At 39.6% G+C, this 72,089-nt stretch overlaps 1 protein-coding gene across 1 annotated transcript; it reads right to left on the bottom strand.

The window, feature by feature from the left end:
• Nucleotides 1-28,303: 28,303 nt before the first annotated feature.
• Nucleotides 28,304-71,511, bottom strand: LOC104258620 (vitellogenin-1-like). The gene is made up of 36 exons (XM_059822253.1): nucleotides 71,472-71,511; nucleotides 71,200-71,220; nucleotides 70,821-70,972; nucleotides 68,109-68,360; nucleotides 65,766-65,927; nucleotides 64,923-65,074; nucleotides 61,982-62,132; nucleotides 61,725-61,882; nucleotides 61,446-61,611; nucleotides 60,245-60,367; nucleotides 58,462-58,680; nucleotides 56,184-56,401; nucleotides 56,001-56,098; nucleotides 51,679-51,803; nucleotides 51,490-51,591; nucleotides 51,284-51,403; nucleotides 50,840-51,029; nucleotides 50,658-50,751; nucleotides 50,360-50,545; nucleotides 45,138-45,276; nucleotides 43,348-43,567; nucleotides 42,297-42,466; nucleotides 41,214-41,634; nucleotides 40,777-41,081; nucleotides 40,637-40,693; nucleotides 39,535-39,774; nucleotides 38,266-38,472; nucleotides 37,074-37,216; nucleotides 36,414-36,552; nucleotides 35,079-35,214; nucleotides 34,187-34,373; nucleotides 33,684-33,781; nucleotides 33,020-33,114; nucleotides 32,755-32,914; nucleotides 31,416-31,577; nucleotides 28,304-28,422 (listed from the first exon to the last, which is right to left on the bottom strand). The coding sequence occupies exons 1-36, from the start codon at nucleotides 71,509-71,511 to the stop codon at nucleotides 28,304-28,306; spliced, it is 5,727 nt and encodes a 1,908-aa protein (XP_059678236.1).
• Between the last annotated feature and the right edge of the window lie 578 nt (nucleotides 71,512-72,089).

Here is a 72,089-nt window from a genome sequence, read left to right as displayed (position 1 = left end):
AGAGATGGAATATGCAGTCTGGTGGAAAACATACCAGATATACGTATATAATTAGTGTACACAGCACACTTTTTTACGTTCTTGAATGGTCTGGTAAGAAAAAAACCCAAAACCCTTAAGAATTTAAGATTAGAATTGGTTCAAATAAATAAGACTTTTTTCTAACAAAAGCACACACACACATACATATATACATGTATGCATATATGGAAAGAGCTATTAATTCCTTTCTTTCCACCTGAAACAAGCAAGATCCTTGAACTGCGAAACACCTGGGTCCAAACTTGCTTGGGACTCTGTCAGCGTAGGTGTGTGTGAGAACTAGAGGGGGCATTTTGACGTACTTCTCCAGCTCTTGAAGGGGTAAAGGTATGTGAGTCCAAGGTCAATTTGTAGGGCTTGGCTTCATGATGATTTTTGTCTATCTAGTTGGACTTTTCTCCCGCGGATGGAAGAAACCTGATTTCAGTTTTCTCAGGGAACCTGTGCAGAAGAATGGAGAAATCAGTGGCCCGGCGCAGGGCAGCGACCGCCTCTGAAACCCTTTGGGTATAGAGGGACCCTGGTGTGAATGCGCTGCCCTGCTGAGTTTTCTGTCTTGGCTAGGAGAGAGGCAAGGCAAGAGGCTGAGTCCCTTTTCTGACCGCGCCAACAGGATTATTTACTCCCTTCTGCTTTTTCATTTCACTGGAAGGGTGGCAGGATTTAAGTATTTCTCCCACTTGTTCATTTCCATTTCTGACAGCATTTGTAGTAAGTGGCAAGCACACAAAATTATAGCTCTTTAGTGGGTGAGAAAGCTGCTAGCTGCAATCGAAATGAGACAATTAGACACTTGACAACAGACTTTGGTGCTTGCGTAGAAGCACAGAATAAATGAGACATGTCAGGAACAATTCTGATGCCGTACCCAAAGCTTTGGGTGCGTCTTGCCAGACCTTAGGCCAGATGTTTAACTCTCCCATCTTCTTATGGCATTGCCACTTGTTAATAAAATGTCAACACTTAAAGAAAAAACAAGACTTTTTCATCTGTGACTGCGCTAAATGCTGTGTCCTGTGCTGAGACATTTCAGAGGGTTTAGTCTGCTCTTTGGAGGGATTGTAGCTGCATTGCCTTCCTCCTTGTAGGGAATAATCGCCCCTTTGCAAAAAAATACAGTCAAGCATTTATCTACTACACTCTCTAACGAAAGCCTCAGCATATTTTCATATTAATAACAAAGAACATCATTGATCATTGACATGTTCCTTAGTGTTAAAACGTTAGCAAAACCAGGAAAAATTAACACTGTCCAATTCATGACCCAGGCCTCATCAAAGTAATTGTTAAAATCTGGTTAATACTCATTGATATTTTTGATTGTGCCACAGCTGGCTTGTATTTTACATAAGGATATGTTCACATATAGTTCAGAAATGGTTAATACAATTGATTAATTATTAATAGTTACTTTGATAAAAGCAGACTATCATGTTATTTATTACAAATAACAAACAGATCAGCAAATCTGTATCAACGGTATATATCTGTATCTAGGGTTTTCTGTTGTTTTACTTTTAGCTGTCTGGAACTTAAGAGTATTCGTGTTTAAAGCATGCTCTTAACATTTTAATTAATTAGTTTATCTAAACCATTAATACAAAGCAGGACCCTGTGGCACTGGTGCTGTCTGCTTTATTATGATCCTGCTGACTTCTTGCCAACCAATGCACAAATTTCGCTCTGTAAGAACTCCCCTTGGATTTACTAAGCAGCAAGAGAAAGGGAAAAGAGAAAGGATGTAGAATAAGAATGCTATGTTTGCAACTTGTGCTCACTTTCTGTCCCCCGTGACAGTATAGGTTTGATGTAATATTTAAATACAAGCAAAGCAAAGTCATTGATACAGTTTCTTTCCTGTTCCATGATCTATTTAGGCTGAATTCTGATGACAGCTGAATAACACTGTTACCTGCCAGTATGATTACAGCAGTGTCCGCCTTCATTTTCAAATCCAATTTGCATTTAATAAAAGGAAAGATGAAAGCAACCTGGCTGAAAGTGCATCATCAGCACCGGCTTGCTGAATAATGGATTTGAAAGACTGGAAAGAAGTCACCAAACTAGTTACAATGTTGGAGTGAATCTAGGGCAGGGAAACTTCAGCATGACTTATTGCAAGCTGACGACATAAATCATCCAGGAGAGGCCAGTGAAGACCAGCTACCGAGCTTATTTACTGTAGAAGAGATTGGCATTAATGAGCTGGAGGAGCAGAAACCGTTCATCTGGGATCAAAATATCAGTGTGTCCTTCAAAGTAACAGTAACTATCCAGAAAACACCATAGCCAGCGTGTCCAGAAAGACCCCTTGCTCCAAAACGCAGCAGTATTCCCTGCTGACTGCAATGTCATACCAACATATTACATTGCCCTTCTGTGCAGCACCAGGAAACACAAGAGCTGGAAGTGGTCCAGCCGTGATAGCATGGGCGAATCCATTGCAGTGGCAAGGTCAACAGGCCTGTTTGGGTAGTGGGAATGGAGGGATGAATGCTATAGCTGTTGCTGCTTTTACAGCTTGGTTTTCCTGGGTTCAGCTGACATTACCTATTTTACCCCAACTCTGACTTCATCTCGGTAGTGCTGCCGCGGGTGCGGGGGTCGTGGGGGAAGCTTGCAGCAGTATTGCTTACAGATCATGGTAAACCAAAAATCAATCCCTAGTGAAAAATGCTGGGTACCTCTCACTGTGATTCTTCTCGGGCACAGGCAGACAAAATATTTCAGCTTTAGTTCATGTGGGGTGAATTATTGCGGTTTGCTGCCTTTGAGCAGAGAAGATTGAAAGTTTGTGGTTTTGGGACTAGTCTTGATTAAGGCCTTTTTTCTCCTCTGGGAGATAAATATTCAGTACTCAGCTGGACTGGGATATTTTCCAGTGCAGTCCTGTTTCCAGCTGTGATTTCCATTTAGCTTCCATTTCTAAATCAAAAACCTTTACAATGACGATCCTGGATGCAAAATAATGAAAGTAGTTGTGTTGGCTTGTGGGGGATTGGGTGTAAGACACCTTCCCTGACAACATACATACATTATTTTCTTTTCTTTATCGGCTCTGCTTGTAAGGCCTGTTACCTAACTGTCATTTTCCTGGCTGGATTTCCTGTTTTGTGTTCTTGTCCCGGGGTATTTATTTCTCTTCTGTCAACACCTGGTGCTCATAAGTGTCTTAATTTTGTTTTTTCTTGACATGCTCCTGTGATACTCTTTTTTATAAAAGAGGACACCTGGCAGGGAAGCCTTGTTTAGCCCATCAGTTCTCAAGAGTGTTTATCAAATCAAAGAACTTCCTGATGTTTCTGAAGGCGTAAATGTTAGGCTACATCTAACATTCAGAGCTGTAAGTTATTTTAGTGGTTGTCTTTTGCAGGAAATGATAATTACACAATAGTAATTTCTTTCCAGTTTTAGTATCACATGGATTGCAAGGCATGGCGGAAACTGGTTTCAAAAATCTATGCATCTTAAAAGGGATATGACTTTGTTTGGGTATTATTACTGCCGGCACGGTCCCTATAATGCTTGTCATTTTAACAAGCTGAAGTAAATATCTAAAAGTTAAGCTATATAAAACATGCTTCTGAAGCAAGGAAGGAGGACTTGAATATACCTAGCCAGTAAAGATGAGCAGAAAAGCTGTATAAATCCTGCTCTGGGAGCTGATGTAACCGGAACCAGGATGTCAAAACTTTTAAGGGCCTGACAGCTATCAGCAGGACCTTAAGTGAGGGGGAGCTTTTGTTCAGTGGAGGTGATGAACAGCTTGCGGATGTTAATAGGATATTTTCCATGTACTTCAAATTTTTGGACTTTGAATCAGGTCTAACATTCTCACTGAATGTGTGATATTGCACTCCCTCTGTTGTCATAAGAACGACACCTTCTTCAGAGGAGATTATTTTCTTTCGGAAAGGGAGGGACCCACGAAGGAAATAATTGATAGTCTTAAATCCTGTACTTTGGAAATTCAAGTTCTTTTTTATAATCCTCACAGAATAGGAAAAATGCCTAGCAGCTTCACAATACTTAAAGCACACCCGATAATGGAGTAATTATTTTACACAAGAGCACATTCTTATTGCAAAGATGAGCATTTAGTTCTATCTATACACAGCTTTGTAATAAAGGTAATAATTTCCACCAGAACATGTATGATTAACTGAGCAACTCAGTATAGGGTTGTCAATCTTGAATGTTCTGGTAGCAAAGAAAGAACAAGGACACCTTGTCTCTGATTATTGTTATTGGGGTGGGGGTGGGCAGAAAGATCTTATGAATAGTGTCTCAACTCACCTTACGCGTATCCTTTATATCCACAAAATACTGAATATAACTGAGAATGGGGAGTAAGGGGAATAAAGAAGCTAAAATGACTGCCTGCTTGTTGCTGAACAACACTGTCCCAAGGAAAAATCAGCCCTGAAGTAGAAGCAAAAGATGGGGGAAATGCATGATCTGCACCTGAGGAAAAAACCATGAAAGTAGAGAGAGAAAAATTAGCACAATTTAAAGTTTAGGAGAATAACATTATCTAAACTAAAATTATAGTGCACTGAAGACAATAAATATATTTTAAACCATAATTTCCCCCATTTTGAATACATGTTTGTTTTTTTATTTAAATCAGTAAGAATCAGAAAAGTGAAGTTCTAAGTCATTTAGTGAAAAGATGCAGGAAGCGATGTTATTCTTTCTAATGGTACATATGAGTGGAGTAGTGTAACTTTAAAAAAAATTGATTCTATTTTTTGCTGCTGCTTAGACTGATAATTGCATTAGCGGTTCATAATCTATTAATGGCCATGTTACCTCCATGTATTTTGGGTAAACAACACGCGCCAAAAAGAAAAAAAGCATTGGAGATGTGCAGTAAGGTCCTCAATGTGCTGGGAAAATGCTTGAACGGAACATAGTGGAAATTAAAGCAGATTTTTAGGAACAAGCATTTGTAATTTACAATTTATATTAATGATGTGTCTTTGGAGAGCTGTGAATGACAGCAGGAGGAACTACTGTGCCTATTCAAACCACTAACCTGGTACCACCTTTGGAAGGTGACCCCTGCAGTGCACTTCAGGGTAAGCAGCTTTCCTGGGCCGAGCGCGGCACCTGTCACCACAATACAGAAGATAAAGAAAGCTCGTTTTCTCATTCCTGAGGTTTTACATTGCGTGGCACTAATTCTGATTAGCTTCTGCTTGCATGTTGTGCAAGCAGTGGAACTATCTGCAGTATTTCAGTTTGTTGATGCCCTGTGGCATTGAATTCCACAGACTGCATTTACATGAAGTGGGCGTTTTTGTGGTTTTTTGTTTGTTTATTTGTTTTTTTTCTTTACTTCTGACTTTCCTGTTATTTCTCACTTTGGGCATGAGTTTGGGAAGACAAGAGAGTGTGATGTCTGTTCCCTGATACCTGTTACAAGAGAGGTTTTATGGGACCAAAGCACCGGTAGAGGACCAGGGCAAGGATGTATTTGTTGGTGAGGACACAACTGTAGCAAAACATCAAGAGCTGTGACCAATTTAAGTGTCACATCAGTGTTTAATTTGCCCGTTTGCTGATTTGCTGTTATTCAGGTGCTGTCCCCTTTGGTGTGAGAGATGGGGTTTGAACAGATGGGGCTTCTTTCTCCATCCTCCTGAGGGCCTCTTGACTTCTGAGGTGTTAGTACTTTGCTACTGTGCTTACACAGGTACTTACTTGTAAGTGAAGTGTTAATTAACACTTAAAGGAAATATCTGCATTCTGTATATATTGAGTAATATTGCTAAGAAGGAACCAGATGTTTCTTAGCAGCAGGTGTTCTTAGTGATGTAATTTAATGTTTTCTTATACAAACTAAGAAGATTTGCTATAGTACATGGTTTATTATAAAATGGCTGGACAAATAATATTCATCTCTATTCGAAGGACCCAAGCTACGCAATAGCACTGTGCCAGTAAAAGAATCAGTACAACCATTCAGTCACTCTCTCATGATTGTGAAGCCTACACATACTGTGAAGGTAGATTTTTATTAGGTTCGAGCTACTGAAGCAAGATGTTGCCCTCTGTAACATTTATCATGTTACCCATCTGGACTTGGCTAGATGTAAACAAACACATTATCACCCAACTACGAAACTGCTGAACCAGGTTAATGCATCTTTGTTCTTTCTTTGCAACTGGTAACAGTGAAAGCCAACTCATTTTGGGAATCTGTTATTAATTCTGTTATTTTCTGTCCCTTAAGGCTGCCGGTGGTCTCATTTCTGTATTGAAAGGAAAATTGCAGACCATAGGGAAGTCCATGCCAGATCCCAGCGCTCACTAACTCTCTCCTGCTCATTCAAAGGTATAGGTAAGTGCTATAAAAGCTGTGGATTTGGGATTTAAGGAAATCAAAGCCATCACAGTGGAAAAACTGCCCTGTGGCACAAATGTAACCCCCTGATTGCTCCACTGCCCAAAGCTGCAGACCAGACTGGGAAGGATGCATCCTTAGACATGTGCATTTTTTTTGACACAGAGGTGGAAGAAAGCAAGTGGCATCCAGAGAAACTTCACAAAGCTCTTTCTAAAGAAGATACACTAAATGAAATAGGGGCTGTAAGGTGTGTGTGTGTGACAGGAAAGCCAATGTGAGTCTCAGCAAACCTGATGGCCCGAAAAACAGAAAGGATGAGCCATGGCTCTACAGATGCTATGTAGATGGGGAAAGGGTTGAGTTTAAATTTCATACTGGTTAAATCCTGTTATAAATCCACAAGAATGGGCTCTGAACCCTTGACTTCTGTCGGTTCAAAATCTACTCATATTTTTAGTGTGCATATATGCATAGAATTGGATCATTAATGTTACTGGCAAAACCTTTCAGCCATCTCAGGGAGGGTTTTTCTATATCCCATTCTCTGATCAGCTAAAATCTTACTGAAATCCCATCCTTTCTTTAGTGATAATTTTAAGAAGGGATGGGACATAAGGAAGCTGATCTTTTTTCACCTCCCAGTTTGCTCAGAGTGCAAAAATACACTTCTTTAGATGCAAATATTGCACGAAGAAACATAATTTTCCAAAGAAATACCCCTTAAAAGGAACATTTTAAAGAAACGCATGATAACGCCTATCAATGAGTGGCTGAACCCAATGTTTGTATTTATAAAATCATGTTTGTAGAAGGTATTTACAGCACCTACGATGAGCCTGATGTATTTTGTTCTGAGCAGAGTTACTTCCTTTTCCTTCATTCAAAATCCTATTTCTATAGGATTGTAGCAGTGCTACCAAATGCATAAGTATACAGAAAGCTGCTCATTCTGCACTGTAACTGTTTACGAGAAACTATTCTTTTGTTTTCTGTAATTTTTTTTTCTTAGTGTTTTTTGTTTTGCTGCTCAGTTGATCATCTACAGTGAGATCACTAAAACTTTGTATAAATCTGACTAAAGATCTTTGAAAATAATTTCCTTGGCTTTTCAGGGAGCAATTTATAATCACCTCATTTCAGGTAGTGTGCTGTGTCCAAAATAACTTGTGGGTCCCTCTCGTTACGCGCAGGGCAGGACTGCACCAGTGATCGTGGTCTGGTGGTTGTGTCAAAGCATCCCTAAGATAAGAATATTTTCATTTCTTTTGTTAAAATCTCAGCCAGGTGGGGAAAATATTATAAAATTGCTCAGGAATTTACTCAAATTAAGCTAAGGCAATGAGACTTTGAATACATCCCTAACTGAGCATTTCAGTGCCAAAGGCACTGAGGGATGGTTAGTGGTAAACAAGACTGGGGGGCTGAGTGAAGATGCAGTCATCTTGTTACTTGCAGGATGAATTTCTGCTCTCAGTAGAAGAACTTCTGTTAACTTCAGTGGAGCCTATGTCCTCAGTTCAGAGCTGTGCTTTCCAATTTTTTTTTCGCTGAGTGTAACATAAAGAAAACTTCAACAAGCAGGGCATGCTACTTATCCCTTGGATGTGTCTGTAGATTCACCGAGTTCAATTTTTTCTCTTTCTTACAGAATAATCATTCTCTATAAAAGTGCTCTTGGGGTAAGAATACATATACCGATACTTACAGCTCATTATCTCTCTTTCTGTATACAAATACACATTTTATCACTTAATTCTTTGGAAAAAATCTTTTGAAGGTTTAGTGTATAAATCCTTTCTAATTTTGTGTCAAAAATCTCTTTCCTTTCTTCTGATGATAGCTTTCTTGGGTCAATATTTGTGTTCAAAATTATAAGTGATCAGAGAATGGAAAGTAAAATTAAGTTCTTTTTTTAACATGCATGCCTCAGCCACCTGACTCAGGCTTTAGAAATGACAGAAGTGTCGGAGATACTGAGCAGACTTTCAGTGCTGTAAAAACAGTAGGGTAAAATCAGTCACCAACCAGAAGAAAATATCTTTGTTTTCCGAATTCCTTCATTCAATGGCATCACCACTCAGAGCTCTGATAAGGTAAGAAGTTCCTGGTCTGATGCTGTTCTAGTCAATATACACAGAAATTCAAAAACCTGTTCCCAAGTTACAACTGTATGGCTGAGACTAGAATGTGCCTTTGGAAATACTTGTTCAGTTACGCATACGCCACACTATTAGTCTGCGTCCTGCTTTGTCTGTGAGAACCATGGTGCTGAGTTTCAGATGAAGTTCAGGCCATAACTCTGTAGGGAAGGCCGGTGAGCCTGTTAACCACAGCCCTCTCTCTCCATCTGCAGGCTAGGTGACAAACTTTCAAGTGACTGTAAGGCAAGAAATTAAAACGTTCCCTCGGCAGCAGAGATAATAATTCAATCTTTGTTTCCAGATGAAAGCGTAGGCACTCGCTCGCCACTGCAACAGAAGCAATTTCAGAACACCAAGTGTTAGGGAGCACCCCATGGGCTACGGTGAACTACAGGTTTATTGCCTTCTGTATCTGTTGTATCATTTTTAATCTGCTCGGATTCGGATTACCCAGCAAATCTTGGAAAGAGTCTTTTAAATTATCTGGGACTGAGAGGAGATAATGTTGTACATATTCGAGGCAAAGTATATGCATCATGCCACATGAAGATTTATTTTTTAGCATCATTATAAAAATGTTGGCTTATTTGCAGGTAGGTGACCTAATAATTCAAAGACACCTTTTGGCAATACAGAATACGAAATGTGAAAACAGTCTGACACACTAGTCAGGACTTTGCAGTCTGGGCTAGGCATACCTAACCAAAAAAGGATAGTAACCTTGTTTGCAGGCTCTTTTCACATCTGGCTGAACAGCAAACATTTATTCTGGCAAAACTGTCGGTATGGAGAAAGGCAAAGGGTACAAGCAGGGTGTGAAAGAAAAATAAGTTGAACAAGAAAACCAACACCTGGTTTGAGTTGGGTCAATCCAAATACCAGTTTATGACACCCATGCAAAAAGAGAAGAAAAGTTGGCTAGGAAAATGCACAGATAAAGTTGATGTGCTGTTTAAGGTGTGCAATTTGCTGGAATTCCAGAACTCGAGAGGTTTTTGTGGACAATAAAAATGTCAGCAAAACAGTCTGGTCTATGATAGGTCTTTATAGAAACTTTCATTTAAAATACATCTATAAAAATTTATAACTAAAGAAAAAGATCAGTGAGGACGTGGATATAGTTTTGCTTCTGCAGGACTGACCAGTCCAATGCTTTTAGATGGCCTTTACTATGCTTGATAGATACAGATAAACAGTCACTCCAAAGATAGCAAAGTCCGTGAGACTGTACTGATTTATACTAGTTAAAGATTTGTTTTGTGCTTCTTTTCCTTTATCTGAAAAATGGGAGTAAAACCAATTTTCTTCTACTCTTGCTTGTCTTGTTTCTTCTGACTTGGGACCATGATGACAAGGACCATCACTTCTGTTTGGGCAGCTCTCTGACCTCAATAGCCCTGACCTCAAGCTGATGTTTCCAGGCACCACAATTAAAACTATAACAATATTAATGTTACTAGCAATAAGCATGGCATCTGACAAGGGAATATATCCATGAACTTTTTTTTTTTTCACTTTGCCTTTCAAGAGAAAAGAAGTATCTCCAAATTACTGGGATGTAATTTTTTCTCTCTTTCTAAGAGCAGTGTCCATGGTTACCTTGCTGCTGCCAGTCATGCCAAGTGTTATTATCACGATCTGGCTGTTGCAGTCATAAATAATAAAAATGATTGCGTTTATGGAGGTTTTATTAGTCAAAATCATATTTCAGCTGTATGGTTTACTAAAGATGAAATGGAATTTCCCTTTGCATTAAACAGGAAAAGAGGACAAAGAAAAAAACCCTATTACAACAAGAGACAATGCACTGTATGCAGGTTTATAAATTTGACCCTAATTTTGGAAATGGATCTCTAATCTTGCTGTGCAAGCAGCACATGCTGCACAATAATAGCACAGTCATAACATCAAGTTTTAAAAACTGCACATTCAGTGTGGCAGACTTCCTGGGAAATGATTTAACTGTGGACTGTGAGCCAAAGGCAGGTTAATGTCAAAAAAAGACGTGTTTATTGTGGAAACTGTGGTGACCTACTTTTGGTGTTGCACTACTATATCTCCTGGTTATTTGCAAGTGTCTGAAATCTCCACTGAGACAAATTGCATGGTAGTTAACCCTTTCAATATCAACCCATGACTATTGTTGGGAAAGTGGCTTATCTTGAAAACTAGCTAAAGAAGACTCGTGTTCTCCTAGGAGGTCATCTAGCTGTCTTTGATACTTGAATCTTAGGTATTTCTCCATCCCTATGAAATCCAAGTGCCTTGCAGGTTTAAATGCACCTATGCTTAAACTGCTTCAGTGAGATAGAAGATTGCACAGCGTAAAACTGAGGGCTAATTCTCTAGGGAGATACAAGATATTTTATGCTTGGAGTTGAGGTATCTAACTCTTGGGTGCCCTGATACTCCATAGGATCAGTAGGGCTCAAGGATGGGATTCATGAAAGCTGCTATGCTTGGAGCCATTTCAACAGGCCAGGGGAAAATGTTCTTTCCATCAGACAGGCACTTAATTCCACCAGAAAGCTTTCCATCCATCAAGGAGGAATGAGGCAGCGTGTCTTCCATGCTCCCTGATCTTAGAGTGCTGACCAGGAAATGCAGCTGTCCAGCAAATCTCAACCCCATTATGGGGAGGGTGAGACGTGTTAGTAAAGACAAGGGCAGAAGAATTATAACATCTTACTATTTCTTGCCAAATCATCTTTGCTCCAAAATCCTTGAGGATATTTGTTGTACAATCCTCTAGGGCATTCATTCCTGGGTAGGAGATTCTCAATTTTGCTTTCCTTCTTCTGCAACCTAATTAAATATTACTTGAAACAGGGGGAATGATGCCCCAATTAAATGGATGACTGCTGTAATCATGGAACATCTTTGACATTACAAGGGAAGGATTCCCATTCCAGGTGCAGGCAGTACCATGGTTACCAAGGATATGTACAGTCCCAATTTAGAAATGCATAATAATAGTGAAGCAGTAGTAGTTACATTAATGTTACTATTATGTATAACTTCTCTCTGACCCAGGGATGGTAAGTTGGTTGTAGCAAACTGCTTCAATAAAAGAGAAGAAAGTATGTCTGAACTGTGCCATGGAGGGGCAGTACAGAGACACATACCTAGTGGCAATCAAGCTGCTGCACAATTGAAATAATATAGCTCCATCAGCACGTTGCAAATAAGGTCTGCCAAGAGGACTGGCATCATTATCTAACCTAGTGATTATGGAGCTTGGCCAAGAGCGATGCATTCTTGGTCCCAGTCTCTATGTCCTTGATTATTTCTGGCTTGTATTTGTTTTTTAATCCAGATGCTATCTAAAATTAGATGTTCGAACACCCCAGGGAGCAGAAACTGGGTCCCATGTTTCTTGCACTTGGTCCAGGTTTGTGCTTCTTTGTAGGCTCTGCCTGGCCCAGTCCCTCCTGCATTTTCCCACAGGAGGTGGAAGCTGTAGTTTCAGCCCTCCTCAGCAGGGAAAAGCCTGGAATCCAGGTCTACCACTTCCTAAGCAAATACTCTACTCTGGTATTATGCAAAATGCCATGGCTGTGAATAAAAACTTGGCATGCATTAAGATTGCTCAAAGCATACCAAACAAATCAGACTCTTCAGGAGGAACAGCTAGTTTGTAAATCCCAAACAGCCTTTGTTGACAGAGAAGTGCTTAGACTGTCAGCTCAGCTTGGATTTCTCAGAAATCTAGTGCAAAATCCCTTTGTGTCTTCAGTTTTCATTACCCCCTGAGCAGTGAGGCAGAGTATTCGTGTTCGGCATTCAGGATGAGGTGCATTTCAGCTATTTGCCTGTCCTGTGCACCTAGAGCAGCTGGGCTCCAGAGTCCCTTTTCTGTAAAAGGTTTTGTGCCCAGAAAGCAGGAGCGGAGTGAGAGCAGGAGCGGTGCTAGCGCTATTTGAAGACACAAGCCCGGCAGCGTGCAGGACCTGGTGAATCAGGATTCAGCACAGGAGGTTGGTGAATGTTTCAACAGGGAAAGCACAAACAGATCCTCAGTCTGTTCAAAAGCTGCTTCTGAAAGAAAAGGAGAAAAAACGTTCTAGATAAAATAAAGAAGTTAATTTTAAAAAACTGTATAAGCACAAATGGGTGGTTTGAATTTAGTTCTGAAAAAAAATAGCCTTTTAATACATACTTGAGCTGGTAACGTCTGAATCTTAATAGTTTCCTGAAAAGTGATGCTTATTGCTTGCAATCTGACTGCTCACAGTGACTGCCCAGAGGCTGTGGCCCATACCTAAGCAGCCAGATACCCTAATAGCAAGCAACAGCAAGTTCTTTTGAGCAGCTGTGCTGCGCTTGGCTAATTGCTCCGGATGTCCTGGAAAATGATGTCTAATGTCAACAGCATAGGTGAGACATTTGCGTCTTGGTTCTTGTTTCAGAAATGTGAAATTAGAAAGCTTGACATAACTGTCCTGGCTACTGTTCACCTCATGCTACTCAGAAACTTCTTACTATTTTGGCATACCTTTTCCTGGACAGTATTAATTCTCCAGCTGAGCTACACAATGGCTGACATATGCTAAATCTATTTACGTGTTCACAGTATAAAGCCTGCCAGGCCTTAGTTGCATTTGTGGTTTATGAAACCTGACCATGATTTCCTGAATGCATGATGGTGCCATATATCGTCTCCTGATATGCTCTGAAAACCAACCTCCTAATGACTTTTAGCCTATTCCTAAGGCTGCTTACATTATTGTGATGTTGTTGAGTTACCTCTAACAGAGCCAGCAGCTCACTACAGAGATTTCATTCCCTTGTGAGATGGCAAAGCAACTCTTTTTCTCAGCTGCATTAGTTGTCTCACTGCAGATAACTCGGCCCAGATTTGCATAGGTGTTGAATGTCACAGCTGCATGTCCCAGTGGCTGCAAAAGGCACTGGGGAATGCTCAGTGCTTTCTGAAAAATGAGACTATTCAGATTTCAAATTTACCACTGCAAATTAGAGGAGTGGAAAGTATGAGGCAATGAAGGATGGGATTTATTTGCATTCTCCTGATTCCAGTATACTGGTGTGACTACTAAATATATTTTGAGATCTCCTGAGTCTTTGAGAGCGTGTAATATTTTTGTCTTAACAAGGAAAGGAAGAAAATGATGGATGAAATCGGATCCTACAAATTTTATTTAAACATGCTGTCATTGATTTGCATTTTATTTCTTGGTCTAACTGGGGCAGGAAAATCCTGCTTTTTCAGCTCTGCAAGTTCTATGATTACATGAGAACCCCCTAAAGAGCTGATAAAACAAGTGTGACAACTCAAGATAAATAATTGCTTCTGGCTAATTGTTTCCAAACTACAGATGCAGTCATATAGTCAAAAATCATCATGGCCAGTTCATGGAACAGCTGTTTCATATAGAAATGCTGTGATTCATTTTGTATTCCTGTCCATTATGTGCTCTTGGTGAATTCAGTGCAATTACGTGTAGAAAAATGTTATTGCTTTTTTTGAGGAAGGCATTGGAAGCTGCCATTTTTCAACAGTGTATTTCTGTGCTGTATTATTCCCCCCGACAAAAAGCAGCCAGAAAGGTGTGTCAGAAAGAGAGATTATCTTCAAAAACGCGTGAACGGTGGCAGTCTGGTTTCAGCACAGTTCTGGGTAGTTTATAATTGTTTTCTGTCACATTAACTGTTAACTGTCCTGTTTGGTAAAGATGCATACTGATAGGAAAATAATCCAAATGAGAAGCGACAGGATATTCTGAAGAAAATTGCTTGAGAGAAATTTTGCTGGGCTGTTCCTTCTAGAGCAACAAATAAACAAACTACTACACAAACAGAAGAGATTCTGCCCAGATTTGGCTCTCCACCCGTGGGAATGGATGTGGAACTGAAGCTGCAGTGATCCTGCTTGTTAATTTTCCTGGGTGTTTGCTCTGTTATCTCACTTGCCTCCCTGTAAAATGGGATATTAACCCTTCCTTCTTTCAGAGAATTAGTCAGGTTTTGTACAGTCCTTTGGCGCTATTAATGAAGGATTTCCTCTGCAATTTGACTCGCCTCTCCCCCTTTTGCACAGATACTCCCATCTACACCAGGAACCTTTCTCTGCAGAGTCAGATTCACTGTTTTGCATTAGGAGCTGATGAATGTAAAGCTGATATTTTCCCCGAGAATCTGGAAGAGAAGCTGAAATTGCTTCAATGAAAAGGGAGCCAGTGTGGTGAGTTTTATATCCCTAAATTAGCAATGAAGGGAAGGGGAAAACTTAAGAAGTAATTTCACAGTAAAGCCTCAGTATGCTGGTGAGTAGGAAAATAAAGTATTCTTCATCCATGAATCACGCCTACTCCTGGGGAAGAGAGGTAGGTACTTATTGCTCTTGCCATTTACCCTCTAGCCAGCTGTCTGAAGAAGAGTCATGCACCTATAGCCACATGTTGAAAATATCTCCTCTGCTCTCTCGAGTTGTTATAATGGTTAAAACAGAGAGGAATTGTGAAGGACTTCATTATTCTCACCATTTAATTTTGCAGGATGCCCTTTGGTGCTTCTGCTCTGCAGTACAGCAGAGTCATCCTGATTGATGTATATATCTGGTGGACACCAAAATAAGGCTACCGCTACTAAGAAATACTGACTTTGATGTAATGAATTACACACACAAAAAAAAGTACTAAGACCATTTTGGAACTATGAAGTAGCAATGCTTATTTATTTAGCAGCTATAACACAGAAGGAGAACACCGAAAAGCAAATAAAAAACCCCTAAAGTACGGGAGACTAGTGCTAGCAAGCACCAGTTCAGTCTTATCTCCTATGGATACAGTTGGACGCAGCAGCAGGAGTGTTATTTTCTCCCTGCATGATACAAGTCACTTCCACAGGAGACAATATGCAATCCTAAGAGCTAAGCACTAGGTGTTTCATATTTGTTGAATCTCTTGCTTTGAGTCATTGATTTCTTCACATCGAATCTCATCTCTGGCCCAGTTAGTGAGCCATTAAGTGAGGAGTCTACTGTGTTGATGAAATAATAATTCTATTTACAGAGCGCCTTCTCACCAAGGCACTGTAGGTGCAGCACAGTATCTGCTTAATTCACACTCTTTTAATAATTAAAGCTTTTCTACCTAATGCTTTTGTGAAAAACTGAATTCTTGTGCTGTCTTCAACCAGAAGCAATTGCAAAGAGGTTGCTTGGGGAGCAGTTCCTAGAAGGTTGCCCATTTGTTTGGCACCAGAGCATCCTTTCCTCTAGAATGAAGAAAACATTTCCTTCTTTTGAGGAAGGTGCTCAGGCCATGTACACAAGCACATAGAATGCAGTGGTACTCCATTTCTGCCATACTTTTGTCCCATTAGGGACCACCATACTCTGAAAACGTAATTCATGTGACACTTGAACGTCTTTTTTCCCCTTCTAAAAATTTAAGATATGCTGAAATTATACATATCCCTTGAAGAATAAGTTGACTGATGGAAGCAGAGAAAGATACTGGAAACTTAGGAAAAGTAAAGGCTAGGATGACTTGCTGCATCCAGCCCAATCCAAAATGGCAGGAGTTTACCCACCCAGCTGAGAATTCCCCTGCAGCGGAGAAAATCTTCATACATTTTCAATCACCTTCTACAGCACTCACTCTTTTTTTTTTTTTTTTTCTAATTATTATTATCCTGTCTAAGTAGGGAAAGAATGAGAAAGGAAGGAACTGAGATGTGCTGGCTAAGCAGCCGATGTGCTGTCTTATCCCCTAATACTTGCACACTGCTGGCTTAACTATGAACAGTTCCTCGGTGCTCCGCTTAAGAATCCGTAGGGGCACTTGTGAAACCTGTCCAGAGATTTACTTCCCTGGCCCACCAAAGCACATTTTTGTATGCTTAGTGAATCCAACTCAGGAGAGAATAAAGGTTAGTTACAAAGGCAAAAAAAAATCCTTTAGCCATAAAGGCTTGGTTCTCCCTTTTTTCCCCCTCTATAAACATTCACAAAGTTTTTCTAAAAGGACACATTAGGGCTCTGTACATAACTTATGTAGGTGTAAAAATGACACAAAAAACCCCCAAGGATGTAAAGGATAGGATGTCATAATCCTAAAGTGCCATCATTAGTAATTTGCATCTGTAGACCTGCTCTTAGGCTAATACAGTGTAATTAATTAGTTATATTGGCTGGATACAGCTCTGAAGTGACCATCTGCAGTGGGATGTGAAAAACAAACCTGAGAATCCAGCTGTGAAACGTGGTGACTCTCACACCTGGCTGACGTGACTTCCCTTTATCTGCGGGAAGGGCTCCTGGAAGGAGCAGAGTTAGGCTTTAGGTCACATTACTGCTTGTGTTTGAAATATGCTTTGAGCAGGAAGAAAGATGAGCAGGGAAAAGATGATAGTCCGTGTTGGCAGGACTAATTAATTCACCTCTTGAGCCCGTGTGAACATTGGCTTCAGGAAGCAGTGTCTGTTCCCACTGCCATGGCATGTCCCTTGATGGCCGTGTCAGGGGACTGCCGGCATACTCAATGCATTACGCTGGTTAAGCTGAAACATCTTGAAAGTGTCCAGCTTTCTCTTAATGTACTTGTATTTCTGTGCCCTCCCTTCCTATGTTTGAAGGGTCCCTGGCTAAGGAAGGGTGTTGAGACAGACAGTCATTTCAATTCACATTGTGTCATCCCAGACACTTTTTCTGAAGGTAATAGGCTGTAGTAGTAGATGTATAGTTCTGGTGGCATTAGCCCACTTCTGGGTAGTCTCTTTCCTGAAAGCCATTGTGTGTCATGGTGTCTGGGTGCTGACGGAAGGCTGGAGCTCATGGGGGAAGGGTCACCAGACCCCCAGGAGAGGTGGTGGCTGAGAGCAAACTGTCATTGGCCAAACTGCACCTGAGTGGCACTACTGCTGGTGTGAAGGCATGGCAACAACTAACACTTACGATCTCCTCAAGCAATGCCTTTGAAAATATTTTCCTAAGATTTTTACTTTGCTTCTGTTGCAAAAAGCAAGACTGGAAAATAGTTTGAGAGCTCTTTAAGGTAAATCCTTTTGTGCCTTTCCTACAGATACAGGTAATTGCAGAGAGATTTGGGATCTGTCTAAGTCAGATCCTGCCCATTAAAAAATATATCTCCGGGTTGGATTTGACATGCAGTGTTGACATCCTTCGTTCTATAGTAAGGCAGATGATATGTTTAGCAGACAGCTACTTTGACAACTTCCCTTCTGAGGAGCTGAAGGAAAATGCTGAAAATTTCCAGTAGCTTTTGATATTTTATGTGCTTGCTGGTCTAATCTTTACAAAATCCTGACGCTGGGGGGTCACACTTAGTGCTACCCGAGGCAGATGCAACTCCAGAGACATCAGTGGAATTGCATCTCATTGTGCTTATGAAGCTGGACCTCCCTTTGAAGAAAAATATTGCCTTGCTTACATTAAGGGGAGAACAGACTCGACAGCTTCTGAGCTTTGATACCAACTCTTCAGGCTTTACAACTGCAAGATCTTTCCAAACCTATTATTCCTTTCCATTAGGAAAATTGCCTGCACAAACCTTTCAAGAAATTATCAGAAAAATGTTATTTCCTCCTCGTAGTTTAAATTATGTCTGGAGATATTCCCTACGCATTGTGTGTGTTCTTTACTTTCTTCCTTTCACTTTGTTACACTAGAAACTACCTTCTGTATCCTAACGTTGAATAGCTAAATGCTCATATTGTGTGATAATGACTAACTCCAGAAACAGACCCTGAAGCCATTATAAAGAGCTATTGAACGAGACTTGAACTGCAAATGTGCTCATTCAGAATGAGATGAAAGCCAGGCAAGTACCTTGTAGAGGGAGTCAGTCTAGGTGTTTCATTGCATCACCTCCTCCTTTAATAGGAGATTCCCAGAGTGGGATCTCAACAGTTTTCTGGAAACATTCTGACTGATTACTCTGAGTATATTTTTCAAAATAATTCTTTTCCACAAGGTGAAGTGTATCTAGTTTGTTTTCATTTGTATTGGTTTGAATCATATCATGCTGTATACCAGATTTTTACTTGAATATTTGAGAAGAGTGTTTGACTTGCATATTTATAAACTTTTTAGAGCCACATTTAATGAAGAGGCAATGTGTTTTGGCACAGTTGCCATTGTGACTACTTTTAGTGTGTCTGATATTGGTGTGTCTGGTAAAAGATACCATTACTGTATCTTCTCTGTAGGTACAGTTAGACAAAGAGGCTTCTTCTCACTCAATAAGCCATAGTTAAAATTGATGATATATTAATGTAGAGACTTGTTTTGTTAAATGCTGGGTCACGTTTGCCCTCTAGTGGCAGCGAGTTTGCAAACGACGGCCCCCCAGGAGCCAGAGAAGGGCCCTCTACAGAGAACACAGCTAATGGATTCTATCTAATTCTGTTGTTTGATTTATGGTTCAGCCTATTTATCAGCCTCTACTGTGAGCCTATAACTGTACAGGGAGGGCTGCTTCTCACCTAGAGGTCAGGGTGAAGTGTGCGTAAGCCTGCTTTCCCGCTGCTCCATTCCCTCAAAGGCAAGGCCATAAAGGAGATCACCAAGTCTCTTATCTAGAAGATAAGTGCAGCTGGTAGGAGCAGAGGGGGCTGCAGTTAGGTTTCCTGGGGGTTTGCTGCGGGAATCTGTTCAGCTTGTTGAGACACACTTGATTATGTAGCACTTTCATTACGACCCTGCTTTCTGCCTAACAAGGGAAAAATGAGCCCTACAAATAGCATAATGAAGAATTCGGGCAAAGAGAAGAACTTGAAGTAGGAAAGGCCTTTTCATATGAAAGAAATCTTTTGGGGAGGGAAGGGGGTAATGAAACCCAGTAGCTGTGAAATTGCTGTGTGATAACCAAGTAAGCAACCTCTCAGCCTATCATTCAGAAAAATTATTGCAGTTTTCAGACTTGAGTCATTGGAGTAGTATGGCAGACTATGCCCTGTATTTTATTTCTCATACACTGTTTTAAAAGATCTACCAACCTTTCTGCAGCAGAAGAAACTTTTTTTTTCTAGAGTGCATGTTAATGTGGAGGAAAACGGCGAGGTTCAATGATTTCAGTGCTGTTAGTGCAACTGTTGAGGAAATGATTGAAATTCAAGGATGATGTAATGTAGAAATTATCAGGTATCTTCCTGAGGGGGCCGACCCTGGGTGATCCCACTTCATCTGTATTCCAAACACCCACTGACTCGAGGCCGTTGGTTTTTAAAATGTACTATTTTTTACCATCTTGATTGCCTTAGGGTGAAGTGCTTGTAGAACGGTGGAAGTGTAATGAGAGCCTTATTGGACGAAGGACTTCCTGAGCTAAAATATGAGTTTTGGCAGCTTGGCTAAACAAATACATTTACAGCTAGCAGTGGTGAAAATCTCACATTGTCTACAGCACAGAGGTTATTGGAGGTTATGCAAATGTACGCTGTTGTGGCAGTGCAACGCTTGTCTCTTCTGCTCAATATGGAGCTGCAGTTAAAAGACGACTTGATGTTGGAACAATGGTGAAGGGGTGGACAGAATTACAGAAAATATTTATATTGCCATTATATATGGGGCAGTTCAGGCATACGGTCCTGATCACCTAATCTCAAAACAAATTAGTTGCATGTATAAATCATTGAAAAAAACCCTTTAAACCAGGACTTTTAAGGAAGGAATGTTGTCCAAAAGGGTGTTAATGATAAGGCAAGAGTTCAAGAGGAACAAAACCCTATACATTTCAACCACTTTTCAGTGCCATGCTGCAAACATGCAGCAGGTGAGTGAAGGTGACATTCAAACGTTCGTACCATAAAGGATTTAGCCTTGGAATTGGTGGTAGAAGCTTTGAAAGAAATGAGAATTCCTTCCTAGTTGTATTTATATTTATATTGACATGATATAAATCAATACTGTAGTCTGAGCTATGACTCTGCCTTGGCCAGGCCAGGATTGTCTCTGTAGGTGTTTGTTCATGTAAAGCTGCAGATTTGGTAGGACTAAGTAGCACACAAAGCACAGAGCTTTGCCTGTGCAGTAACCTAAACCTTGACCTTTAATTCAGCTAGTCTGTGCCTACCCACCAAGAAAAAGCTGGAGTGGAATGCCGAACGATGTACAAAAAATTAGTGCTTTGGGCTTCACAACCTTTCAGAAATTTAAATGAAGTAATATCACCACAGCACACCTGAAAAGCTCCTCTGTCCCCTGCCCGAGCGAAGAAAGTGAGGCAGAGAGCAGCCTGTACGCGCTGCAAAAAGGAGCTGCGTCTCAGGGGAGTTCCAGGCTGTCACATTGCGTCTCACTCTGCGCAGGAGTGAGACGTCGGCATCCCAGCATTTCTTATGAGTGGAGCAATCCATTTTGTCAATCCACCAGCTGGCCAAAAGGTGGGGGGAGTGCCAGGTTCCCTGTCTGCCTGGTGCTAACCAGCTGGCCCTGGGCATGCTTAGGAGCCTGCGGAGCCAGGCGGAAGGCAGGCGGCAGCGCAGGGGAGCTGGCTGCTTGCTGGACTCGAGCTGGCAACCTCACCCGGCCCAGGAAGCTGTGTAATCCGTACGGCTGCAGCTGGGGATCTGAGGACTTGGCAAAGGGGCAACCTGCCTGCCAGATTTATTTTGGTCTGTCAGGCAAGGTCACCAATTAATTCCTCTGGAGCATTTCAGTTTGGTTGGATCAGGATTTTCCAATGTGAAGCCGTAGCATTGCAGAGACTGATGCCCAGCTTCACAGAGGAAAGTAAAAGACTTAGATACAATGTAGGTGCTTATACTCAAGACTGAAATCCTTAATGCTCCCTTCAATACCGTTAAATAGCAAAGTCTATCAGTGCCTAATTTTAACAACCTGTGCAGCTCTCCAGCATCCTAAAGAACAGCCTTGCCTCTGCGCAGAAGTGCTGGAAAAGCTGCGGGGCTCAGCCCCTTCTCACACATAAGAAGACACGAAAAGCCTCACACAAGATGTTCTTCCCTCTACACCCCTTAATCTCTGTCAGTGAGCCCCACAAAAGCATAGTATCTGTGATTATGCTCATCGAATGATACAACTGTGGTTCCTACATATTTTCATTCAATGATCTAATGGGTTGAACAGTCACCTGAGAAATGAGACTTCTCCCCCTCCCCACCATCCCCCAGCTGTGTTTCAGAGGGGGCAATGTAGCTGCCAGAACCTAGAAGATGATTTCAGGTATGGAAACCTGTTCCCAGGGAGCCCAGGGCCCTGGGAAGTGGGATGTGTATGATGACCTCTTCTGCATTTCCTATTGAATAGTCTAGGTAGCTGTCAGGCTGGAGGGTGAAGATACCTTAGATCCCACTTAAATTGCTTAACTCTCCTTAATATATGGAATTTAGTACATCACGCTGGGGTGAAAATTTTACTTTGGCTTCAGACACATGAAAGTCAGGTCTTGTAATACAGTGAATTGTATTATCGGGGACAATGGGGGCACTATGACTCATGGTGTAGAGATGTCCAAATTAGTATCAAATGGAAGTGGTATAGCCACATTTCACAAAGGTGAAACACCATTCAGAGATACTGATGTATCTGCATTGAGTCTGAAGTAATGTAGACAGGTTAGTGTCACAGTGAGATAAACATTTGATGGGTAGTTCTAGCCCCACCCTGAGCCTGCGTCAATCTCTTACGCCCATAGTGAATCTAATCTGTATATCATCTCCCAAGTCTCATGGTCATGAACAGGTCTTGAATATTAGTATTTTTGTTTTGACCATATAAGCAGGAATCTAAATAGAATTTTAGAGTGTTAGCTTACTCAGCCCAAATTCTCAGCTCTATTTCTTTTGCTATAATTATCTTTTTATCAGCTGGCAAGAAAACAAAGCATCAAAGCAGCTCTAGCTAGAGTGAATTCTCAACCACATGAGAGGCAGATACTACCACCATTAAACAAGACACTTAAATATTGTTTCATATAATGGCTGTAAAGAAAGTTGAGTTACTTCTCCCTGCAAAGGCTAAGATGATACGTGGAGGAAATAATGCAAAGAAAAAAGGAGATATGTTTGAGGGGAGCTAGTCACAACATTTTGTGTGTTTGTCACCACCTACTGTATTTTGAAATTCATTTCATTACTGAGAAGAATATTTTAAGGGTCATGAAAGTGCCCTGAAGCTTCAGAACAAAAAGAGACCGTGATCCATTTTCCCAGCCAGCCAAAACAAAGATGTAGCAAAAGCCTGAGGACTGTTATTTCAGCACCCTAGTTTAGCACTATATTTGTTATAGTGACCCTTGCAGAGTTCATGCAGGACTTAGGGTTTAATGGTGCAAGTCTCCAATTAGTATTTTTCTCCAAAGCACTCACAATTTACCTCAAGGCAAAATGCATCAAAGATGATGGAGAATGTGGCTATCCAGTAACAGGACCCAAGTTTACTTGGACTAACAGTATGCACAACGTGATGAATCCCAGTTAGCTGCTACTGTAAAGTTTTTGATTTAATTTTGCCTCTATTATGCAAATGGCAATTGGAGTACTCCAGGATAATCCATAGAGGTCTTAGATGTTCAAACTCCTTCCGGGCTCTGAACTCCAACCTTGCCTAACATCAACAACCCGCCTTTGCAACAACTACCATGTCACACATGTTCCTCCCTGGCCCTTAGCCAGTTTGTAATCATAGATGAGTGAAAGATACTGCAGAAGGAAAGCACAGAGAGAAGAGAGAGAGCAAGTTTGTAAAGTTCCAAAAGGTTCAGCAGGCTGATGTTTCAACATGGGGTGCAAATGTGAATTTTGAAGCTGCCTGAATAGCTTCTAGATGGGGCATGATACACAGCTGCAGGGCTGGGTGAAGGTGGGCTGAGGTCCCCACGTATGTCCTGCTGAGAGAAGCTGAACAGTCCAGTGGACACAGATAAATAGGGAAGGGAAACTGGGTTGTCAGGAAGAAACAGGCTACAGATAATGAAGGGAAGTGCTGTGATCGGATCTGTCTATACATATAATTCCTGCTTCCCAAAACCCATCTGAAAGTAAACTTAATAATATTAGGACATATAAGTGTTCACTGTGAATTATAGCTAAGTGAACTGCAAGGGAAAAAAGAGGGAAAACCAGATTTTTTTTGTACATTAAAGCATTTTCAGGTACTAAAATAACAACATTCTCACACTGATCGAGGAAGACCTGTAAGTGCTATTTTCAAACAGCTTTGGATTTTCTTAGTAAACTGTTCTCCCAGCCCTGCTTGCAATGTAATTACTGCCTATCCAATACAATAACAGAAATGAGAATGTCTTAGGCAATGTCTTTTTCCTCCAGAGAAAATGTGAAATGGTGTTCAGAAAGGTACAGAATTGTAATGTACTTACAGGAAAAATACACATAGTAATCAAGTGTGGAGTTTAGAGGGAAAAAACCCACCCCAAACCTTGATTAGAGTTTATATAAAACTGCCTGGAATGTATCAGACCCATAAATCTGGAGGAAAAAGATTTAAACCGCTGTTAATAAACAAAAAAGCCAGTAGATGGCATGAGAGACCTTGAGATTCAATATAAAGCTCAGATGGCCACTAATAGCTACTCTCTTCTGCAACCGTCTGTGCTGTCTCTGGTTTTAGCCCTAACTACTGTATTTGCTAGATTCCCGAGGCTTCTTATTCATCAGCTGCACTTAGATCCACACAGTACATTTATTTTTAGGGACAACTAAAGTTCGTTTAATAACTCATTCAAACACGCTGAGTAAAAGCCTAGCTCTTGAGTTTAACCATTGACTTCCGTGGGGTTAGAATGGAACACGTTATTTTTTTTTTTAATGCTCATGCTGCGGAGCAGGCATTTCATTTCCAGGAGGGGTCTGATATTAATGGTTTTGTCCTTTCCTATCACACCACAGGTCCTTTCTCTGGAGCAGAATGACCATGCTTTCCTGAGAGTCGCTGTGTCATTTAAAATTAGTGAATCAAAAGAGTCAGGTCTGATGGACAAAAGGTTTGTTGTCTTTGTCTAGGATACAAAAGACTTTGTCTCCAATAGCCTTTTGCCTATCCCACTCTAATAGCAGGATCCAATTCTAGGCATTTATGAATAATCCACTAAGGTTTAACCAAAGCTGACCGTGAACAAATTAAGTACATTGTTTTGATTTTTTCCAAATGTATAGTTATTTTATAGTTGGATGAATCTGAAAATGAAAACCTTCAACTTAGCAATAAAATATACTCATGTGGTTAGGAGATCTAGTGGAAAAATTTACTTTTCATCTCTAGAATTACTGAAGAACTTGCAAAAGACATACGGGACTATAAATTCATAAGCATTTCTGACTCCATCAAGCAGGTAAGTAGACATATCCTTCTGATGCAGAAAATGAGGCACAGAAATCCCCAGCCTCATGCAAAACCGCATTACAGAGCTGCAAAGGCAGGATTAGGACTGAAGCCTGGCTTGTGCTTAGGCCTGCATCTTTTTTCTGACAGTCTTTTTTTTAAACAATACTGGACTGCTATAATTGCGAGGTCACATTCCTTGATTACTACAGTGAAGTCCAGAGTTCATTAATTCATATCATTGAGAAGCACTAGGAATGAAAAGTAGAGTGCATAAAAGCTCAGGCTATGAAGTACACATTTTAATACTCGGTAGGCTATATAACTTTGGTTTGCTTTATAAGATAGGACAGGCATGATTTCCAAATGAGGTTTAAATCTGGACTGCAGATATCTTCCCAGATGGGTTGGAAATGTCTATATATGGTGCATTAGAAACTCCAGAAGGGCTTTTTCGCACTTGTACTGCTAATGCTCTTAATTCCTTTGGCAAAATGAGCTGGTTCTAAGTGGTTTGCTTTCCCGTGCCCACTGCCAACCTCAGGCTTTACTAACTTTCATTATATTTGGATTTTACAGCTGCAACATCAATGGAGTCTTTCAGTCAGTCATTCAGCTGTCTCAGCAAGAGGGCACTAACGAACAGGAACTGGACAGAAATGAAAGCTGCCCCTTCGAATTGGAAATAATAAGAGCTGTGTCTCACCCGTGCCCTGCACAGGCCAGTGAAAGGAGGGTGCCTGGGTTTTGCTAGTGACTGCTTTCCGCGCTGGCTGAGCCTGCACCCCAGCCCAGGCTGCGTTACTGGTAGGGTGATGGTGAGTGAATTCCCTGGCCGTGCTCTGACATTGTGGGGCATTTTCACCTTTCTTTCCTTGTGTCTGTGACAGTGCGTGAGCTGGCATTTTCTTTAGGACTTTTGGGCTCAAGCTGTCTCACGCAGCATCCTGCTGTTGGGAGCTCTATTGCCCGTGAATACCACAGCCGGTGGAAAGTGCTAACAGGGTAGCTTCTGCTGGGGGAAAGGCATACGTGTGTGGTTTAGCAGGTAAGGATACCTTTTTCCAGGCATGACCATTTAGCAGAAAGAGACGTGTAGCTGTTCTGGCGGCTCCCTTTAGTTGGGGTGCCGGAGGTGCCTCCTCGTTGGTGCAGGATCCAAAGTGGGGCTGCAGCAGGGACAGGCCTGACCTGGCATGCGTATTGTTTTTTAATGCTGTCCAACATGTGTCTTTATTATATATCGCTGTTGTAGAATAAACTCATTTAGGACTGCTGATCAGTCTCTGCCTTCCAAGTTTTTTCCAATGACTTTAACAGTCTGTAAATTGTTTCTGGGAGAAGGCATTTGCCTTTATGAGCTGCTTGTATTTTTTTGTACTGTACATCCCAGCTTGATCATTGTTAATTAGTGTCATGCTTCTGTGTAGATGACTGTGTTTTACTGCGAGCAAAATTACTTCTCTTACTAATGGGTCTTTGCTGTTACTAAATTCATGTTCTAGTAGTTGAGCAATAAAGTTCATTTTTCTTCTTTCACTACATCTCTTTACTACCTTTGTCTTATCTGAAGTGGTTGACTGGCAAAAGTTTCTCTTTTGTAAACAAGCGGATTAAAGAGAAAGGTGTTGGATTAAAGATGACAGTCTGATCCCATGAAAGTCAATGGCAAATCTCCCATAAACCACAGTGAAAACAACACCAGGAAGAAAAGGGGTCTCCAGGTGTAATATTAGTGTGATTTTAAAGGAAAGTGGAATGCAATATTCTTCATCTCCCCTCTTGTTTGGGGCTACCCTTTTTGCAGTATAGCACTTCACTTCTGATGAGTTAGCAAAACACGGATTTTGTACAGGGAATTTGTGATGCTTTATTCCAAATGAAAACAGTGCAAGAACTCATGTTACTGCATATAGACCCAGTACACACAAAGGTTCTCAATACAACATATAGACTAAGTTAAGGCTAGGGGAAGGGAAAGAGGCAAGTAACCCCCTTTTGCTCTCTGTAGGTTATCCTCAGGAGACAGGCTTAGGGGCAAAGGCAAACATGCTTGCCATAGGCATCACACAGGCATCAGGGCTCAGCCCACTGAGCCCTGGTTTGAACAAACTCATAATGGCTTACTTTCTTCTGGAAGTAACGAAGTAAGTGCAGTACACTGAGAAAAACTGTGTCTTTTCTAATTTCAAGTAGGTTGCAAGCTGCAACTTGAGAGAGAGTGAGAGGAGTACTATGCATTACTCATGTTTCTGCTCTGGAAAGAAAAGCACTGAGAATTGTTATTCTGTAATTGTTCAGCTATTTAGTCTTCAATTGTCTTTCTGATAGCACAGTTTTTAGGTAGAAAGAAAAGTATTTTCTTTTAATGACAGTTTCCTGACAGCATTTGGGTTCAGCAGTAACTCGCCCATGCTAACGCTTCTCTTGGAAGAGCACGCTGGCTGCTATTGCCTGTTATAGGAAGCGTATCATGGCTCACTGCGTGGCTGATTCATGTACAAGGTGAAGAGATAGTGTGTCATTGCTCGAGGTTTGAAGGTGCCACCTATTCCTGGTCCCCTGGGGTGGGAGGGAATTGCCTTTCTGAATAGGCCTAGTGAAAGCTAGCAGATTGACACTTCACTGGTTAAACACAGTCTAACTGTCCCCCTTGTACTTTATTTTAGCTTTATGATGCTATTGATCTTACATATTTTTCTATATATATTACTTTTTTGGAATATTTGGAATGCTGCCTGATGTATTATTGTTACCTGAAGTTTTTGAAGGCATCGTTTTCATAGATATACAATAGGAGATGGTAAACCAAAAAAAAAGTTCCTGTTCATACTTTTAGCTCATGAAGCAACAGCACATTCATTGAAATTTAAATGAAAATGGGGACTGTGTCACACACTATAGCTCTCTGGAAAGCTACAGTGGGAGTCTAGCAGTCCAATTCATTCCTTTGTAGAATGTACTACGGCTAATGGTCTTGCTGGGAGTAAAATGTATTTTTTTGCAGAACGATTCCAAGAACAGACTTTGCTCTTTACCAGAAAACATAAAAGAAAACAAATGCTTACTGTGTCTTTAGTATGCTAAATATGAAATCCTTTGCACAATGGAATGTTAGCAGTAGCCATAATCATGTTTTCCTTTCATCACCTAGTGAACATAATTTTAAGAGAGGACTGCTGTAATTATATTTCAGATAAAAGGAAGCAGAATTTCTGGATAATATTATAGTTGGTCTGATTGTTTTGTTGATAGGGAAAAATAAAGAGAGAGAGCACATGAATACTTATTTAATGAACAACGTATTTATTAAGCAGTGCAGACTGTACATAATGCATTTGACTTTGGATGCGATGCAGTAGGCTTATTTTCTTCAAGCACATTTCTTAATATTTTACTACAGCTATTACATTCCCTTCTCATCTGTCCAGCTATTCAATTATTTGTATAGTATATCGATAGCAGAACACTAAAGTGTTTATCTTAACTACAGTCGCCAGTGCAGGTGCAATCAATGTCAGCATCCACAGACTCCACAACATCCTCAGATGCAGATTTCTTGTCACTGCTTCTCTGCCATTCCAGCAGGCTTACAGCAGTATCTGTCAGAAGAGCAAAGCCATTGTTAACTAACATTGAGCAAATTAACACATTTCAAGGAAATACTGTTTTGATGGCTGCCAACTCCCTCATCAAGTAAAGAATGAAATTCTGCCCCCACAACTGACATCTAACTGACTCATTGACTTGGAGCAGGATTTTCATCCATGATATAATTACTACAATACTTCCCTAAAATCAAAACGAATAACATTTCACAAAGCAGAAAGACAACAGGCAGGAGCCTGTAAAAGTGCTGGAGGTAACCACCTTCAAAGTAAGACCACCACGTACCAATACCCATCAGCAATCTCTTTTTATGTTAGTGCTGCATATCACTCCGTAGTTCAGCTCACTATTTGTTGAAGTTCATTCTGAAGGATAAGCCCTTTGGAGAATTTTCAGAGGTTCATAAACTTCTAATTAAATTTTCCCATATATTGTGAAATCTGGCAGAGCATTGTCAGTTGCAGTATTAACCTTAACACACTGCTTTATCAACAGCAGCTTGAATAAGCCATATCCCTTAATGCTGAAATAATCTAAATGGAATAATGATATTCATCCTTCCAATAAGTATTCTTAGCTAGTTGGAGGTTTATCATTGCATCTGGCAGAATATTAGGACATCCATTTAGATTAAGTTTGTATAATGAGAATGGGTAAAGCTTTCATAATTTTACCACCATTTGTTTTATCCCTTAGTTGGACAATACATTTATAACGTGCCATCTCTCATCACAGGGAAATCTGGAGACTGCTGTATGGATTCAGGTTGTATCAGTCACTTATCTCCTGAAATGCCAACACTCTCCTCAGCTAAATTACTGTCCAACCTGAAGCACAGGTTTTGCATAATAAACTGGATAATAAATATTTCCCAGAAAGGTGCTGGAGATGCTTTTTAAAAATATATAATGTTTTCAAGCTGTGAAATGGGAAGTGCTATAAAATGCCTGGGTTCTGGTTTTTCTATACATTAATTCTTGCTACACCTCTTACTCTTGGGCACACTGTGGGTCTGATCACATTCATATCCATGTAGGAAATAGTTCCCTTGGCAAACTGGATCACGGCTGAGTAGCTATGATCCCTACGGGTAGGGCTTGGGGCATGTTTGAAATGTAAACTAATATGTGGACTTAAACTTGGAGTGATGTCTGCCTCAGTCAAGATCCTAAGACTACAGTCTCACTGATTTGAGGACAACAGGGGAAATTCTGCATCTTTGTACTTCATTTTATCCTTGCTCCACTGGTGACAGTGATGGGGTCCCTCTCTTTTAAAACAGCAGACTATCAGATCTGAGCTCTCATATAAATTGCTGAGCAAAAGTCTTTGTCCAGTGTATGCGAATGAATGTTCTCAGCTTTAGAGAGATAGGGATTTTGTTTCTGCTGCTTCGCCAAGTCATTGAACAAAGAAAGAAATAGAAGTTTTTAAGGGCTGGCCTTGTATTCCTATTGATCCTTAGCCTGAGGAAAAGCAATCATCTTGCTAAAAAACCACAAACGGCATCTTTTCCCTTCCTCCTCCTCCTTCTGTCCCTCTTCCCCCTCTTCCTCCTCCTCCTTCTCCTCAGGATAAATAAAGAAATAAAAAAAGCCCTTGATTAGGAGTGCTGCTAGCAGACTTCCCAGTCTCTGGTTCAGTAAATGAACCAGAGAAGACTGCAGTTGCTGTAAAAGCAGCACTGGCTGCGACAACTAAGGTATCTTTTTTCTGATTTTCCTCTTTTCTCACACATTTTTGTGAGAGAATGAGACAGCTTTATTATAGCCTAATATTCTGAGGCAGTGAGTGGCACGGGGTGATGACATTTCAGAGATACAGACTTGGACACACAAAAGAAATCTGTGAAACATGGATACGACAAGATTTTGGAAGGTTTTTTTGTTGAGGGTGGTTTTTTCTTTTCATGAAAGGATGCATCTATCCACATCTCGGGGAGCCGTCAGAAAACTATTAGCACTCTCTCTGTGCTACTTGTTGAATAGGCTGTTGTAGATGGTTGACTGTTATAGACAGATACTCTTTGCTTTTATGGGCTGATTCAGCACATTAATAACACGAGCAAAGTGCAAAGTTCTACATAGATGTTGTTTAAAATCAGACATAAAATACTGTGTTCCTCTCCAGTATTACTCAACACAGGGATCCATTGGCTTCAGTGAAACTACACTGGATTATCCCAGCTAACAATGGATTTGGCCAACAATGGTTAACACAGAGAACAGACCACTTCAGTAGATACTCCCTAATGGTAGATTTCCCTCTAAGGTATATGTGTACTGTGTAATTCGTTAAAAGATTTAGGAAGGAATGCAGCAGAAATATCTGTATGTTCCAGGCTGGATTCTCCTCTCAAGCTTGTATAACTTCAGCATGAACCTCTGTTAGACAATGCGTTGTGTCCATGACAAATGAGTGTAAGTGAAAGGAGAAAAAGGCTTAGTATTTTTAAAAATCTAGGGCACAAGTGTGTGTGTATAAAATACCTTCAAAACCAAACCATTTTTTTGAACAATCTAGAGAACGTTTCAGCAATGTGATTTTTGCTGATGTATTGCAGAGTGGCATAGCATGGCAGCCTAATCACAGCAGTCATGTCATACTACTTGACTGACTTTCAGTTGCCTTGCTTGCCCTGGTCTACACAAAATTGCAGGCTGTAATGTGCATAAAAGGGCTCAGTGTTGCTTACCTCAACTTTATGGAGATCCTGAAAATGTGAAAAAAATTTTATCGATCACTGCTGCCCCTTTTACCACCACAAATGTTTTTCTCTGGTGATGCTACCTGCCATCATCTAAACTAGCTTTTAGCCGGCCACTACTGTCAGTGGTTATAGCAAATACTAATGGGATTAAAAACAGCAGCTAAGAAAGGAGCCGGAGCAATACAGGTCTGTGCGTGGCTGTGCTGTGTTTTATTCTTTTGAGTGCTCTGACAGAGCTCCTACAGTATGTGACACAGAGAGAGAAAAATACTGTACCTTTTGGGAAACAGTGGAAGCCAACCTTAACTGAAGTTTTTTCTATTGGGGTACAGTCTTTCATACATTTCAGTACTGGGTCAACAGAATAGCACGTAGATTCCTCTCCATCAATAGTAGGATTTCGATTCAGTTTCACATAACTGCGCTGCAGCTTGCACCCTAAGAGGAAAAGGAAAGGTAGTTAGAACTGTAGAAATAAATCCCAGTCGATCCTTGCAATAATAAAGGTCCATATTTTCTCTTCAGCTTTTATTAAAACACAGGTGCCTGACAAACCATTTTCACAGCAGTGAGGTTGTCAAGATAGGATGAAAATAAGTTGGGGGATAGAGGAAAGAGTCTGAAAAGGCAGCTATTTTTAAAATCTAATTGCACAATATAACCCAAATGGAATCATGTACACCCAGTTTTTTAGAACTACATAATACACAGAAAATAACCTCTCATGTCTGAAAGCTATTAAGAATAGATACTGCAAGCACAATGGCTACTTCATTGCATTAGGAAAAATGTCAACTGTAGTGAATGGATTAAAAAAAAGGCAGCATTTATATAATAACATCAAGGATAATTTTTGTATTGGATGATTTTTATAATGCTGCAATTATCTCACTAGAAAGGTATAATGTAACTTAACAGGATCCCAGCTATGACTCTGTTTCCTGACACACAGATAAGTACAATGCTGCTGCCACTGAAGTCAAGGAGAAAACAACCATTAACTTCGATAAAGTTATCTCAGGTCCAAGGTAAATGGAGACCTACAGAACAAAACTGTATTGATGTTATGGGAGACCATAATTATTTTTCCAGCTACATATGAGACGAATCTCTTTTACTTTAGGAGTATTTCTAAATATTTCCCTGAGATTGCACCCTCAGATGGTGCAGAACAAAAATGGAATTTTGTGCACTCTGAAAATTTACATAAACTTCAGATCTGACACTGCATTCATAACCTGCAACTTGTTTGATTAAATTAAGTCTGCAGACAACAGCTGAAACTGCTTTGATTCAGTGGTAAAAATCACACTTACTTCAGTAGGAGCAAGATTAGGCCTGATTTTGCCTCTCCAAGAAAAAAGCTACTCAGTGTAAGAAATTATAGTCGAATCAATTATTTAACATTGAACTGCACATGAGACAAAGACTTTTGCTGTAGTATATATTCTCTATATTCACAGGCAGTGTTTTAAACAGTCAGTGGTTAATGAAGTTAAAATGGATATATATTGCTATTGTCTTTACTAAGTAAACTATATCCGCTGCTTTTAAAAAAAAATTTTCTTGCTATTGGCAGAGGAAAAGTGAAATCATATTCTCCCCAATCTCTCACCACCAGAACAGGTTTCTTCTAGCAATACCCATGAATGAACAAAAGCAGAACAGCTGTGTGCCAGCTTATGATTTGGCATTAGGAGTTCATTGTGCTTTTCTCTGTCATTATTTCCACAAACTCCACAGGTCTTTCCTCTCATCCATGAAGCAACGGTAACCTATAAAATAGCACATCTTTGTAGTGAATACTGAAGTGTTGGTCTGTTACATTGCCAAAGTACTAAAGAGAAATAAATTAGTAACCTTGAAAGTAAGCCCAATACCTTAAGGATCACACCATCAAAAGTCACATTCTTCAGTCCGTGTGTTGGAGCTTCCACGATAACTGTTGTTCCATTTTTGTAAATTTTAACGTTGTCTGTAAAAGTGAATCATAAGGTGATCTGCTTAATTTCAAATTAATGGAGAAAGTGAGTAGCACAAAATACACCATAATGCATTTTCCTTCACAATGATCATTTTGCTGCTACAGTTGGATTTTTAATTTTTTTTTTTTTTTTGTGGAGAAAGCAAAAATACAAGAAATGATCTCTTTATTTGTAAGAATATTCTACTACTGTTCCTTATAGTTGGAACTGACTATTGTATCCAGTCTGCTAAGTCTTGAAATTATAATAACATTGGTGGTGCTCCTGCTAAATATCTGAACCAAAGCATCTAACTGTGATGATAACGAGCACTTTTTTTCTAAAGAATCACCAAACTGGACATACCATATATATAAGAAAGGGGTTTATTTACCTGTCAGTCATGGTGAGGGAAAGTGAGAGTGTATGCAAGTAAATACAAATCTTAAGAAAGTAATGTCTTTGAATTAAACCCACTTGTGTTTTCTTTACATCGAGATTTTTCTGTGGAATTTATAAAAACATCGTGAAAAGATTTAGTTTCCAGGTCAGTTCTGGAAAAGTGGGTATCACAGTTTACCTTTTTCATACTCAGAAACTCCACTGCGTGATAGAACTGGTTCTTCATTGCATACCACAAGGAGAGATGAATTTGCAGCAGGACAGATTGTGATGTTCCTTCAGAAAAAGAAGAAAAAAAGAAGAAACTAGTGGTTAATTTAAAATGTGAAAAATAGAGATATTTGTCACCAAATCTAGCAGACAACCAATTTGAATGAATGAACTGTTTTCTTTCAAAAGTACAAAATTCATTGGGATGTTGGGGTTTGAGATTCAACCTTAAAGAAGAGACAGGATGGGCACTTAATGAGCAGGTTATCAGGTAATGGTGTCTGTGAAATTGAATACAAGAGCAGCTAAACTGAAGAGTCTCAGATGAAGATTCTTTCTGGAAATCCTGTCTTTCCCCCAATATCTGATTGCAAGCCAGTTTCAATGAGGAGCTAGATGTCTCCCATTCGCAGACTAACTCCCTGAAACTTTATACCTAATTCCTGAGCCCTCAGGATAAACCACACTTACGCTGAGGTTGTATTTATGTGAACCTCTCTTGAGAATGACTGAGGATCAACCTTTCTTGTAGTAATGATGAATTTTGGATGTTCAGTACAGTCTTGGGCCGCTATCAGGTTGCAGCTTTTATTGAAAGAATATGTATGGCTCACGTGATCGAATGTTTTGAAATCTCCCTCGCTTACTTCACATGTGGCTGCAAAACAAAACCAGAAAAGAAATGGCAGATGGGACAATGGCATGTGTGCTGCTGCAGAGTATTGAAGGCCACCTCTGTGAGACTGAAATACCCAGCAAACAGGAAAGAAACTTCAACATCTCCTTGGCAGAAGCTTTCAATGCTGCCAGAGTCTGTAAGGACAGGATAGCACTACAGAATAACTACTAGATATAGATTATACGAATATTGATTTTGATTACATGCTAAACACAAAACTCAGGCTAATAGGGACTAAAACGTATCAAATTCTTGAGAAACTAAAAATAGTAACCATGATAAAAAGTAGTTCACATTTCCCAGAGAAGTGCTAGGCACCAACCAGCCTAGACTCACATGACTCCTTTTTGAAGAAAATAAACAGGGCAGAAAATACATGATCTGTCTTGTACCCATCATCTGATGCCTTTCAATGCAGAGATGGCACCTTAGAAGGGGCAAAAGATAACCTCTAGGACTTGCAGACAGAAGTGATTCCTGAACTCTGAATATTTACATCAGTTTGAAGTCTTTTCCTTCACCCACCAACAAACACGCTTCTAAGTGGAGGAATGAGCTGTTGAGAGAGCAGGGTTAGAGACGCTATGCTTCCCTATAAGACCACTACAAGAAAAGACCCAGTCATGGCAGAGGACGGATCTACAAACATTGCTTATTCATGAGACAAGCGTAAGTAATATTTACATTGATCTTCTTGTGCTATTTGCGAAGCTATTTCAGGAAATAAATTCCAGGCAGTGATATCTCGAGTCTCGTAAGTTAGAGATGGGCCTAAGGGCAGAGTGAATGGCATTCGGAGTGCCTGATAGTAAAGTGTTACCTGAAAAAGCAGAAATGAAAATACATTAAGATAAATTGAACCATATTGCTCAAGATATGACTGCAAACAAAAAAAGACTCTTATCTTGCAAAAAAAAATCTTGAAGATGCATTTATACCATTGCAGTTGCGTTAGTCTCTCCAGGATGCACTCAAACCTTAAGCTTTTGTGAGGAATCATTGTCTTCTCTTCTAGTCACACTTCTTGACTTTTTGAGAAATTGTTAAGGACATTGGAAAGTAATCGACATAGATGAAGTCTAAACAACAATTAAGTGACTTCTTAGAAAAAAAGGCAACAAGTTAAGTAACTAAGTCGATGGATGTGTCTGGGAAAGTGAACAGCATCCATTACAGGCTGAAAACTGGCATGATGAGCATTGGGGTAAGATCCCTCACTGTAGCTACAAATTACATTTACCAAAAGAATCAAATTAATGCCTAGTGTGCCTACTTCTTCATTATCATATATTAAGAGTCCTGCAATACTGAAGCACCATGGAAGGTTAAAGACACACTGATTTCTCTGTGTATGAATAGCTACCTGTTATTAATTTGCCAGAGATCCATAGGGGAAATTTTTCAAAGCGGTGCGTAGGGATTTGGAGGACAAGGACCAATTAATCAGTGGGATTCTGCATATCCAGCCTGTGCAAGCTGCTCTGAGAGTGTAACTACCTGCTCCAGATTGGTTAAGGCAGAGTTGTATTTGTGGCTGTCATAACTTCCTTGGACCTGTCTCATCAAGCATGGTTACTGCAGATGTGGGACTTGAGTGCCAACACAGATAGATGCCGTACATGGCTGCAATGGAGTGGAAGGTGTTCTCAAGGCCTCCATTATCTGCTCTGAGACCCCTATACATTCCACAGAACTAGTCACACTGGGTAAAATTAATAAAGGTGTGAGTGCAGAGCAGTCATGCTTGAGACAATTTGGTCCTAACTGCTGTTCTCAGCATGGAAATAAGGTATTTGACTACAGAATCTGATATTCAACTTATTGCTCCATTGCAGCAACGCAGCACAAAATCAAGAGTACTCTTGTATGTATTTTAAGACCCATGTAATGTAGTCAGGTATATAGCAGCTTCTCTAAAAGGGAATGTTTTGCCTTTTTTCCTTTACATTAAGTATCAAAATGTTATTAATTGAAAATCCATTCAAGGTAAGGAAAAGGAAAATAAAAATTGACACGTACCCCGGGAGCTTTAATTACTGTATCAATTGTTCGTGGAGACGTTGCAGCTGCCCTTACTATAAATTCATGAGATGGATTTCTCTGATGTGCTTCTGAGAAGCCCAACACGAGTGCTGCACCAGGAACATATTGCATGAATCTAGAGATAAACAACATGTGACAAACTCAGGTACATGAGCAAAAGCAGACATGGGAGGGTGAAGACTACTGGCACTGCTGAAAAATCAGGGAAACAATGGAAGAACTGAAAAGTCAAAGAAACAATACTTTGGGTCAAATGAAATGGTTGATTTTATCCAGAGGAAATGCATTGGTTTTATTTTGCTTATTTTAACTGGGTACTTTTTGAGACTGAATAGAAGAACATTTCGAAACAAAAAGGCATTTTGAACTGAAATATCAAATAATTTAATATGGAAAATGAAATTAATCATGTCAAGTTTTTAAATATTTGGGGCATATCTTTTAATATGAAACATGTGGAGAAAATAGAACACATTCACAAAATACTTCTGTGCCATTGAACTTGTGTTTTCCATCCAAAAACCTCTCCAAACATGTTCGGGTTGAAAAATTTTGTCCAGTTCTTTTAGTGTTTTTCTAAAGCCAACTAACGTAAGAAAGGCAAAATAACAACTTAGGAAAGAGCAAATTACATACGCAGTGCTTGTCTTTTTTATCCAGGATGGAAGGTTTCCCCATTGCACCTTCAGCTGCACGGCTGGCTTCCTTGCCAGTTGGCCTGTGGTAGCTATGGCTGCTATCCTGTAGTCCCGGCACTCCTTGCCCCATCTCAGTCTGGCCTTTACAAACAGGGAAACAGTCACCCAAATTTCAGAAAAGAATCACTGAACCACCCTTGGCCATTTCAAAATGCAATTTTTTCTTCTTTCCGGAAACTTCACATTGATCCTTAATGTTTCCAAGTCTTTCTTTTGCTCTAAATAGGCTCACAGAGAAATTCTGACTACATCTGGAAAAATCTGAGGTATAGTAGAAAAAAAGTTTGCTAGGCTGTGCAGAACTACATGTACATGTTCCTGTCTCAAAGCAGCTCCTGAAACATCCAGTTTGTCATAATTTCCTGAGGTTTCCTTAGACTTGGTAACTACAAAATCAATAAGCATTTTTTTCTAGAAGACGACTGCGCTCTAATTTCAATTAGCCTCCCCCAATACCTCTTGATTTGTACCTCACCCCACTTTTTCAATGCTGAACTATCACGCTGAATTTGTTAATCGCAGCTGAAAAAAGCAGAGGTTTGTAAATTTTTACGCAAAGACCTCTTGCATTAAAAGGCACATGGGAAGCGCAACACAGTGAGACGCGAAAAAAGAAAAGGAAAGACCTGTTCCTTCATTTATGATGCTTTCTCAGGCATCAACCTGTTACCCAACTTTACCTTTTCAATCTTTTCATATAAATCCTAAGAAATACAACATTTCAAATACATTTGAGTTATGAGTCTTCTGAAATTGATTATATAGAGAAAAACAGCCAGATTCCCAGACAAGAAAACTCATAGTAGAGCAAAGAATAAACAGGTAGTAATGAAGCAGGCAATTTTTCAAATATTTATTCTATTTCTACTGGTCATATTTTGATGTATCTTGAAAGTCAATACCTCTTCTTGTTGGATTTTGAAGTGGCTGATTTTTTTTTTAATTATTTTTAATTCAAAAGAATGGTGAAAGATAGGAACATTTTCTGAAATTTCACAAACTTTGTGAAATGTTTCAAAATATGTATGCTTTTCTTGCTTGGGTCTCCTAATCAGCAGGTGCTCTGTGCTTATTTAAAAAACTCTGGACTTTTTAGATGTCTCTCTTCACGAAGCTGCCTGTGTGCTTACCTGTGCTTTCAGAGGCAGTATTAGAGCATCAGCACATGCTTTCCACTTGGTTTCAGCCAGTTGAACCACAACTAGTTGCACATCAACTTTGGCAGCATCAGAACGAACATATGTTGTAGCTTGATAACCTTGATTTCTGTTGTCACTCCTTACTGCCTGTGCCACAATCGTAATGCCAGGTGGAATTACGTCTCCCAGGAAGTTGCGCTGAAAAACAGCCCCCAACCATCTGTGCTTAAATATTTCTGTGTATTCACTGGAGAGCCTTCAGTCCAGTTTATGTGCTCTGATAGCAGGAAGCAGCCCTCCTCATTCATCAGTTTAGTTTGCAGTATGTATTTCTATATCCCCAATATTTAAGAATAAATTTGGTTGGAATCTTGATTATTTCATTACCACCAGGAATTTTCAAAGACGTGATTGTTTTGATGTGGGATCCAAGACTCTTCCAAACTATCTTTATGCACTTAGTAAGATTTTCTGCATTCTTTTAACATTTCAAATAGCTGCCTAATACGTACTAGCAGTATACACATTCACAACGTATTTTACTGTACTACAGCTTCTTCAAGCCAATTGATTATTTTGAAATCCTTCTTAGTAGCAGAGTTCCCACAGACATTGCCTACATTTGCAGAGCTATTTGTTCTATTATTATGTAGATAGATTTACTTAGTACAATTACAGAATACTAAGTATGTAATAAAGATAAAGATGAATTGTGCTTGATGGGACTTTACATTTACCAATCAGTAATGACCATGGAGAGTCTGATTTTAGTTATACTCTTCATGCACTCACGACCTCAGGTCTACATCTAAAAATAATTAGGCAGACCCAGGTTAAAAAAAATCTTTAAATAAAACCTATTTATTTCGTCCCCATTTTTACCTTAATGCAATTTATTTTGCATTTTGGGCATTCATAGGCAAAAGAAAATTCTTTCCCCTTTAACTTACAACCCCATTCCCTTCAATTTTTATAATTTCCAAATGCAGGCTTTCACATACTGCAAACACCTTTAGAAATGAAGGAAAATATACCCAAGAACCCATCAAACAAAACCTTAAAGCCAAGGGAATTAGGAAAAAAAGTTTTCATGGGGGGAAAATATCTCAATGGACTTTGACTTTCCATTTACAAGCTTGACTTGCAGTGTGCTTCCTGAGCCGAACCCCCTCAGCTGGTCAGAGCGCCACCACATCTACAGTTCCTGCTCAGCAGCCAGCGAAGCCTGGCTGCTCCTTTGTACCACGCAGATAACAGTACCTCGCGCGTCAAGCTGGAACCACGGCTGTGGTGAACGCTGACTTCTCTGCTGACGTGGCTCCTCCTTGAGCTGTGGCCTGCGTTTTCTCCGTGGCGGTGGCTACTGCTGCTGCTGCTGCTGCTGCTGCCGCTCGGGCGACTGCTTCTGCTGCCGCTGCCGCTGCTGCTGCTGTTGCTGTGGCTGCTTCCCAACTCAGAGGAAGATGACGATGAGCTGCTTGATATCTTCCGATCCGGATGCTATGAAACAAAAATTGGTTAAACAGCTATGGCGTGGCCTCTAGTTTTACAGTACAGACATCAAAATCAGAGCTATCAGCCTCCCTCTAGAGGTAACAGACAGACTTAGACATATCTAGAATGTTATTTTTATTATCGTAATGCAGACAGGAAGTATGTTGGGTAGGAATGTGCCTCGGATCCACCTGGACCTCTCTGCTGATAGGAAGGCCGCATAGGCAGTGATTGCAAATGGCAACATCACATTGTCCAGGTCTAACGTTAGGGAAAATAAAAACTGACACTTAATAAGTGGTCAAACATATGCATATTTTTTAGAAATAAAAAAGAGATTACAATTTTATTAAAAACACTGTAAATCATCTTCTTTTTTCATAAGCAGAATACATAATAACTTTACGGGTAACACCTACAAAAGCCACTACATAATCATCCTTCTAATATATACTTAAAATACCTCTATGCCATAATGCATACTGAACCTGGTTTCTGATACAATCCACGTACATGATGATTTTACCATGATTGCCTAAAAACTGTGAACACGGCTATTCCTGTTGAAAAATCCTGCTGTTTTATAATTCCCCCATGGTCTTTGTTAACTTAGCTTTGGCTGCATTGTACAGCATCTAGCCCAAAGGTGTCCTGACCAAAATTTGAGGATTGCAAGTGCTGCAACAACAGAAGGATGTAGTGTAATAGTCGGTATTTTAGTAATAAATATGCTTATTTTGGCCATCGTCAGTGTTGATATTGGCCAGTATGGAAAGCTCGAGTGAAATGAACCAAAGCCCTTCAGTAATATGCTTGATCATATCAACTGTAGCCACCACGGGAATGTGCACTTGAATTAGGGACCTACCCGATGGACGTGAGCAGATCTGAAACGGAGCTGATATACTTTTGGAAGGTGATATTCCTGCAAAATTCCAAAAGAAATTATTACCTACAGCTCAGTAAGGATCACCTCCTAGCAGAAGTCAGAGCATTAGAAAATTTTACCCGTTCTTTAGAAGTGTCGTAACTACTGTGACTGTTAAATTGGGACTTGACATGTTTCGGCTCAGCTTGTCTGTCATATTTGCTGTGGCGATGGGAAACACCAACGCTTTCACTGCTGCTGCTGATGCCACTGCTGCTGCTTCTGCTGCTACTGCTGCTACTCTGTGTTTTAGGCTTCTGCTTTCGGCCACTTCTCTCTCCTTCAGCAGTGCTGGCATTTGGAATTGATGTGGTCTTGGACTGCTTCTTAGCCTTATGCTTTATACCAGATGCTTTGCTACTGCTGCTGCTGCTGTTGCTGCTGCCTTTGCTCCTACTGCTGCTGCCTTTGCTGCTGCTACTACTGCTTCTGCTGCTGCTCTTGCTGCTGCTACTCCTGCTGTTGCTGCTACTACTGCTACTACTACTGCTGTCCTTACTGCTGCTACTGCTGCTGCTGCCCTTGTTGCTGCTACTACTGCTACTGCTTTTGCTACTGCTACTACTGCTTTTGCTGCTACTGCTGCTCTTACTACTACTGCTTTTACTGCTGCTGCTGCTACTACTACTACTACTACTGCTACTGCTGCTGCTGCTGCTGCTGCTGCTTTTGCTGCTACTGCTGCTACTACTACTGCTTTTGCTGCTACCGCTACTGCTGCTACCACTACTGCTGCTGCTGCTGCTACTGCCACTGTCCCCAAAGGGGTAGAATTTCTTTTCTTTGGCTTTGGACTGTCTTGTTTTCAGATTTATCTTGGTGCCTTCTTGTGATGCTCTGTTGTCAGAATCACTGCTGGAGGGGCTGCTTGTTGTACTCTTGGCACTTCCACTGGTGCTGCTGGCACTGGATGATGAGCTTCTGGATTTTCTTGTCCCCTAGTCAATGGTACCATTGGAAAAACAAAATTAGTTTTCTGTGTTCCTGCAGAAGGCTATAAGTAAAATCAGATACAGAGAGCTGTGAATCTCTCTACTGCCTATACACCTGATAGCATTCTTGCAATACATCCCAGTAAGGCAAATTCATAATGATGTGCTAAAACCACACGGAAGTACAACAATACCCCAGACCCTTTTGTCATAATGAACATGTGTGAAAATTGTTGATCGTACAATTACATGTAACTGAAATTGTTGATCATACAATTACATGTAACTAATGTTGGTAATGACGGCAGTGTAGCTGTGACTATCTCAGGGCAAGTTGTGTAGGTAGGTGTCATACCTTTTTGCTACAGTTGCAGTAGCTGGAAAGAACAGACAACCTTTTGGGCATGCAACAGCTATTTTGTGTCTTACAAGAGATTTTCAGAAAAACCTACAAAACCAACCTGCTCTTTCTAATGTCCTTCACCTGCACAAGAGATGAATGCAAACAAAAGACCTGCAGAGAGATTTGTGTACCCTAAAGCCTGTCACTATTTTCCAATTTTTGCATACTATCTAGACAAAGGAGGCTACTTAGTAAAAGAAATATAAATAACTAAGCTTCGTATAATGTTTCCCACAACTCTAGAAGTGGATTTTTACAGCATTACCTGGTTAACAGTATCATCAAGGATTTTCTTCACTCTTTTAATTGCTTTTCTCCTGGAAGAAACCTGTGCCTCTGGATCTTCAAATGTTACTAAACGTACCATTTTTGCAGGAGCATGGTCTCCTGCTTGAATTGTGACTTGTATTTTTTCAATAGGTGCCTCTGTGTAAACTGAAATCGCATGACAATTAGTATTACTGTTAGTATTAGCAACTGAATAATAGAATAAGCCAATTTTTGCTACAATTTATTTAGCCATTCTTCCCCAAATGAAAATATAAATGCTCATTGATTATTTTTGGTATTGAGCAAATTTGTTAAAATTTTCTGTAATAGCTAAAGCATATACTGGCAATAACCAAATTTTAAAATATTAGCATGATACTAGATTATTTTCAAGTCAATAAACAGAATGATCAGCAGATTTAAGTCAAGTGAATTGGATTGCTTAGCTAGGTAACACTATGGGACAACGAATTAGGCATCAGAGAGGAATCGAGGCTCAACTCTTGAATTATAAAGAGTGGCTCAATGGTTAGGCCATTAGTTTGATACTAAGGAGACCTAGATTCAGTGGCCTGCTGTGCTTTTGCTTCTTATGATCATGGATTAAGACATTAAGGACTAGATCCTGGCAAGGTTAATCCATAATTCCCTTTAAGAGTCTGGGTTTTTAGAATGTAGCTACAGGACACTGCATCAGATCTATTGCCCATGTCCAATTGCTCTGTGCTTGCATCCCAAATCCAATGATTCAGGGTGCATCAGACATGCTCTGCAGGCACAGATCAGCTCTGTTTGACGTTGGCCATGCTGAGTGACATTGCTGGGAGAGCTGGGAAGTCGCTGCTCAGACGAGCGGGGGACAAATGAATTCCTGCTACAAGTGCAGTCTGTTGCCAATACTGGCAGGGCTGGTAGGCCTAATGGTAGTTTTAGTGGTACTCAAGATACAAAAGATATATATGTACATATACAAATATATCTGGGTATATATACACACCCCTACCCACCCACCTATTACTTTCTTTTTTGTGCGCAGTGGTGTTTACCTGGCTTGAAGCTCATTCTAAGGGCGTGCTCTCCAGCTAGGTAATAAAGAGGCACATTTTTGATAAATGCTGCATGTACACTTTTCCTCTCAATGCACACTTGAAACCCAAATGTACTTGCATTGGAGCAGAAGGACTGAACAAACGGCTCTTTTCGGGAAGAAGAGCGTCCAAATGAAAAGGAATTTCCTGATGAAACATCTTCTGCAGACTGTCTGTCCTATTAGATAACACACACATCAAGTTAAACTGGACAACAGTAAGAGGAATACTTGCATGTTATGATGTGTCCTGTTTCGGTAATAGTTATATGTATTCTGCAGGAGGAATTAACCAGTTTATTTGATATAGCAAGGACATGACACAGAACAACTTGGGTTTTGGTTGGACAAAATTATCAACTGAATGGCTTGATTAGACTATCTAGTGCAAAAAGAGCTTCACACTCTAAGAAAAGAAAATTATATCACAAATTAATTCTGAATATTTAATTTTGTTTTTCTGGAGTATTAGACAGTGTTAACAGGTTCTTGATAAATCTGAATGTGCTCTAGACTGATTTGAGTTCTTTCCTTTGATTTAAGATTGGGTCAAACAACAGAACCTTCATCAATGTCCATGAAAATTCTCTCAGTTGAGGTCTGACATGAACGTGAGACGGTATCAACTAGATGCTCAAAGCATATCAGATGTTAGAAATTTCCACTCAAAAGTATGTAATTTACATGTGCTAAGTAATGCTTGCAGAAGAACAAATTAAAATAAATTAAAATTAGAATCAAATCCATGAAATGAAAACTATGATTTCCTGGAGCAATGAAGCAAATAGCTAAAGACACATAATCATAAGCTTTAATTTCACATGTAATACAGGTTTGCAATTAATTTTTTACTCAGTTTATCATGTCTCACATGTCTCTGAAAAACTGGAATTTTAGTACTAGTAATTTTTTTCCAAAGGAAATTCTAATGACACTGGGAAATGCTCCAGTTAGTGCCATTTTTCAGTTGCTGTTCATTTAAGAATAACTGTGGATTGCTAACTTTTCAGGAAGGGCAGCACAGAGGCACAAAGCAGAAGAACTTTGCTTGCTCCAGGATATTGGAAACTGCTCTCACTGACAGTACGTTTGCCTATTGACTTCTCCATAGGAAAGTGCTGTAGTCATCCTCTGTTCATCTCTTATTTTATCTGAAAACCCTTCAGAGTTGCAGGACAACAATGAAACCAGAACAGGACAGTGTATGCCTCACCTCTACCAGTCTTTCACTGAATGAATTGTCACGGTGATGCCTTCACAACACTGCCCATCATAGAAAGCCTGTACTGGTTTTTACGGAAAGCTGTAACTCAGGAAGTCATTTGACTTGACACACAAACTGCCATCCATTCTTGAATGAGGGTGCTTATAAGCATTAAATTTGGCTCTACAGGTTGAACAATGGACCGTCTCATAGAACAATTGTGGTCGCCCCAGGAATGTGATGCTTGCATAATGGTTGCGAATTATTTTAAAGATTGTAGGCCTATCCTGTAGATGGCAGTGTAAAATTAATTACCAAAGAAAATGCTTTTGCTTTTGAAAACGTGTTCCAAGTCTGATGTATTACACTCCAGATTTTAAAATAATGTTACTATAGGGCTATATGTGTTATTAGATTGAACCTGACTTATTTTGAGCGAAGCAGCATTGGTTAGAGATGAATTGTGCATTTTCTTATGGAGAAAAGAAATCGTGTCCCACTGATTAAAAGCCCAAAAAAGAATAGTCAGACACTACATCATTTACCTTGATATTATCAGTCTCGCCTGAATCTGAAGCGAAGGACATCTTCATTATGTCAGGCACTGCTTCAGGTAGAAGAACTGGAGTCATCTTACTAGCAGCCAAATCCCCAATATTTCGTGTAACAGCAAATGCCTTAGACCTGCAGACAAACATTAGATGAAACCTGTATCGATAAAGCACTGCTGAGGAAAAGACCTGAATAATGCCTTGTAGCACATACTCAGCAAGAAGTATCATACCTTGCAAATTGCTTTATAGATATTTACAGCATCTTTCCTGTTAGTTGTGTTTTCAAGGACTGCTAAGACTGAATAAAGACATGGACCAATCTCAAGGGCAGATAGCTCAGTTAGGCTTTCAGAAGCATGTGTACAGGTTAAAAGCATTGCAGTTGATGGGATCTCCGGATGCCTAATACCTTGAAGAACAGCCCACTTAGATGTCTGGCTGTGGATTACATTATTAAATTTTTGAGTCTCCTATTTTGATCTTCTGGACTTTTAAATTTTTAAACTCCTCTTCTTCGTGTTCACTGCTAAACTTAGTTCTCATTTCCTTTGACATTATATTTGGGAAAATACTGCCGTAACTTCAAAAAACAATCTGGGGACTGGTGGCTACTAAATGTTTTTTCCTGTGCAACTTTTGTTAAAGCAAAATTAAAGAAAGGTGCCTGAAATCATCAAAGTAAGTGTCTCCAGCTTGATCTAAATTCACTGGTACTCATGGCTTGGCAAGACATCACAGAGAGATGTGTAGGAAGGTTAAGAGCTTATTTACGGAAATGTGTTCAGTACATTGTTTCCGGTGTTGTGGACTCTAAGAGAATTAGTCAGGATACAGGATGAGTCATATAAGGTGCAGCATGAGGCTGAGACTCTCACGGCTAAATATCCTGACCCCCTGGCTCCATATCCTACGTTCTACATGGAAGTTGTTACAGTGCTGCGATAACTATGAGCTTTGTTTTGGGTCAGAGAAACATCTTGAATACTGAACACTTTCGAGAGACGAAAAACTATTTCCTTTAGCTATTAACATTGTGATAACTCAACCTTATTAGCCATTTATCAGCGCTAACATCCAGCTTAAAATTTCCCATGTGCTGTTTCTCAAATATGAAGTTGATCTGCTTGCCCTGGGGCTTTTGCAGTCTGCCAATGGAGGTGGCCTTTGTGACAGTGAATGGAAAGATGGTCTGCAAAATGGTCTCTATTTTAATATGGTCTACACTGTACTAGCCTGAGCAATTCCAATCTAACCTATTTGAAAGATGAATTTGTATTCATCTGATAGCCCTCTCTTCCTCTTGAAGGCTCCTACCGTGCTGCGTGCACTGTAAAGCACACAATTGCACTTCATGTGGAACACCTCAATAAAACGTGTGTCACCTGTGGGCTTTGTTTCCTTTTCCATCTCTCTCTTTTTATAGATAAGGACATGACAGCAACGCTCCACGCTGGGTGATAGGAGAACCTTGAAGAATGGAATCTGAAATAAAATATTCTCCCTAACAAGCTGAGAGGATAAAAGAAAATACAAATCAACTTGCATTTCAGATGGCTCATCTGGGTAAAGGGACAAAAAGGGAAATGGCTTTTAGTTTAATCACATTCAATAATTCAAATGACCACTGAACTGCAGGCTGGGTCTCCAAGCAGAAAGCCCTGGGGTTTCTTTTCCAATTTTTTTTAGTATCATCTTTTATGCCAATAGTCTACTCCTGCCACCTAACGAAAGTGGAGGATCGATTCCTCCCTGTTGAGCACAGAGAGCTGACAAATGTAGCTGCATCATCACAGGTGACACATGTCAATGTCTGCAGAATCACACGGCACGGTAAAAATAGGCTACAAGAGCCAGCTCTGGTGCTTTAACAAGCAAAACAGTCACAAAGAAGGCCTAAAGCTATGGTATGAAAGAATCTGTTCTCTCTGATCCCACACAAGGGAGAAAAAATAAAAGGGAGATTTTCCAATATGTATTAGTGTATTTTTTGGATGAGAGAAGAAGCTGTGCTATAGTATAAGCCAAATTCACTGCAGGGGTAAGGGACAAGCAATTCAGCTGTGCTGGGCCCACTGATGTTTCAGTGAGTGTGGCCTTACATGCATCCCTAACACGGGGACAGAAGAGCTTAATGTCTATTTAAAACAAAGAAAATCAACAAAAAACTATTTTCCCAGGTTTTAAAGCACAGCATGACATCGTATCTAAATAAATTAGAAGCAAGAGACAATCCTCCAACCAGATCTTTAGCTCTCTTTCTGCTGTGGTGAAATGAAAATTTCTGCCTTTCATTAACCATCATCCTTCTGACCTTGGTGCAAAGGTATTATAAAAACAGAGACTTGGAGCACCAGTTATTTCCCTTCTCTGTCCCCAAACACACTGCGCTGCCTTGCGAGCTCACAGAGTACGCTGGATCTTCTGCATTTACGCATGCTGTATCCATGTTGTATACAGTGTTGTAATTTTGTAATTCATCTTATTTATAAGATGCCCATGTGAAGTAATTTCTGCTTATCCTACAGTTAAAACAAGCAAAAAAACCCTATGATAGACACTCTATTCAAGATTATGTATATACTTCAGTAGCCTGTCATTATGAATATGTGATATATTTGCAAAGTGCATTCTCTGGCAGCTCTCCATATCTATATTTTAATCACAGGGCTCTAATTCTCCCTGAAATGTATTTGATTTTTACTTCTTCTTGAAAATTTTGTTTAAAAGTGTGTTTAAGTAGCCATCTGTACTATACCAAATAATTATGTTAAAAGTGCCTTAAAAATAACTATTATTTTTAATTAAATTTAACTTTGAAAGGATTGAATTGAAACACATGCTATAGGTTCTCTCCATGGTATGATTAATTATTTTGCTCTGATTTTTGCTATAAAGAAAGTCGAGTCCATAATGTGCTGATTTGTCTTGGGAATGCAATCTCTCTATCACCAAAGTTTTCATTATTTTTTTCTTTAGAGTCTGCGATTGCTCACCTGAGATTCTCTTTGGCTCCTGAAAGTTTATATAAATCCCAGAGCTGTGACAGGTTATAAACTGTGTGGTGTGTAGGATATAGCTGAACTTAACGCTACTGAAGACTGTTTGCTTCCTGCGTCTGGGTGTGAGAAATGAAGGGGAAAATAATGTCACATCCTGACTAGCTTTAATGACATGGTGCTATAGAAGGTAACCCCCTGACCACCAAGACAAAGTGCCTAATACTAAAATATTCTGAACAGAGCTCACAAACAAATGAAAGAGCAATAGCTTTCCAGAACCATTTCTTTAAATGGGAAATTTAGAACTAACAAGGGAAGGTGTCAGAGTATCTCTAATATATTGAATTCAATAGGTTCTTTACTCTTTAGTGGAGCTATGCAAAAGCAAGAGAAAGTCCATGTTAAACTAAGATTTTTGGACACATTCTATGTAGAACACATATATATCCTTTCTCTTTTTATATATATATCATCCCTGCTTGTTTCTCTTCATACCTTTAAGATTTTACTTTGCTTGTTCTTTGACCTCCTCAGTGATGTGGTTCAATGTTACATTCTCTAGTTATTGCTTTGCCTTCACTTGTAGTCATTGCTGTTTCATTGCTCTGTGTGATTTCCACTGACCGTTTGCTTTGTAACAGTGAACAGGAATGCTTTTTGGAGAAAAATTGATGGTGCTAAAAGTTAGCTAGTGAGTATTAGCTTTCTCATATACTTGGCATTATAGAGCTATTTCCAACTGACTACATCACTTTATAAATGATAATGCCGCAGGATCTAGAGCAGGGCTTGGGCTGGAACTCATGGACTCCTCCACTGTAATCCCCTATGTCTGATACTGATTTGCTTTATACTTTCTGGCAATGCATTTAACCCTTTTTGTGTCTGATTTGATTTCCCCTTAAGTCAAAGGAGGAAAATATTTTTTATTTTGCTTTGCAAAGACGATCCTTCTGCTAACATTTGTAGCTCTGCTTGAGGCTTTAAACTCCATATCAGTGTCCAATATTCTCATTTCAGTTCAGCATCCTTACTGAGTTCATTAATAACTGCCTCACCCTCTCCAACAGTCAGAGGTAGTGAGAGCAGGTGCCTGCTGTCCCTGATGAGCTTGGGAGTGGACTGTCCTGATCTTCACAAGAAACTGAACAAAACTTTTGGGCTGTGGTCCCCCAGCAGCTTATACACAGCTAACTGATGCTGTATGAAGAGCCGAAACCCTTCCTCCTCTGCACGGAGAACCTGGTTACCATCATGTTTTATGGAGTAGAGGAATCATCTTAGGGAGGAGGATGTGATGTCAAATGCCTAATAGGATGGTCTGTGAACATTGAAGGGCAAGGGAGAATAATGATTAGCCTCTGTGGTGGCTAAAATGAGGAGACCTGCAGAGCTTCTCTGGGCCAGCAGCCATGAATGCTAATTGCAGCTGGATCAAGCAACTGAGCTCTTTTGTTACGGTTGTATTCCTAGAGCAGAAACTTGTTAACCTTTCTGTGGATTGTATAATAGCTGATTTCTGTTGTCAGTGATGCTTTTTCCTTTGTGATGAATTTTCAGCTTGTCTTTCTCAGTACTTTTTCATGTGCGTGTGAAGGTTTTCTAAGCTTTGGTCTACTGCTTTGATTCCTTGGACATACTCTTTCTGTTTCCTCCCTCTCTTTGTGCTTGTATTTCCATCTGTTTACATTTGTTTGGCATCTGGCTACAATAGTTTTCCAGAGTGTATTGTAATTGCATGCACTGATAATAAATCAAGTGGACCTAACAGGCAAGAAAACCAAATGGCAGCCGCAGGGAAACAAGGTAAAAACACAAGAAACACCAAGTCTTCAAGGTATCAAATGCAAATATATATGGGTTATCTGGTATAACTGATAGGATTCAGCTGGCTTATATTTTACCTAGTGTCTTCAGTCCAAATATATGTATTTGGATAGAAATTTTATGCCATGTGTGTTTCAAATAGCTTATGGGTCTTAAGAACTGAAAAATGGTCCTAAAGGGGATTTTCAGGTGAAGACTACAGGAAGTAAGGCATATTTTCAAGCAAAGCTTTGGCACTTGTAATTTCATTTAAATTAAATAAACTACACCAATGATGACCAGTTACCCAAGCTGACAGTCAAAGGCAAGATCCCTAAGCAAATGTTCTGTTTCATTTGGAAAGACTCTACATTGCTACATAGAAAGATAGTAAGTGCTATGTCTTACCTTACATTAATTATGTTAGTCTCATCTTTACATGGTGGAATTTCAATTTTGATGTTTTTTTCCTTCATATGGACAGTGGCAACAACATTCACAGGTACATGAGCGTTCATTTTGGTGTGTGCTTCCAGCCCTGCCTGGATCATGTGTGTGTTGATCCCCATTATAAAGATCATCTCCTTAGCCATGCTGCAAATGTAGAATGAGGGTAAAGTTATGTTCATACAGCAAATAGCTGTTGAATTTTTATGGCTTCTGTCACTTGGAAATATGATTCTTTTATTTTATACTAAATATTTACCTTAGACTCATTTTGGATCGCAGCCTAATGTTGGCATTTAGTAACTCAGTCAATCTGAAATCAGACTTTGGAGAAGGTGTAATCTGTGCTTGAACTATTAGAAAGAAAGAAAGAAAAGTGTTAAAAATTCCCCCCAATCCTGAGAAACATGTTTGTATTGCTCAACTCCTGAAATACGTTACCATTTCCTGCCACTTTTGTGACAGAAGAGTAATAGAAGCTGGTCTCCATCGGGAACCCAGTGCAGGTAGGCACGATACGACGGATCTCAGAGGAAAGAAACGCCTTGGTCCACTGCCTTCCTACACCACTTTGAAGGGTACTGATTATTCTCCTTATCGAAGGGATTTTTTCATCAGGTCCATACCATGCCTGCAATTACAGAGTTCAACTTGTCTAAATAAGCAGAACCTGAATATCATGATCCATGTCATTAACTGTGCCTCATGGGAAAGTCTGTCAGCAACGATTATAGCTAATCCTGATCAAAGCTTGACCTTATTTGCCTTAATACTAAAGACAAAAATGGTCTTGAATTAAAAAGTTAAAAACAGGGAGAGAATGTGTGAAAGGAACAGAATTCCAAAGCTTCTAATGCTCCGGTGGTTGTGTTTTCAAAAGGATACCTGCAATGCATTTTGGATGGCATTTTTATCAAGTCCGCCAAAGAACAACTCTTGGCCAAACATCTTCAAGTAGCCTGATGCAAAAGGTTTGTCACTTGAGAATGCCTTCCAGTCAGAGAGCTGTGTGAAAAGAGGAAGAAAGTCTGATTCTTCATAACATTTGGGGAAGCAACACCTTAGAGATTTTCTTTTCCCTGAGAATTTACCGTTTTTAGGATTTCCTTGAAGTCATAGTCAGTCTCCCAGTCCCCATCAGGAGAGTAACCTTTAGCAAACACCTCCTGCAGTCCTTCAACAGTTATTCCCACCTGTAGAAAGAAGTAAAGTGTAAATGCCAATTGAACAATGGTCGTAAGAACGGATGAGAGGGCAAACTGCGAGTAGACCCCCGTTACCTCCAAGGGATCAGCCACTCTTCCAAGGAAATGTGTCCGCAGCTGGGACATTGCCATTGTTGGAATTAAGCTGCCTGCATTATTCAATACCAAATATTTAGCTGCCAGTCCACTCATAAGGAACTCTGAAGAGAAACAGGCAGTAAAACACAGCACAGTTAGTTTTTAAAGCCACAGTGTGCAGATTGTATCAATTTACTAATTGCATAATTCAACTGATACAGCATGATATGAGAAAGGCCAGGAAACCCAGCTATAAAACTGATGTTATAGAAGTCACAAACAGAATATTCTGCATTTTTGAACTATTAATGGGCAAAATTACAAGCCCCCTGCTCACTGCATGGTGGTTATGCTATTTTTCCAATTGCTTCTGCTATATCATTTGCATCCGGTCAGATTCTGTAACATCAGCTTATGAAATGCTTTTACGAGACATCATTTAGGGCAACTTGACAAAGGGGATGCAAAATGAAAACAGATTTGCCATCCTTTGCTAATAGTTCAAGGAAAGTCATATAGATGTCCTATAAGGACAGATGGTGAGGTGTAGATTTGTCTCTCAAATGACTCAGAGGCAATTTGATACATCTAGTTCCGAATGCTGTAACTCCTTACATGAAATGTACTAATTGCTAGGCAATTGTTAACTTTTCAGTGAACTTTGAGCAAACATAATTTGTTTCTATTTATTTTCTCTACTTCAGATTTATCACCCATAATGATCTCAGATACAGATAATCACTGCAGAGCACAGTCATATATTCTTCCCGATCTTGGCACAGGTCTATACAATCCTGTTTTCTGAGTTAAAGTAATCCCAAGGCTTTTCTAAGTTGCCTTAGGTTTCAAGAAGAACAAGGCTGACATGATACGTAGGTATCCCTGTCGTGCTTCCTTTCTTCCAACTCTCCTCTCTCTTCTCTTCCTACACTAGCTGGAGGAGAGGGAAGTATTTTAGGAGTCCCTGTGTTAAATTTCTGCTATCCTCATGTGAATAGGCACCATATACTGATTAAATCCCAGCACCACCAGAAATCAGCTTTGGGAATCCAGTACAGCCATGATAACTACAGAGCCCTGGAAGATCCAGACCAATAATTTCATTACCTGTACAGAAATTATTGATGAATTGTAGGAAGTATATTCTCAAACTTTATGAGAGGGAGTGAGTCTTTGACCTCTTTCCAGGAAAGGAGTGCCTAAATTCTCATAAATTATTTACCCAATGGTTAAAGAAAAGATTATTGCTTGGTTCACAAATGTGGGGTGTTATGAGTATTCATGCCCATATTACTTCTCTAGTGCCACTCTCTGTATTTCAGATAACACCTCACTTGTTAGTCAACACTTTCCCATTCTCTTCTGAATCCATGCATGCAGACAGGGGTCTGAATGGTCCTTTACCCTTGTTTAGTCCTCACATTAAGTTGATTCGTATCAGATTCCTGGTACTAATTTTGATTTCTAGTTTCTCAGGACAGAATCCACTTTTCAGATATTTGAGAAACAGTCTGTTGGAAAAGCAATCCACTTAGTCTACTAAATCTGTATGAACTGCCATTTCACTACATCACTTTCACTGTTCTGCTGTATGAAGCGCCTGTGCTATCCAAAGTGCTAGGCACTATCTACCTATAAAATACATGGTCCAGGAACAGCTCCTACAATCACAATACAGGTATGTATGCCACCCCACTGATGGCAGAGGAATCAGTGGAGAACCTTCAGCAGACTGCAGGGAGAGATGACAAAAGCTCACATTTTAATGCTGATCCTATAGAAATAAAAAGCAAAGAGATACCACACTGGAACATTACTAATAAGCTGACTTGGGACTTGGAAATGTGAAGACTAGTTTTTCTTTGAACGAGCTTAGCCAGAGCAGTCCTAGGTGTTATGTGGACTGGACACTAGAATGAGGCATGGCACTTTAGTGAATTTCTTAAGGCTCTTTTTTTGTGTCCTAATCCATGAAAACTGTTAGTTAAAAACCCCCATGGTAATTACTGATACTTAATAAGAAGTGTTGCTCATACATGATTAAATTATTATACAGAATTCATTGACTTTAAGAGAGAAGGGCTATTTTCCATACCTCAGGCATTACATAGTGCTAATCGTATAAGAAAATATTTACCAATGAAAAATCTTACTGACACAGTCAGATGAGGCACTGTAGCCACTTCACTGTTGGAACGTGGTGGCACCTGCGTATATCTGACTAAATGTCTTACCCCAAGAAAGAGGGAAAGAAAAATCGGTGATGAAAGAAAGCAGTCTTTGGTACCTATGAATATTAGCATACATATTTAAATATACAAATCTGTGCATATTGAGAGTCAGATTCTCTCAGTCCTCATGTTGAGCAGAACCTGGCTTATCCCTTTGATTTCAGTAGCAGTGTGTAGAGCATGAAGCACTATTTGTGGTGGCCATGTGTGACAGATTCCAGATTAGAGATAGATTCAGCTGATGTTATTCCCTGTCATTAAAAATTCAGCATCTAGCACCACGAAGATCTGTGATGCTGAGGGCACATTTTTGTTTTTAGCAAGGAAATAGGCACTGGATTACAGCCGTCACTATGGTAACTCCTCCGGAATGGACTCAGTGATACACATTTCACCTATGGCTAGTGGTGACAAATCAAATCAGAAAGCTGGAGGATGGATCCTCCTCCAACACCAGTGTAATAGAGGATTAACTTCATTTAGGTAACTGAGTTATCCAAGTCTAAGATTAGCATGTATGAAAAAAGGATCTCGCTCCTTATTCTTCAGGATGAGAGGTTTAAATATTACATATGCATGGTAACCAAATTTCTGACACTGGTCTTCACCAAGAAGTAATGGCAATTCACTGATGTGCTGCATTTCCAGGCTACAGCCAGAACAAAGTAATCCATTTCACATAGCCCTGTGCCAGCTACCCTCATGTGTACTACACCCTTCTTTCTCACTGTGCAAAAATTCAGATAGCTTCATTTTAAAAGCAAAAATAAGAGGAGAAAATGAGTACCTAAAACTAGAAACACATATCTGCGTATTACTGGAAAATGTATCTCTCTCTGAATACATTTTCAATGGTACTAAAGTTCACACAGTGCGTACTAGTGACTGTATTTCTTTGGGCACTCTCTGTCTCCATCTCTGAGGCAGCAAGCATGTGTATCGTATAGTACCGTGGTTGTTGTGGTATGTATTGTATTTATTTTTATTATAGAGCAGATTAAATGGCCATGTAAGAAACATGAAACAGGGGCAGGGCAACAATAAGATCTACAAGTTTTTCAAACCACTCCCCCCCTCCAAAAAGAAGTCAAAAGTACTTGTACACTTAGCACTGTGGATTTCAGATGTTTCAGGGTCTCTTTTTCTCTTAATTACTTTGAAAAGAATCTTTACATGTACCCGTGAATAACAAAAGTGATAAAAACATCCAGGTCCTCCTAGATAAACAGCATGTGTAAGGAGACTGTGTTTATAGATATAATCTCCCTAGTCTGCCAGCTACATATGCCAAATCACTGAGGCTGCCATGGTCATTTACATAAGGGAGTTGCTTAAAACAATCTCTCCTGAGAAAAATAACTTACATGGAAAATAGAAATAGCTACAATTTGGCCCAGCAAGAACTGTCTTCTAATCTGGTCCTCCCCACTCTGACTACATTTTTATGTGCAACTCCCATTGATGTAACTGGTCAGCCTCCAGATTCCACGCGTAGATCTGCTCATTCCAGTAAAGAATCCTGGTAGGAAGGTGCAAGAAAAATCTTTAGACAATAAGCCTGAGTCAGCTGCTCATGGATGTGATGAATTGTCACATGTGAATGTTTTCAGAGTTCGATGTTTCACTGGGCACTACTGTTGGGGTGAGGAGTATTAGCATCACATTTGAATTCAGCAAGAGTCGTAGGTGTTCAGCACCAGCAGAAATTAATCCGCTTCAGCAGTAATTTAGGTCCCTTCTGTTTGTTTGGTGCTGAACAATGGTATGAAATTGTTAAGCACCACTGAGACTATGGCATTTGATACAGGAGCATGTGCCTCACCGGCTAATGAAAATGGAGGGTTAGAGCCCCACAAGCCCTCTGGCAATTTCATGCTGGCAGTATACAACACAAAACACACAGAGACCTAAACAAGCTCCAAATGGAGAGCTTGAGATTTTTATATTGTTTTTTCACTGAACATAGGAGAATATGGAGGAACAACATGCAGCTAACCAGCTGGCTAGGAGAATTGGGTTCTCATAGTGTACGATTTTTTTCACACATTGACCTGTATATATTTCTCAACAAAATCTTCTGAATCTTACCTTTAAATATACTGAAGCGGAAAACCTTGCTGAACTGGTATCCAGATCGATCAAATTTGGGACTTAATACTCTGATAGCCATTCTGCAGGCAGAAGCCCTGAAAAAATTCAGTGAGCACATTAACACCTCATTTAGCTTGCAAGAAGTTTTTCATCTAGGGAAGGAATCCAGATTTTCCTTACATCACTTGAAGATCTGGAGCTGTGCTTCTACCCAGGGCCCTCAGATGAGAGTAGATGAAACTTGCCACTTGCATGCTAGGTTCCTTCAGCACAGCATCAGCTAATGTCATCACTATTGGAAGACCTGGCTTGGTTTCAAGCAAAACCACTGCAGCTAACATTCGGACCCGCGGATGAATTTTGTGATTCAGGAAAATCTCGAGGGTAATAGCCTGGACCTGAAAATAATAGATACATTCGAATTTACAGTATGTTTGAACATTTTGCTAATAACCATTCATCACCGGTGAATGATCTCTTCATCACTAGTGCAGTAAAAATTTGTATTATTTAATTATTATGGCAACACTGTTCCTGGTTTCATAGTCTGAGGGCTGGAAGGGGCATTATGGTAATGTAGTCTGACTTCCTACACCATCAAAGCCAAGGTACTTTGCTGGATAACTTCTACATCAAATGGATTATCCCTTTTTGAGCTATAGCAAAATATATCTGTAGCATAACCACTCTAGGTAAAAGAGATTCCATGGATCCATCACATACCTGAGAAGCGGTTTCAGTGATTATATCATAGAGGTATGCCTTATTTCTAATCATTTGATCTCCTGGAGCCCTTTCTGCTAGAATAAAAATCAGTTTACTACCAGAAATCTCTATGCCATGTAGGCAGTTTAAAACTGAAAGTTTATGCAACAAATGTAATTTCCACAGTACTACTTGTGACCAATAAGTCTGACCCTGGCAATACTCAGTATCAAGACTAATTTTGTACTGGAACCTTTCCAGTTTCAATGAGCTGCACTGAAGCCTTGGACCTCAACTTCAAAATGGATGTGGATGGCGTAACACCGTCCTGGCAGCCCCTCTGTGCAGTCCTGTCCTGCCTGGGACAGCGCACGTCTATGGTCTCTAATGAAAAGTCTGATCCAGAAAACTTCAACAAACTTTGGAAATACCCTGGTAGGTTTTATTAATTTGGATATGTTGATTATCAAATATCAAGGTCAAAGTGATGACAAGGATGCAGTAGCTACTTTCTAAATGTAACTACCTTTTCAAATTAAACAATAAAAAAGACACACCATGTATTAAGTCTGTTTAATGCAAATATGGGTGTGTAGCTAGCTGCAAACCAGGCATTAAACTGGTTTTGGAACAATGAAAAATCCGGCCACAGTCATCAACTTGCTCCAGATCAATTTTCTCCAAAGAAAATGCATAGAAAATGGGTGGTCTGGGTCACATGTGGAAAGCTGGGCCAAAGAGCAATCAGAGACACAGCATTGTTGTCAAACGCCAAACTGGCTTATCTCTTCCCCAGCAAATACCCTAACTCCTACCCTTGCTATTCTCTCCTCCCACTCTGCTTTTCCCCACCTAGCTCCTGTACTTTAGTAAATTGTTTCTTTATTCTTTTGCTTAAAAGCATATCCTGGTATACCATTGTCCGTGGATCAATATGTGCACTCAAACTGGGAGTCATATGCAAAAAATGAGTATAATGGAAAAACTGATCCAGATTAGGAGCAGAATAGTTAATGAAAGCTTTTATTTTAGTTTTTATATTAAGAATAGTCTTATATAAAACAAAAAAATTCAATACCAGGAAAAAAATCTTGAAAATGCAAGGTTTCCTTTTAGAAGCAGATTGCTTTAAGGTGAAAATGATTGTAAAGTGATGTCTGTGGTGGATGAGAGTATGCCTGTGTAACCATTGTATGTGATACTAATCATTATCTTGTTCAGGGACAAAAGTCACATTTATTAAATGTTCTGTTTATGACTTAAACCCACACAATGTCTGTAAATTTGTAATTAGGCTGCAAACCTCTAGTATCTATTTACAATAAGATCTGCTCTTGAATTACGATTAGATGTGACACTCAGTATTAAATGTCAATTCTCTGAAAACCTTGTTTTGTGGTTCTCTCACATACCAAAGTTGAAGTAGCACTAAACACATTTTGGTCAATAATTTAGCTTTCTGTCTAATGTCCTTGGAAAACAAATGTTTGCAATGGAAATGCTGATTTGTTTTCAACAACAGGGTAATGAATGTATCCTTTTAATGGGATTTTTGTTGCAGTCTGAAATACTAGAGGTTAATGTCAAAATAATAATAAGACATACCAACTCAGAAATGGTTAGGTATTTTAAAAAAAAAAATATTACAGCTATATTTGAAAAAAAGTTTTGCTTTCCCCTCATCACCCATCATCGATTAGCAGCCTTGTGTTAGGTTATCATAAGTGCAAAGGAGGCAGTTTTGTTTCCTCACCATTTTGGGGTCTTTCAAGCCTATGTTTTTCAAGGCCATCACAGCAGTTGCATGCACCTTGAGCGGCAGATCTGAGGCACTGGCTGCATATCCTGGCAAAAATTTCTTGATGTGCTTGATGCTGGCTGGATGTCCTACATTGCCAAGGGCTTTCAAGGCCAGGGAAATTTCTTCTGTGTTAGACTTGCTCAATGCCTCTCCTGCAAAGCCATGAAGTAGCTGAAAAAAGAAAACAAATCGTCTGTTGAGTTCAATTCCAGTTCTTATCTATATTCCATCCCCCAGCCTATTCTGAGGTTTGACTTTGATAATTTCAGTTTGTTCAATTCACTTATTTTAAATATTTTCAAATGCTTTTTGTCCTCATGAATAGGACAGTTTATTCATAGAACAAGCATAGCCAAGAAAGCTGCAATGAACAGCTTCTTCATCACTATGCTTTAAAGTTATTGAGTAAGATTTTTAAAGGAAAAAGTAACAGCTAGGAGCTAGTTCCCACTGCCTTTCAGGGTGAGTTGGGAACCCTGCAATAATGCTGTTTGAATACCTCCGTCTAATGGTTGAAGACAGGTGCAAAAATGCAGATACAGTTAAATTCTTCAGACCCTTAAATAAGATTCCTGAAGATATGACTAGTGGTGGTGCCCTTAACTTCAGCTGTGACAGCCACATTTTATTGTGAATTAATAGTTGGCAATGCAATCATCCGGTCATTTTACAGCCTTCATCGTAAGCAACTGGATCACACATTTATGTGGCAAGATTAGAAATAGTTGTCTGAAGGCTGAATATGAGAAAAGAACTAAATCCTAATAGAAAACTGTTTTCAATGCTAAAGAATGGCTCTAAAAAAGAAACCCTGAGATGTTATAGAATAATTTCAATACAGTTCCCACACTTTAAAATACACATTTGAGATCCATTGATGGTGCAGAAACAGTCCATTTGATATTACTAATCGAATGAACGGACATTTGAAATGCATTGAACAAGCCTATACGATCATTTGCTTTGGGAAAGAATTTCCATTCCTTGGCATTGGGCTTAGATTTAATTAGCTCAAGAGCATTGGTGGCAGTCGTAACACAGGAGATGCACATAGGAATGTCGGCCACGCCCGGGTACTACAGGAAAAAAATCATGGCAGGCACACAATGTATTGGGAACACCCTGCTCTTACTTGTGGACTGACCAGTGTCAAAGACTGAAAACACCCGATTCTCTTTCCCTCTCTATCACTGGCTGGGTGGCTGACCTCTGTAAACCACGACATGCATCTCTAGAATGGGGAAATGCTATTTACTGCCTATTTAAATTGTTTTCAGGCCCACTGATTAAAAGTAGTGCAGAACAGGGAGGTTATTACTATTATTAAAAGCTTACTAAAAAGTCCATGTAGATGACTGGGCTCTGCTTCTGGCTGACAAAAGGCCGGGCTATATGACTTTGGACAAAAACCTGGGCTTTTGTGTCACTTAATTTATTTATAAGTATATATAAGTACCTATATTTAAAGTGTTTCAGAGCAGTGCCATGGGACTTCATTGATAATTGGCAATAAAGCACTCAGAGATACTCAGATAGAAAGTGCTATGAATTACATGCTTCTTCTTCTCACTCTCCTTCGTGTGTTAATCTAAAGATAAAAATGCTGCATTTAACCAACTGGGGTTCCTTTCCCCAGAGGGAACACTGTAGTGAAGTGAAATACAGGTTTCTGAATAATGAAGAAAGAACTCAAGCCTTAATTTTTCTTTTAAACGATAAGTAACAATGCGGTTACCTGGAGACATTCAGAGCAGGAGTCTGATGAAGAGCACTGTTTGTGGCACAGTGACGCATAGCTGAGATGGCAAACCTTTCCAAGTACGGTACTTGAGCGTGGGCAATGTTTTTTCACGATGAGCTGGGGAGAAAGCAGTTGTTCGTTACCACCATTAATGAAAAGTAACAATATTAAAAAATCTGTTTCTGCCAAATGCAAGGCAAAACCAGGCTTTTGATATTTTTGTATCAATGGATTTATAGTTAATCAGTGGATATTACTGTATTTGAAAATGCAATTGTAAAGTAATTCCAAGCAACATCTGGAAGGCAGATCTGTTGCTTTTATAGTGCTTCAGATTTAAATTTGGCATAGGCTGTAATCCGAAGGGAGGAAATCACTCAGTTATGGAATGGAAAAACACACTTTATTCAAGAAACATTCGTCATTGTTTTATAATTGCCTCAGCTATAGGTACAAAAAATTGAGATACATTGTGAATGGCCTCAGTACTCTGGGCAGACAGGAATATTTTGTATAAATGTAGGAGCTGACAGGAGGTACCAGCCCACTGCTTCCTTGAGTGGGAAGCAGAGCATTACTGCACAGTAACAGCCGGGTTGTCACGGCTTTTATGGAGGGCAAAACTCCAGTCTGAGATACGTGGTCTCTACCTAGGGTAGGCAGAGATAAGTTCCTGCATCTGAGGCTAGAATTAGACCCTGCAGAAGAGGAAAAAATTGTAAAAATCATTAGACTTTCTCATATGTGGGCTCCACATTGGTATAATTCCCTTGATTTCGATAGATCTGCTCCGATATATACCCATCCTGCTAGTTCAATCAGGATGAATACAGGATATAACAAATACGTATTTCTTACTTCCTAGTCTTTGTAGACGCTCGGTTAGAGATCTAATCTGATGTAACTATAAAGCACATTTGGACAAAGGGAGACTAGAAGCCACTGTTTGCAGCAATAACCTCTGTCACTGAGGGGTATTTTACTCTTTCTTTCCTGTTTGGTTCTGGATTCATTTTTGCCCTTTTGATTTGCATTCTCCTCCCCTTAAGACAGTCAGGAAATAAACTCCTTTCAACCTCACTAGAGGATATAAACCCTTTATAATTTCAAAGTCTTTGCAATCTTGTCAAAGGAATAAATACGACAGATGCTAAAATCAGTAAAGAGCGACTTGAGAGTGTTTAGGGAATCCTACTGTTGCTTCCTCCATCACGTCCCAAGTTGGTGTGCTTGAGTGCAGAGCCACAAGCACCGTCTGAGCTGCTTCCCAGCTGGTGAGTTCTTGTCTTTCCATTTTATGCCTCAAGAATCTGAGTGCATGGTGACTGGCAACTGCAGGAATTATATCCAAAATGTAGCGCCTGTAATGGGAAAGGCAAGGACCGTTTTCCAGATCCGCATTTGAACATAGTCATTCCAGATGGTCTCCAACAGAGTTTATCAGCAGAAAAATCACCACTTGTATTGCTTGTACCTGTACGCTGGCCGACTGGAGAACTGCTTCCACACTGACTCGTAATTCTCCTCATTTGCTGCACGGAAGAGGTGCATAAGCTTGAGGGCTTTTGCTGGTGCATCATTGGGAAGCTGTTCAGACGTGGTCTCTACTAGATCTTGCAGGCTTTCCTCTATCTGCAGGAAGAGTAAAACGCACGAAGCTCACATGTATTGTTTTCCACATGAATGGATTCCAACCTCCAACGAAGAGCCTGTCCAGTGGCTGAACTTTACCTGGCTTTCCACATTTTTTATTCTGAATAAATGGACAGGAAGCTGAAGCAATTCACTGCCAAACTGGTACTGAAGTGACCCACGATTCTGGAATTCTTTTGGTGGGACCTCTGCCATGTGCTTTTGCACGTCAGTCAAAGCAAGTTTCTGCCTGGAATGGAGGAATCCAGGGAGATAACATCACAAGATGCAGGCTACAGGCTAAAAAGAGAACAGTGTTTCTGCCTCCCTGCATTGCAATGCGACTACAATTGTTTCAAAAGGGTTTTGTTATTGAGGGGCAAAGGTATTTACAAACAGATACATTTGGACATGATGCTCAGAACTGTAGTCTGAGAAGGTGTGCACTGACACAGCAGGGCTCGGATCAGAGCCAGCCTTTGCCTTCCTTTGGGAGTAACATGGATTGAGAATTTAAGGAAGAAGTGGGAGGTGAGAAGCTGTGGCCTGAAGAAGATCAGGGGAACTGTGTGTTATGTCTTACGGAGTAAATCAAGGATTAGAGAAAAATAACTGATGGCAAACTTTTTTAGAAATTATCACTTAATTTAAAGCTTTTAAGAAGGTCATAAAAGCTCTTACATGTCTGTGTGTCCTGGAAGTTTCAAAAGGAATTGAAAACTGTTAGATACAATAAGAAATGCTACTATTGTTTTGCTTGCACTGTTAAAATTCCCTCCCCACTTTGCCTGGCAAGCTGAATGTTCTGGGGACTGCAGAAGATAAAAGATTCTCAGGAAGTTTCAGATTGGATTTCCCAAACAAAAAGGGCCAGATAAATTCAGGATTAGTCTTTGGAAAAGTACTCAAGTTTTTGGAAACTTTTCAAGGAGCACCAAACCTTCATCTCTTGTTATTAAGAATAATTCCATTGAGAGACTGCCTTTGTGAATATTTTCTATCATGTTTGCTATGTTTTCAGCTAAGGGGATGCAGCCTATCCCACCAATTATATTTAAAATAGGTCATTTAGGATGCTATAATAAAGTTAGGCATTTGTACTGAACAACTAAAAACATTCCCAAAATGATATTGTTGTACTATTCAGTATCTCAAAATCTCTGTAGAAAATTGGTGTGTTTATTTTGGAATCTCTATGATGATCTTTTGTATCATTTCTATCCACTCCTTCCATATGGATTGCAGAGAACTGCTGCAGAAAATAGCATATAACTGTTTTGCAGTCAAGCCACTGGAATTTGAATAGAAATTGCTACAGAATCAGCAGAGATTTTTTCTCTCTTGAAATTTTATACAATATTATTGAAAGGGCATTTGGGTCAGAAAGTATAACATCAGGTGCACTTGGACAGATTTAACTCCCCCTTCCAGAGCACGATGAATCTATTATGTCTTCATCTTCATCGTTTTGGGAAGAGGTATATCTGCCTAGAATAGATGGGAAAATGTTATACTCCGAAGAGAAGAGCAAATGAATACTAAAGATAGGATTAAACTGGTGAAACAATAGTAAAACCTCTCTTGGCTTTGAAAGGTGCTGCAAGAGGCTTATGCTGAACAGGTCTGAAAACTCAGATCCAAATGTTTTAAATCCTTGATGTTAGATTTTTCTTTCTTTCTTTCTTTCTCTTTCTTTCTTTCTTTCTTTCTTTCTTTCTTTCTTTCTTTTTTCTTTTTTTTTTTTTTTTTTAAACACAGAAAGTGCATTGTAGAAATAACTTGTGAAGACTTGGGTGACATATCCACGTCTTCCCAGCTATCTGATATTTGGCCCTATCTGCTGGACAATGCAAAAGATCTAGAGAAAATAGGGAAAAGTCAAGGCACTACACTTTCTGGGGGCTCAATATCTGAGGGAGAACAGTCTATGCACGCTTGCAGAGGGAAAGTTTAAATCAGCAAAAGTCCATTGGCTCCAGACTAATGGTCACTCACAACAATCTGTAATTTGATAAAATTACTACAGTTATATCTATCTTCACCTTGATTGCATGAGATAGTAAAGCCACTTTCACCTTTACTGTTCTTTTTTTGGTTAGCCAAACTGAACATGTCCATCATAGTAATAAAGTTAATCACTGATTTATTGGCATGAACTTTCTGATGTTGCAGTTTCCAAAACTGTATATTATACCAATAGATTCTTGCAAAAGCTAATGGAACAATGCAAGATTACAGCAGCTGGAGGGGGATTGAGGTATATCTTCTGTACAGTGACCTTTATGCAAAAAGCCTCCCTCTTCAGTAAGGAGTCCATCACTAAAGCAGGTAACTAAAAATTTTTTCAATAGAAGATTTTGAAGCAGATGAAAAAATTTTCAGACACCGAAAATTTGGGGGCTTGAGCTAAAAATGCTTTAATTTCTTAGACAACCATATTCTCATTTTGCCCCAAACTTGTTTAAGAAATACGCAAAATTTGCTGTGGAAAAGCAAATACGTTTTATATGTTTTGTGCCCAATCTTTTTTGCAATAAAACCCAATTTCCTATCAAGAAATTGTTTTGATGGGAGATCTGCAAGCAGCCCACTGTACTTAGGAAGTATATCGTAATCCAAAGTCCTATCTAGGTTTCTTGTGAACTAGTCTCCAGAGTCTCTTACTGCATTATTATTTTCCAGGGAACTCTCTTTCAGTGAGTAACTGTCCTTCAAAGTATTTTACTGCAAATATATTAGTTCACAATTTTTCAGATGGAATTACATTTGTTTTGGCTTTTATGACATAAATCAAATATCCCTGAGAAATAAAATAGTCAAACCCTGCCAAGTTTAGCTAACAGAATTTGGATAGTGATGTGCATGTTTCAGATTTACAGCTAACAGTGAAGGTTGTTTTTATGAACTGTTTGGGATTTTATGTAACTAAATACTGGCAAACAATAGGCTGTGGAAGTAAAGGAATTATTTCAGTTATGGAATTTGACCAGACTACTGAGATGCTGAGTTAGTTGCTGAATTAAAGGCATATGTACAGTACCTTGCTTCTACTATAGCATTTCCTCCTGTTATCTCGTTGAAGGGTGCAAACTGGTGGATTTCCTCAACATCAGCTTGTGTAATTACAGCTTCATTACGTGTATATTTAATTTTGTAATTGTAAGTAGCAGTTGCCCAGGAATTCTTGTTTCGCTTTATAATATAAAAAAGCAAAGAAACAAAGAAAATAATAGAAAGCCATTGAACTTCTAAATGCTGTGACTAGAAGCTATTACATCACCCACTTCAACCCACTTTTTTTCCAGGGCTGGTTTTTTCATTGTCTGTATGAGTGCTTTATGTGAATTCTGCATGTACACTTCCATGAGAGAGGTCAGGCACGCTGCCTGGCTCCCTTACTTTTACTGCTAAAAAGCGTTAGCTGGTTTTTCCCTTTCCCAAATATAAGTAATTGCTTATTCCCTTGAGAAGGAGACACATTTTCTGAGGAGAGCAACAGTATAAGCCACACGATTTCTTATTTCAAAGACAGGATTATAATAAGATGCAGCAGTACCTATCTTGAATAGCAGAAACTGGACATCGTGACTATCTTTTTTACTCAACAGAGTAGGTGAATTAACTCATGCTGATAATTAATGGTTTCCAAGCCAGCTAGTCTGAGCTCGTTGAAGTGTGTCTGCAGTACATGATAGTTTGCAGCACAGACCTCTGCTGCTCTGTGGATCTGATTTTCACACAGAAAGAAAATGTTGATAACTAGATACAGAAGATCTGACTCTTCTCTCATTTTAAGTGTAACAAAGCAAGAGATACCATGGATGCCAAATGGCTCCCTGTATATGAATATAAAATACGTATACATAATACCACTCTCATTTACCTGCTGGCAGGTCTGGCACGGATGAGTGTATGCTGAACCTGTGACCATTTGAACTTTCTCTTCACAACTGTTCAGGTCCTTGGATTTGGTCACATAGACTAAGTTTGCTCTTTTGTTTTCCTGGATTGCGTACGTTGTGTTGCAAATACCTCCGATCCCAGCCTGACAAAAATGAGAATGTGATCAGAGAAGTTCACCCTTATGCAAAGCCTCATCAGCTCCCCACATGGGCCTTCCTGCTTAGTTCTGTATTTTCAAAATTCCTGATAGAAATGAATGCTTTTTCATTTATGGTGCTCTCCAGAAGCAAAATCGGGATGATTGCTACTTTCATCTCTTTTTTACATGTACAGGTTTCCAGTAAGACAAATCAGTTCCACTGAGAGAACTGAAAGTCTCAAGAGTTTCACTGAGGCAAGATTTGGAGTCTCAGAAAAGGTAAGTAACAATTTCCAGTTAGAGCTGTCGATGATGAAATACGATTTAAGAATTATTAATAAAAAGTGCCAAAATAATTTGATCAGTCAGAATAAAATCTCAACAGTGAAGTATTTTAAGGTTGGAGATGACATTCTGCCCTTAAAATTTGCTTTTATAGACAGTTTATAAATGCCTATGGAACAGACCTTGCAATATCAGATGATCTGTCACAATACGAACAGTGATAATTAAAAAGAATTTCGGGATAGCAGAGTTTTGATTATGAGTTTTCTTGAGTTTGCAGTTTTAGCTCAGATCTTCAATAATATTTCAAGCATATATATTTATAAGAGCCCTTAAATCTCCTCAGTCAGTGAGCAGATTTTTGGAGAGGAAAATATTTGATTGCATTTTAGGAGGAAGGGTTATTTTCATGATTTTTTTATTGTTACTGATAGCATAGCCACTCCAGAGAGCAGCTCTGGGCTATGTCAGAACAGCAAAATGGTCATGTGGTGGTTGGGAGGCAAGACATACCCACTTCATCTTCAGCTTAATGGTATTCCTGAAGACACTGTGGCTTCAGTAAGGGCTAGAAATAAGAATTGACCAAGTTTTCTGAAAGGCTTGTACTCTGCAAATACAGGGCTCCTCTGCAGACTGCAGGGTGTGGTAGAGACATCTAGATTTTAAATGGGAATGTCCAGCCCACTGGGCTCAGTGGGATGAAGTAGCCTCCTGCCTAGCTGGACTTTCCGGCTGTGTGTAGTTCACGGCTAGTTCAGATACCCTTACCCTGCACCCTGCAGGATGTGATGTAAACTTTCCCAGGTTAGTCCTTTAAACCTCTCTGCAGCTCAGATTTTGGGACTAACAATGCTTATCTTCCTTTACAGAGTAACGTGAGATTGTCAAGCAAAGGTGACAATGTTCATTAATCAGTTGCTCTCTGAGAAAAGCAGAGAAAACTTGGAAATGATTCTAGGAGGTGAAGTCATATATATTGCTCAGCAGTGAGGGTAGGACATATTGCTAACTGAATTAGAAAGAACGAAGATGTAAAATAGATATGAGAAAACAGCACTACAGAATATGCAACACCACCACCTGGGCTTTTATGTGCAACAAGCAGCGTGAAAATTTTAAATCATGTAGTTCCTTTCCCAGAAACAACTCAACTTACATAAAAATAACTTTTTAAAAAATTAAAGTTACTCCAGTCTGCATTTTCAATAAAACTAACATGAAAGTATAATAATTTCAAGGTTTTTGCTGATCTCTGAATCGAATGTAGTCTAATCAATGTAAATATGGTTTCACAAAAACTAAACACATTGCAATTTCTGTGTTGAATAGTAATAACAGATGATTTACCTTGACTAAGATATTAAAACCTGAAAAACAGTGGAAATTCCAATAGAGCATCAACTGCAACTGTCAGAGCTATTACAGTAATGTCATGGCACAGATACTGTTTTCCTCCTAAAAGAGGAGCTAGAAGAGATTAAAGTATATATGATTGATAAAAAAGTCAAATTACTGTTATTTTATCTTTAATCTTGTGCTGTATGTTCAAGCTTGCTTTAATACAGTATCCAAATTTTATGTAGGCTTCAGCTTTCACAAGAGTTTACTTTCTCTAGAATCACAAGCCATATTTTCTAAGGGTCTAATACGATAAATGCGTTTTCTGAAATACTTTGATCAGCCAGATTAAAAATCTGCTATTCTGTTGTCCTGTTTAGCTACAGCTCCATCAAATGTTGTCCCAAAAGAACAACTTAATCAAGATTTCCCAAGCTTAGGTGTTTCTTGTTACAGAAGTTTATGTCAAGGATGAATTCAGAAAATGCAGTAGAAGAATCTGAAGAGAAGGCTTGTGTATTTACAAAGCGACCACAACGGCCAAAACAAAAAGCTCACCTCCTGTAAGCTGTATGAATGCTGCATCTTCTTTATACTTAGCTCCAGCACATTCAGAATCCCTCTGTAGATGTTCAGACCATCATCCGAGACAGAATCGGGAGCCATAAGGTTTCCAACATGGCCATTGCTATACTCAAACTTGATGGGATTACTAAGTTGCCCAGTTAGTACCTGGGTCAGTTTGAGTGATCGAGAGAACGAGCTTGTAGGCCAGACACCATTGTACTCTGCTGCTTCGATTGAGTGAATCTAGAACAAAGGGGGAATATAAATCGTCTTTAATTTTTTTAGTTAACTTTTTTCAATGTGCATAAGCATCTAGAGCTTTATTCACGTCAAAAATATACTTTTAAATAACACAAAGCCTCTTCAAAGGGAAAACTTAAAAGTTGTCATTTAACATAGCTAGTATCAATATACATATTTCCATTTATAAAAGGAAAGGGAGTAATGCAAATGACTGTGATATTTCCACAGTCAGTGCACTATGTTCTGTTTCATAGATAATCCATATTGCCAAAGGTCGACTTGTATGAAGAAATGAGCCAGAGAAGAGCCGCATGGAGCAAGTTGCTACCCAAAAGTAGTATGGAAGATCTGCAGGAAATTGCACGAGGAAGTCAATGCTGCGTAAAGCATCATTAACTCCTGTTGTGAACTCTGCCGTCTCCCTCACTGGGGTCACAGAGCACAGACAGCAGTCAGAAACTAATAACAACATGGCTGCTGGGCCAGCCAGATAGTCACAATTAGTTTGAGCAGTGGAGAGCAGATGACAAAAATTGTCCTTCCCTACACGTTTTGCTGCGGAGCCGAGGGCTCAGGCACTGCCTCCAAGCCCGCTCTGCACTTCACGCTCCAGCCTCAACCTGGGGCACATCCAAGCAAGTAGAAAGTTGTGCTAAACTATGCATAACTCGGATGATTTCTATCCCATGGGAATGGGGCATGTTTAGCTTAGTTTCTCAGAGGACCCTTCCTTTCTATATATTTTGACAATTTAAAGAGACTTTTCTCTGACACCTCAGGCTGGAGATGTGAGGCAAGCCGCGGATTAATTTCTCAAAAAGCCACACAAACTAAATCCTCATACAGCAAATCGCTGGAGACTGCACTTTCATATTTATTTTTGTTATTGTTGGTGGAGATCGCTGCCAAGCCCAGTAACTGAAGCTTACAGAGGAGGCTGTTACGGAGCAAATCCCTCATGCTGCCTCTTGGACATGCTTCTGGCATATTGCATACGGGCAGGTTGGGGACTGCTCTGCAGGGTCAGGGCGAAGTAGTTTTCCCCAGCCCTCGGGGCCCAGTCAGGACTTAGGCTGTCTGCTAGGTTTTGAACACAGCTGGCAATTCTTACTTGTGGGTTTGCGATGAAAAAACTGTCAGCTGGAAACCGCCCAGGGAACACAGCTTTTTGCCTGGGCTGAATGCGAACTAGTAGGCTACAGATGAAAGATTAATTCCCTGAACCATCCCTCCGAACTGTCTAATTTAAATATAACAGCAGCAAAAAAACCTTTTCCCAGAGCAGAAGGGAATAAATGTATCGTTACCTTTCGCTCAGAACTTGCCCCCAAATCTCGTGCTTTTTATTTTCTTTTCTCTTCTTTTTCTTGCCTGAAATTCTTTCTGTCTGTGTTTTTGAAACAGAAACTTTCTTCCAAATGCACGAGGGCAGGTGAGGTGGTGTTGGAAGGTTTTAGGGAACAGGAGTCAATTTTTGGTGGAGACTCACCCTGACACACCAAGAACTGTTTCGGCAGGAATGGGGGAGGATGTGTGGCGAAGACAAGACTGCCTCTGCCTCCTCTCTGCCAGGGAAGCCTTCTACTCACCAGTGCAGACGTGTGGCTCTTATTTCCTTGCTTTTTTGCAAAAAAATCCAGCCATTTGCAAAGGTCGTGGAAAGGCAATGTTTCCTGTCTAGATCTAATATAATTTGAACTTTTAAGAATACCTGGTAACAGAAGGCTAATTCAGGCTGGAAGGCTACAGCATTCACCAGCATTTATCAGACAGTCACCAGTCTTTTTAATCTGCAGTTTTCGATTTGCCATATAAAAGCTTTTAAAAAGAGAAATTTTCTTCCACATATATACAAGACTAAGTGGAGTTTGTGGAAAGCAATTGAGGAGTGCTTTTCAATACCTTCATTAGAAGCACGTATAGGCTTCTGTTAAAGGCAAAAGTGTTTTTCACATAATCAGAACTCTTAGTAATTACTCAGCATGCAATAAAAATATACAATTGAGGATGACAAAGAATGTCATTTGGGACCCTGCAGAAAAAGAAGATACCAGATGACATTAATTATGCTAAATATTGAATCACATCCCGCTACTGTCGCATGTTTTATTGCCTTTCGTTTGCTGGTTACGAAATCAGTTGATTAAATAATCCTAGGTTGTACAGTTTGGAACAATTGGATTGATCCAGTAATAAATTATCGCGCATTTCAAATTACATTCCATTGTCTCCCTGACCACAAAGCAGAAGAAATCCTTCAAGCCCAAGGTTGGCTTGAGCTGAGAATTACCTGGCAAAGTGCAAATAGAATTTAGGGCACTGCATAAAAAATAATAGTGTCAGTTAAATTCTCCCCGAGTAAGCACAACACATGATGAAACTTAATTACTTCCCAAAAGCTTAAAGAAGAAATCAAGTATGAAGAGAATTTTACCTTTCAAATTGAACACATTTTCTTACCCTAATAAGACAAAGTTTTGGCCCAATACCACTAATTTCCACTTTACTTTTTATTCTTATTCCAGCTCTTGCAAGTCCTTTCTCTGGAAGTCCACTGAGAAGCATGCTTTCATAATCAAACGTATAAACCTTGTTTTCACTGAAATCGGGTTCTGCAAAGAAATGGTTCCCATAAAACATTATAGACAAATATGTATAGAACATATTATAGTACCTGTGTTAGAATGTATGGAACAAAAAAGATGAATCTGTTCTTTTTTGTATTGCACCTGAATAAAATTAGTGGTTGTAAAATTATATTAAACATTGATCTACTTTTCAGATTCTATTTTGAATTTCACTCATTATAATTATATTAGCTGATAGGAAAATTACTTACGGTAATTAAGATGCTGGCTCCCTGAAAGAGAAGGGAAAAAAAAGAGTAATGAAATGACAAACCAAAAAAATGCCCCCCCCCCCCAAATGTTAATGCATTTTAGTACGAAAGGCTATATATTTCATCTTGTACATATGGCATAACTCTGTCTAATTAACTTTGCTTCTAGTTCAGTACATAACCAAAAGCCTTTTTTCCCTAAACAACAAAAAAAGTGAAACCTTTTCCCCAATCTATTATTTTAAAGTAATCAAAACAGATAAGATACTTACCCACCAGGGTTAAAACCAGGGCTAGTATCAAGCCCCTCATGATGGGGATAAAGTAATAGTGAACATGCTGGGTTCTCTTTTATAAAGGTATGTGCTATCACATGTTTCTTCTGGCATGTTGGTTTAACAAATAAGCGCATTTTAGAATGCACATTGATCAATCAAAAAATAAACATTTCTGAGGCCATGAATGTTGACAACTTCAAATCACCTCATGATTTCAACTAACTCACTTTCTATGTGAAATAGAGATTTCATTTTCAAAATTTCTTGCTTGCTATTTTCCCCCCCAATTTCTCCACATTGTAGCTGTATAGTAAAACAATAATTCAAATTAAAAATTAAATTAAAATAATTCTTCAATCATAACTGAAATAATTTAGCTTTTCTCCAATCATGTCTTCAATCTCCCCATAATTTGTTCTTGCTAAGGGTCACAGCTTTGGAAACACACCTTGCTCTGTCACATTGAAACTCTACTTTTAGAGGAGAATTTGTGATTGATTTCATACATTTAGGATTGAGATACCTTAGAGCTCAGGCATGCAATAAGAAACTGTCTTTCCATGATATCTACCATGGCTGTCTTTCCAAGCATATCTTGTTACCCACACCTGG

The sequence above is a fragment of the Gavia stellata genome, chromosome 10 (genome assembly GCF_030936135.1).
Source record: "Gavia stellata isolate bGavSte3 chromosome 10, bGavSte3.hap2, whole genome shotgun sequence".
Taxonomy (NCBI): Eukaryota; Metazoa; Chordata; class Aves; order Gaviiformes; family Gaviidae; genus Gavia; species Gavia stellata.
The sequence above is the reverse complement of the archived record's forward strand: the minus strand, read 5'-3'. Positions and strand labels throughout refer to the sequence as shown.

Coding starts and splice junctions, on each gene's coding strand:
- LOC104258620 (XM_059822253.1), bottom strand. CDS start 71,511: ATGAGGGGCTTGATACTAGCCCTGGTTTTAACCCTGGTGG. Junction 62,133..64,922: donor AATGCTATAGTAGAAGCAAG/GTACTGTACATA, acceptor CCTCCATTCCAG/GCAGAAACTTGCTTTGACTG. Junction 56,402..58,461: donor GCTTGAAAGACCCCAAAATG/GTGAGGAAACAA, acceptor TATTATTTTCAG/GTCCAGGCTATTACCCTCGA.